Consider the following 63,314-nt stretch of genomic DNA (forward strand, 5'->3'; position numbering starts at 1 on the left):
AGTCATTACCAAATTTCAATATTTTTTTGTATTGTCTTCTTTATAGATGTGTTAATTCGTAACAAAAAAGCTTTTACAGACCGTTTATTAATTTTGTTTAAACTATAAATAATACAAAAAATAATCCTTCAGTTTTTATATCGCTTCACTATTTCAGACAAATAATTGTAAAAACAAATCTACAGTAAAAAACGACTTAAAAAGTTTTCATTATAGTTCAAAAAAACATAAAAAATTTTGAAAAACGTAATAACATATCATCAGATAGCAAAAATATTTATTTTTTATAATTTTTCTAAAAGTAGTTTGTTTGGGTGTAGTTTCACTATTTATTGTTTTATTATTTTTCATAACTGATGTAACATTCATAAATAATTGACTGCATCAACACTGTCAATCTCTGCATAAAGTGCGTGACTGTTCAAATTCAGACAATTCGAATTCTTAAAAATAAAACTAAAGAGGTCACATCTTAAAAAGTATAATCTAATTTCAAAAAATAAAAATGCGTTATTCACCTTGTTAATTACCTAAAAAAAAATTTTTGCAGAGTTTGAACAATTTTGAGGTATGTCTAAAATAATTATCGAAATATGCAATTTTAAAAACTCTCATCCAGTAATTTTTTGTTTTATTTATTTTTTAACTTTATAATCTTATTAATTAGACCTACATAAACCTTTATATTACTTTATCATTACTTTATTATTATAATAAAAATATACTACTTATTTGAGCTGTGCCCCTTAAAACATTTTAATAAATCTGAATGTGTAATTTAAACTATCATGTTAGTACAAAACTAAAAGTACCTTCCTTTCAATTCAAGTAAAATTATTAAAAAAATTATCTCAACTAAAAGTATTTCAAAGCTTTGTGAAAGTTCACTGTATCGATTCAATATATTACTGTTGCAACTTAATAAAATTTAACATACTTCTTTTAAAAAGCAAAATATAAAAAATATTTTGTTGTTATTGCCCTCTGATAGCGAAAAATATTTTAGCACTTTTAAGAAACCTAGATCAAACAGTTTTATAGATATTTATAACTTAATTTCAAATAAACTTAGTTTTTAACAAGCTTGTACAAAGAATTATAAAATATTAGATAACTATTATTTAGAAAGAATTATTGACTTTATATACATAACTTGCATTCGTAAAACATAGTTATAAGTTTGTATATAATATAAAACAAATTTCTAAACTAATATAATAAAAATTGTCAGTGAAAATTAAAACAAATGTTATTTATTTGACCAGGCAGTGACATTATAAACATTTTATAATTGTAGACATTAGTTCTTGCATTTACTTGAAGCAAGTACAAAGGTCAACTGATGCTTATCCTACGTTAAAGTGCTTTTATGGCACAAGATTTTCCAAACTCATAATCCCCCTTTGGGAGAAACTTAAAAAACATTAGTTATTGCACCTTTAATACTTAATTGCCTATTTACTTTAATTTTTAACACCTCACTAGTTACTACCACCCAACAAGCAAAATCAACTCTGAGGGGTTTAAATTTTAAAGTATAAACAAAAAAAGGAATTTTTTATCAAACATTTTAAACAACAAACATTTCGTTTTTACAAAAAATAAACTACAGGTAGAATAAAATAGCTAGGTTGAGTATTTTAGAATAAAATATTGAAAAAACTTTATAGAAAATTACTAACAAAATTACAAAATCTTAGTAGCTTTGAAAAGTTTATTAGTGCAAATTAACGTAGCAAAAAGAATTAATACAAACGTATTAAAGTTTTATTTTTAAATTAACTTAATTAATTAGGTGTTTGATAAAAATAGGTTTTAAAAATAGTGTGAATAAAAGTAAAAGTTTAGAAATTAGTTGCAACAAATGTAAATTGGCATTAGAAAACTTTAATACTTCGAGTTCAATAAAAATACTGTTAGTACAAAATTGAAGATTTTAATTAAAACGTAAAAAAGGCACAAAAGTTAACAAAATTATGAATACAAAATAGTTCCATTTAAATAAAAACATGATTTTAGCTAAAGTCAATAAACTATTGAAAAGATTGTAGTAAAATAAATTTGATAATTTGTCAACGTCAGCATTTTCAAAAATAAACAAAACAATTTTCACTTGAAATATAAAAGTAATAAAAAATCAGTTATCACAAACTAAATATGTACTAGAATTTTACTGCATCTTTCATACAGTTGATTTTTCATATTTCGAAAAACTTTTAAGAGGTATGATTAAAAATGATGTTAATTTAAATGTAATTAGCTGCTTCAAAAATAATTTCAAAATTCTTGTACCAAATAAAATGACAATTAAACTGGCAACTGCGACATCATAAAACTTAAAATAAAGTTAACAAACAATGACAATTTTTTGTATTAGTTGTTCATAAATCATTAGCAAAATAAAGTTTATCAAAATTGTGTTTATACGAGCTTTCTTGACCGACTCTATCAAATATCTTATCATCATTATAAAGTCTTTTATAGTTCTAAAAGTTAGAAAGTTTTGAGAAAACTTTTTACAAAGTTTTTAAACCGTCAAATGCAAAATAATGAGTTTTATTATTCTGTCTGATTAGCATATGCCTGACTCAAGTAAATTTAGACATACAGTTTACCTTACTAATGTTTTAATACACAGTAAGGGTTAACTTAAGATAAATAACTCTTAAGGCATTAGTTCAAATTTATTGCAAAATTTGACAAATGGTTAAGATTGGCTATTGCTAAAGTGAACTTAACTACAGACAGTTTTAATAATATTTTTTTAATAATAAGAAAAACAACTTTTAACTCATTTGTTGAAAATTTTTGCTTATTTAACAAGACTTTGAAACAACTAACACAAAAAACAGACATCAGTTATCCGACTTACGGGTCAACGAACGACACGAATATGTACCTCGTTCCCTTGGTGGTGTACAAGCCTTCGTGCTGGTGGGTCAGCCTGCCGGGGTGGATCAGCGCCCAACCCTTCGGTATTCCGGTGACCGAACAGTTGTAACGAGTGAACCTGCAACCGCCACCCTGTTGGGTTTGAATATATTTGTAATACTAAAATTCATTTAATTAAACTCATAAACTCCAAGGAGAAATTTATAAACAATATTTTTTAAAGATTTTTTACTTATAAACTATTGGACAATTGTAACCTCTGCGCTGTTAGATTGAATAAAAAAATATAAAAAATTAATAGTTATAAATAAATTTATTAAAATCTAAAGTTTGTTAACCAGGTGGGAAAGTTAATAAATAATGATGAATAATTTAAATTTTTTCAATTACAAATTAATGAACAGTTGTAACGCTTAATGCACCACCTGCGAATATTGATTAAAACTTTGTAATATTAAGTTTTCTTTACTTTCAGTTCTAAGCCAGTTAACCTTGGATAAAAAAATCACAATGTTAATTGAAAGGTAGATTAGTTTGTAAAATTTTTATAGTTTCAAAAAATTAAACAGTTCTAATGTTTAAATATACATTCGCCGCTCCATATACATACGCAAGTATTTTTACTTTTTATTACTTCTATATTTTTAAAATATACAAATTTAGTAGGCAAAAACAAAATTTTCCTCGTAAAGATTTATTAGCGCTTAATAAGCGTTCTTTAGCAAGAATTTTATCAAAAAAAATGCAGTTTACACTTACAAAACTTTGCAGCAACACCAATAATAAATAACAACAACCTAAGTTGTTACACAACCAAATCATTTTTCAATAATTTTTATGAAAGCTGTTTTGTGAACAGCATCAAAAAATTGTATGCCAATTTTTAAGCAACAGGTAGAGGTTAAACAAAAAAGAATTAAGCCACTTTTTATACTAAAAAAAATAGCTTTTTTTCGGCAATTCATTACATTGCGTCACAACGCTTTTGAGTGTGCAGCTAATAAGAAAAAGAATTTATTTTCTTTTAAACTGCGTTTTCTTAAAAATTTAGACCTCTAAGTTTTTTATGAAAGAGTCAAAAAGCAAAGAGTTGTAGTTTTTTCGTTGTTTTTATAAAACATTTCGTACATTAAAAGGAATTTTAAAACTTAAAGACGTTTTTTTTAACCAACAAAAAAAAATTTGTAAATCTTTTTATTTATTTGAGAATATGCTTTAAGTTAAGAAATACACTTTATTTTATAGTCAATAATACTAAAACTTATTTTAGTCTTTAGAAAATAAACATTTTTTGACGCTAAGAATCCAGTATAATATTTCCATAACCTAATAGCAGAACTTAGACGGATATGGAATTTAAAAACTATACTTTATAATTAAATCTGTTTACTTGATCACTGTTTTCAACTAGAAAATATTTTTCAACCTAATTAACAACCAGCAGGAAACGATCAAGTTGTAAATTTATACTCAAAACGTTATTTTGTTAGTAGAATTATTTTTATTATCATATTAAATTTTAGCCAATAAACTAATGCCTCAAAATTAATTAAAAAAACAACTACAATTTTTTTTGCAAAATTATTTTTTTATTTTTGAAAACACTTTTGCTGCGTCAAAACAGCTTACAAAATAAGACTCTTTTCAATATTCCTTTTTTTTCAGATTATTTAAAACTCAGCAAATTTTAAATAAAACGTTAAACCAAATTACTAACTATTTTTAAAAATACGTCACTAAGAATTTAAAATGCAGTTTAATGAAAAAATATTAAATATTAAATTTTAACCGAGTTCATATGTAAACATTTGCAGAGAATTTTCAAGCTTACTTAAAAGTTAAGCGAAATGGTTGTTTTTTGTATTGATGTTCAAAAAAATAAAACAAAACAAACAATAATAAACAGTTAAATAATTTAGTAGCAAAAAACATTAATTTTCAGCAAGCAAATTTATTAGTTTTATTGTTGTATGTTTATTGATAATATAGATATATCTTAGTGTTTAAATCTATTTTAAAATAAAATTGCAATTTTTTTAGTAACTTTAAGTATAAGTAAGCTGCAATTTTTCTTTTTGAATAAATAAATTTTTATCTAGAAAGTTTCTTTTTCGTATGTTTTATATTAGATTTTAGACAAAATAGATGGAAAAAAAAGAAACATTTGCCTTTAATCAAACTTTTGTTTTAATTATGTATCATTTTGCGATTTCGAAGAAACTTTACATCCGAATCAGTTGTAATTTTGAACGAAAAATTACCGAAAATAAATTATTCAAAGCTAAAAATTTTCTTATATGTTAAATAACTTTTTTTTCAACTAAATAAAACAATTTTTTTCAGTTTGTTATTGTCAACTACCGATGACTACAAACTAAAATACTGTCTAATAAATAGTCTTAAACTATTTTTTGTTCCTCTATTTAATCTAAATAAGCTGTTTAATGTACAGTAAAAATATAAGATCGACTATTATTTTCCTAATCAGTTTATATATAAAACCGGCAAGATTTATACTAAAAAACTTTAATAGTTTAATGAAAATTAAATATAATACGTCACAATATACTTTACAAAGCAGTGTAAAAACAAAAATTCTTTGATTTAAATAGTGTTTATTAAAAGGGTAAATGATTTTTTAGGTTTTTTGTTTGTATAAAAGATAAAAACGCTTATTATAGGTCTAATTTTATTATTACATTAATAGAGGTTTTTTATATAAAGCTAACTTAAAACTCAGTTCTTTTAAGAAAACTTATTTCATAGATATGAAACAAATGTTTGTACAAAAGTAGTTGACTAAAAAATCTGTTGTCAAACATTAAAATTTAATTTACGGGTAATTATCATAAAATAAGTCAAAACCTTAAAATGTTAAAATATACAAAATATTCAAAGATAATAAAACATATGTCTAGCTTGAAAACTTAAAGATAAAATTTGTAATAACTTCTTTAAAGTTAAAAGTAACACTTCCAATAAAATGAAAAAGCCATTGTAATTATTAGTTTGATTTAAATCTATACAAAACAAATTAATAATGTAGTTTTAGTACTTGTTATTATTCTATTCTGTATTAAACTTTGAACTAAGACTATGAATTTAATTAGGATAAACAACAATGTCAAATTATTTTAATTTAAAATAAGCTTTTTAGAAATCTCACAAAGGTTATCTACCAATTATTAATCAACTTTAATTATATTGTTACCTTTAAAGTTTGCAAATATCAAGACGTATCTGAAATAACACAGGTATAACACAATTTTTAAAACTACGTGCTACATAAAAAAAAAATTGAAAAATTTTACCGATTATTTCTCACACTTTGCACAGAAAACATCACAAAATATAATAAAAAACAAAACTAAATTAAAATACAAAACGATAACTTATATTCATCAGAGTAATATTTTTTTCAAATCTATAAAAAAATCGATGAATGCATAAAATTTTTTGTTCAGGATATCAACTAATAATAAGTCAAAATAGATACATTTTGTAACATTGATGTTCAAAAAAATACTACATATATTTACTGAAAATGAAGTTTACGTTTTTGTTGTAGCTTTAGACTAAATAAAATAAATAGTCAATATTAACAAAATTGTCAGCTTACTTTTACATAGACTAGATTTAAAAGTTAAGTATAAATTTTCAGTATCTTATAGTCAATGATAATATTTAAACCATCAATGTTTTAAAATAGAAAAACATATAATTACAATGAGGTTTTAATGTTAAAAAACTTACATGTTTCAACAAACTTTTAAACATGTATCAGTTGTTTTAAAGAAATTATTTGCCATTTGTTCATTTTGTTTTAAACTCTAAACCATCAAACAAATACAATGATTAAAAACAGTCATGACAATTTTTCTGTTCTAGAGCAAACTTTAAAAATCAACAAAATGTGTTTTATTCATATTGTTTTTCTCATATATTTTTCAAGTTGCTGCGTTATAACAGCTTACAAGAATCATACTCTAACAACTCGTTAACGATTGAAATTAAGTTTTTATAATACTAGCACAATAAAAACTAAAATATAAATTACATTCCGTTATGATTTCTTACTGTTACGTCACAGTACAAGTCACAATAGTCTAGGAAAAATATTTACTTTTCAGCTTATGCAAAATTTTGTTAAATTAAAAATAAATAATAATTTAGGAAAAACAATTATGACAGCTTTTTGTTCTATAAAAAGCTTAAAAACCTTACAATGAAAAAGCTTCATTTTGCTGGCTTTCAATTAATTATCTTTAAAACTTCTGTGTTATAACAGCTTTGGATACAAAACTTATTTGTTTTTGTTTGCTTCAAATATTTGAAAAGTCACAAAATTTTTATAACTTTTAAAATAAATTTACAGATCACTTCTTATTTTCAGCATTATATTCTTGACAGTTTAAAAGAAAAAAAAGTCACATTTTAGGAGTGCTCATGTAAAAATATTAAAGAAATATTTCATTTTATTATTGTTTAGGAATAAATAAAAATAAATATTATATTTTTGTATTCAAAATAAATATATACAACATTAAAATAATAACAGTTAGCATAACTTAGTAGCAGCAAACATTAGTATGAGTAATTAAAAATATTAGTTGTGTATAATTCTTATTCATAGTATAGATCTTTATTTGTCTTTAATTTTTTTTAATCATCTGTTGAGCTTTTTGTCTTATAATGTTAAGTACGTAGAAGCTCTTTTATTAGCTTTTTTTAATATGTTTTTCTATAAAGGTTTAAAATATTCAAAAAGCTTTTTTATCACATATTTTACGCTAACCTTTAAGACAACTTAGATAGCATCTAAGAAAAAGTTTAACTTGTCAGAAAAAAGTTCATTATACTAAACTTTTTTTTTCAATTGTAAATAGTGATGTACCGGACTCACTATCCGGGTCCGGGTCCGGCCGGATATTGCCATTTTTGTCTGATATCCGGATCCGGCCGGATTCTAATTTAAAAAAAAAGTCCGGATCCGGTTCCGGCCGGATTCTAATTTGTAAAAAAAGTCCGGATCCGGTTCCGGCCGGACTCTAATTTGAAAAAAAAAGTCCGGATCCGGGTCCGGCCGGACCCGGATTTAGTTAGTAAAAAAGAGAATACTGAAAAGTATTTTTTCAAAATAAACTCTGTGTAAATTAATAAGAGTCATTTTGTCTGTAAAAATTAAACACCTACCGTGATTGGCTCATTTTGTACACGTGACTAATTTACATTTGTTTACATTTAAACTATGAAATAAACAACTAAGAAATGCAACTCTTTACATATGTTGTAAAATTGAAAACTTTTGAATGAATACTTGCATTATTTCTTGTTTAAAGTTGAGCTCAGAGAATATTTAGAGTTAATACGGTTGAATGTACGAGCCGATGAGAATCATATGACGAAATGTTTCAAACTAAATACTGATGCAACAAAACATCAGAACATGACAGGCAGTTTATATGTAAGCAGTTAGTTAGTTTGGTGTGCAGCTTGAAGCAACAAAATATCTTGAACTTTTTTGTGAATGCCTATTGTAAGTAGTGTTTTGTTTTAAAAGTGAATATTTCAACTGGTTTTTAATTGTTTAAATATTTAAGCTAGGTTTATAGTTTAATAGTTTATTAAAAAATTTTACAGTTTCTTGTTTACTAAAAGTTTTATTTAATTTTTAGTTTACTGTTTTAAGTCTTTTGATATAGATTTAAATAGCTTCTAGTTTTTAAAGTGTTACCAAAGTAATTTATAATTTTGTATATGCTAGTATTTCTTGTTGTGTTTTATATAAAAGATTCATCACTCAAAACTGTCGTATATGATTATAGAAAGTAGTCTCAGTTAGAATTTAGTATTTGTTGGATATTAATTAAATAAGGTAGGATTTAATTATGATGGGTAGTACTAATAAGTTAAGTGTACCACAATCGGTCCACAACTTTACTACCAAATTGTCAACCTTAGCTAGCTGTTCTACTGATTATTAGATTAAAGTAATTTTTTCAGTTTTTAAAAATCTCATTCTGACTCAGACTTGTTTATACTCACTCTAGCTAGTTTTATTGACTTAAACAGTGGCAACCCTGCTAGTTTGAAAATTTTTGGGAATTTTAGAAAAATTTGGACTGCCTCAGGCTAGTTTAGTTTTTTATAAAAACTCAGGCTAGTTTTCTTTTAAATTTTGAATGAGTTTAAGCTGATCGAGTTTTCAATATTTTGTAATTTTCTAGTGTATTTTCTTCAAAAACTTGATTTCAGATTTTTAATTGTAAATAACACCTAAATTTGTAAACCTTGTGGCTAGCTGTTTTACTTATTATTAGAATAAAGTTCTTTTTTTTTTCAGTTTTTAAAAACCTCATTTTGACTCAGGCTAGTTTATACTAGTGATGTCCGGACTCACTATCCGGGTCCGGCCGGATATTGCCATTTTTGTCTGATATCCGGATCCGGCCGGATTCTATATTGAAAAAAAAGTCCGGATCCGGTTCCGGCCGGATTCTAATTTGAAAAAAAAGTCCGGATCCGGTTCCGGCCGGACTCTAATTTGAAAAAAAAGTCCGGATCCGGTTCCGGCCGGATTCTAATTTGAAAAAAAAGTCCGGATCCGGGTCCGGTACATCACTAATTGTAAACCACATTAAAAGCATAGGGGGCGGAAGTCACCTTTAGGACAATTCAGTTTTATTTTAATGAATTTTAACTATGCTACAAGTTGCATTTTACATACCTTTTAAGGTCGAAATATTTTTTGAGATATAGCCGGTCAAAGTCGGAGACTACAATAGGTTTCTTATGTGAGGCGCAAACTAAAACGGCAAATAACTAGAAATCACTAAAAATTTACCTCCTCCTACGTTTTTGGAAATAACTGCCTCAAACTTTATGGAAGTGTTCCTTGCATTATTTAAAAAATTCTGTCGGAACAAAATTTAAAAAATAAAAATTCTATGACAACAAACAAAAAAAAATGTTTATTTTGTTTATTTTTTATATATTTTTTTTTTTAATTCTTTCCAACTGAATTTTTCAATATTGCAGAGATATTTTCAAAAATTTTTAGCTATTTATCTCAAAAAAGTAGGAGAAGATAGATTTTTAGTGAAATAGTCTTTTTTTTGCGGTTTTAGCTACCGCCTCCCATAAGTAACCTATTGTTGCCTCCGACTTTGACTTGCTAGAACTCAAACATTATTTGGAAATTTTTAAATCTGTAAAAAGCAATTTGTAGCTTGGTAAAAAATCTATAAAATAAAATTGTAAAAAAAGTAATTTACCTCCCTATGCCGTTAATCTTAATTTAAACACAGAAAAATATGTTCAAAGAGTTTTTATCTTATTACACTTAAATTTTAAATTTGCAAATTATGATTTTTTTTTGATTAAGAAAAGCGTAGTATGGTAAATTAAGCAAACATATTAAACTGATTTTATACAACTTAATAAAACTACATACTTTCTCAAACCTTTTATAATATTTCAAAGATGTGCAGGCAATTGTTTTATTGTAGTTATACTCAAACAAAGAACATAATTCAAAATGTAACTATGTATATCTGATAAATTTTTACTCTATTGAAGTTTTAAAACTTTTGCAGCAATTTTATTAAAATTTTAATTATAAAAACGATCAAACAATAAAATTGATAATTAGATCTAGTATTAGATTAGAAACATTTTTAGTAACTTTAATTATCTTTTTCATTCACTATAACTAAAAAAATAAAAGTATTCACGTTTTCAAAGCCAACTGGAGACGAATACAGTCTATCAAATTGTTTAACAAACCATTTCGTAACTACCTTTATTTTAGTTAAAACAGTTTGGCAAACAGTGTAATGAAAGATTAAAACTTGAAAATTATTAAATTGAATTACAATATACTGTATACATGCATCAAAATTTATACACGTTTGCCGAATGTTTTTGGAAAGTTTTCTCCTGGTTTTATAAAATTCTTTCAGGTTTTTTAAATTACATGTTGTGGGGTCTGTTTTTAGTTTAAAATTTGTTTTGGGGTAAAAACTGTATTAAATAGTATAAGTTCGTTGAAAAGATACTGTAAAGTTACTTAAAATGTTTTTTGTAATAAAAAAAAAAGTTCGATGATGACAAAAATATTTATTTATACGATATATTTTTTGGGTCAAATCGAAACTTTACTGCTTAACATGTAAAAGTTGTTTAAAGTTTTCAGAAAATATACTCACACATACTTATTATTTGTAAATTGAATAATTATATAATATAAGTTTAACGTAGTGTATCCACAAGAAATAATAATGTTGCAAAGATTAATTATAGTTTTTATGAGTATTTTTTTGTTTACCATATTTTTATAATTTTGTTTAAGAATAATTTTTTTGTAACCTAAACAGGCCATTTCAAAATACTTCAGACAGTCTCAGTAGCTACTTTAAACAAAGAAAAAAAAATAAGTTAAAACAGTACTTCTGTTTCTAACTTGCTAATAAAAATGTTCTTTAAAGTAAAACAATACCCCTTACACTTAGTTTTATTTTATGTTATTACTTACACTTTAAATCAAAGCTAACTAAAATACAGTTTTGGTAAATTTTTTGGTATTCAAAAAATCGTGTAAATTTGATTTCATTTAAAGTGGGCTATTAACTAGAATTTCTATCCTGATAAAAATTCTTTGGAATACTTATAGCTATCAAAACTATAAATACTTGTCCAAATAAAAATAGTATAAAAGCAGTGGAATGATACCAAAAATATTTTAATAAATTAAATGAGATAATCGTTATTCATATACATAAACTCAAAAAGTACATTTTAGCACTTTATATAATTGGAAACTGGCTTGTAGAAATAATTTCAGACTTGTTTTTAAAATATAAATTTTAATTTAGCAGTTACTAATTCAAAATAAAATTTTCAATACCTTTAATATTAATTTAATTCATTTTTAATAATTAAGTAGAATATAATGTTTTACAAAAAACATCTAACAAGAGAGCAATAGACTATTTTATGGTTTAATAAGCGTTTTAAATTTTCAACTCATTAAAATTTGTATACAACACAGTACCAAATAAATTTACTGAATTTTGTACTACACCACGGTACAGTTAGTTTTGTAATAATAAAAATAGTTCAACTTTCAAGCAGAGCGTTTGATCTAAAATAAACCTAAAATAAACTGAAAAATAAAACATCAATTCATGTAAATATTTATTTTTAAAACAGTTTTTATAAATAAATAGAAAAACTTTATATAAGGAAAAATTAGTAGGGCCTTCAAAACATATAAAACATAAAATTTTATTGGATTAGGGTTAATTAGAATGAATACAAATTAAAACTTTTTCATTAATGTTCAGAAAAAAGTTAAGATTGTGTTTTTCTAACAATCGCTTATTTTGTAAACAAAAGTTTTATATTAAATATTCTATTGTTAATTGTAAAAAAGGTAAAATTTCATAACATATATTTACCTTTTAAACTTTTTTTTTCAATAAGCTTTAAAAAAAAACAAATACTTTCAAACACTAGTATTGAAAATAATAGGACAACAGATTGCATTTTGTTTGTTTAATTTTTAGAAAGCCAGATAGTAAAGGCTTACAAAAATTTCTTCGGAGACATCTTAAAGAATTCACAACCATTGTATACGCAGCGTGATTTATATAAAATTTCAAACATTTTCCCCGGTTATTTCGAATACAACGTCACAATAAACTTGACGATGCAGTTTTAAATTATTTTTATTTTTCATTTATACAAGCAAAAAAATCTTAAAAACCTGCAGTTCAAACTTTATGTATTGAGAAGTTTTTAAACTAGTTTTATTTCAATTTGTATTTGTTTAAATAAATGTTTGACTTTTATAAAAAAAATTTACTAATTTAAAATTTAGCTTTTAGACAATTTATATGGCGAATAAAAGAAGAGTTTGTAAAAACTTTAAAAAGCTTTAATTATTTTAAGCAATAAAAACACTTTATATACCAAACATTTTACAATTATTTTTAAATCTATTTTTAAGCAGTGTCAGGAACAGATCAAAAATTCAATAAAAAAAATTCAAAAAAAAGTCAAAATTTATATGACTTATGGCGGGATAGAATTTATTTCACAACCTTAAAGTTTAGTGAAAAGGTTGTCTTTAATTATATACTTATTCAAAAGCCAAGCTACCAAGGCTTGCAAAAAGGTCTCTACGACATTTTTCCAGAAATAGTAGACAAAACTATTGCAAAATGTAGCGATCTATATTGGAAATTTCAAATGCTTTTGCCGCTTTTTTCACATACTACGTCACATCGAACTGGACAACGCAGTTTAACAGGAGAAATGTTTAATTTGTATGAGCAGAAGTATTTAGAAACTTGTGTTTTCTAAATTTATGGATTGGTGAGTTTCAAAACACAATTTTCAATTTTAAACAAAGTTTTTCTTTAACTTTTTTCTGATCTGTGTAAACTAATAGTTTGTAAACGATAGTTGCAGTTTACTTTTAAAGCAGAATGATTGGTATAAAAGAATATATAAGAAGTTTTACTTTTTGTATGGTATACAGTAAAAAATGAAAAAAAGAAGTTGGTTTAAAGTTTAAGTTTTTAAAATGCTCAGTTTGCATTTCTAAAATTTTGTGCTTTTAAGCAAAAATAAATAAAAAATAATTTATTATCTTGAAGTTAAAAAATTTAATTCGGTGCTTTTTTTCAAAGTTTTTTTTAAACCAAAATGAAATGAAGAATGTAACACATGTTTAAATACTTTTAAGTTGAAGTAGATTTTATTACTAATGAGTTGTATCTAAAATAATAACTATTGTTCATGACAAAAACAATTAAAAATTTGTCAATCCCAAAAACAAGTTTTGTACTATATTGTATTTTTGTTTTTACAACTTACTAAAGTTTTGTAAATAAAATCTTGTATCAGTTTATTTAGTTAAATTTTAAATCTTGAACAATAAAAATCCTACTTAAATTTTTTTAAGTATAACATAATGAACTAGTTTTTATTTATTTTTTGCTTTAAAGCACAGAATTTTAGCAATGCAAACTGAACTTAAATAAAATTGTATATTATCTTCTACTAGATATTGTAGAACTAACTGTGATGTAACCCGTTAAAAAGTCTGAAAACGCAAAAATATTTTTGTATAAAATTGATAAGTTATCTAAAAAGTTTTATTTCAGTTTCATGACTAAAAATATCTACTCTAATGATTTTGTCAGCATAACTCTGAAAATATTTTAGTGTGAGTTACACTAGTGTTTTCAATTGCTAACTATTTATAAAATGAAAAACAATTCTTCTTATTTTTCGAGTCGTATAAAATAAATTAAAACAATAAAAAATATGTTTTAATTACTTTAAGGAAGATTTCAAAGCTAAGTTGGTTGAAAAAAATATTTTATTTTAACAAGCTGCACTGTAAAGGATAATTAGACGTAACATAATAAACAACAGTTAGATACAATAAAAAATTTGTATAAATTTCATATAACATATGGCTAAAAGTTTCATGACTAAAAATATGCACGAAGACACTTTTGCACGAGGGGACATTTTTGCACGGGTTGTATACTTGTTTGATAACTTTTTTTATAAATTTCAATTTAGTTATTTCTTTTACTATCACTGTACCCCTAACCCTTACCCTCGGTCAGTAACTTTTTTTTAACTTTTTTTTTACTATCACTTTTACCCCTTACCCTCGGTCGGTAGCTTTTTTTTTATTAAGTTTTTTTTTTATATTATTTTTTTTTTTTTTTATAACAATTTTTATTAGTTTTTGTTTTACCATCACTATTACCCCTAAACCTTACCCTCAGTCAGTAACCTTTTTTTTAGTTTTTTTTTCTGTTTTTTTTTTCTATTTTCTCTCGTGAAAAAATTAATCTTCGTGCAATTTAGTCCCCTCATGCAATTTTGACCCGTTCCCAAACAAATATAAAATAAATAAAAGTTAAATGCAAACTTTATAAATTAAAACTAGAGTTAAAAACTAGTTTTGTGTAAAAACAATATAATGAGCAGCTTAATAGTACACATAATAAATTATTAATTTGTTCAAAAAAATTAAATATAATATTTTTTCTAAGATTTTTACTAAAAACTAAAATTCAAAACTAATAACAGTTAGTACATTTAAATCAAATAACTAAGTTTTTTTTTAATCACAGTATTTTGTAGTCAGTAACAAACAGTAGTGTGACAACATTTTAAAAACAAATTACAACATACTATTTACCATTCTATAGTTAGTGCACTAAAGTAGGGGGCAACGTTTTTAATCGGCTGACCAGATGCAGTAAGATTTAATTCTTAGCGGGCCGAAGCATTTCAATGGTATTTAATTTACGAAAACCGCTATTATAATAAATAAATTACTTAACTAAAATTTAACCTAATAATAAACTCCATGATGATTCAATGCAACGTCCAAAATAAAATAAACTAATTGAAAAATTTTTTTTTACCTCGTAATCAACCTAATGATGTTTCAAAGCAACATTTATAGTTAAATATATTATAATAATTCAACTAGTTAAAATAATTCACCTCATAATCAACTCCATGATGGTTCAATGCAACGTTCATATTAATTCAAAATATAATTACATACACATAAAAAGTTACTATATTTTTATCGAAGTTAAATAATTCACCTCATAATCAACCCCATGATTATTCAATGCAACGGTCATAGTAAAATAAATCTTATATAAAATAATCTAAATAAATAAATCTAAATAAATTAAAACAGTTCACCTCGAAGAAGGAACGTTTATGGTAAAATAAACTTTATATAACAAAATTCAAATAAGTTAAAATAATTCACCTCATAATCAACTCCATGATGGTTCAATGCAACGTTCATGGTCCATGTACTAGCATCGTGATGCGGCCTCAAAAATGGTTGTTCATCTGGCTTGTACCTTACTACGAACATCATTGATGACTGTGACTGAATAAATATTGAAAATTAAATTAATGTGTTAGTATTTATATTGCCTCTGTACCTGTTTACTTAATACTAAAACAGTTTAAATATTTATCTCAAAAATAGTTGTTCGTCTAGTTTGTAACGAACCAAAATTATCATACTAGATTGTGACTAATTGACTTTTTAAAAATTTTTAAATCAACTGTTTTTTTTGTTTTCTATTTAATGTATTTATCTTAAAATTTGTTTTCAGTCTGGTTTATAACGAACAACGAACATCGTACTAAAATGTACCTGTATGGAAAACGATAAAATACTTTAATTAATTTTATTTATCTCAGAAATGGTTTTGTTCATTTGGTTTATAACAAACACCATACTGGATTGTGCCTGTATGTATATAATAACAATTAATAAATCATTAATTTTTTGATGGTTGAGCCTGAGTAGGCAGTAATACTTTTATTTATATCATCTATCTCTAATTTGGTGTAGAATCAATGAACATCTTTTTACAATTTCAGCTGGGTGTGTTTTGATAAAACGGATCATCGTTTTAAAAACAACTAAAAAACATATATGAATAAATTCATTTGTGTAAAATCCGGGGTAGACTTTGTTAACATGTTCAGAAGGATGAGTTTTCAAGAAAGAAAGCCATTATTTTTCTTAAAATCACTTATTCAACATTTATTATTACTATTAATAGTATTATTATTATTACAGTATTTATTATTACAATAAATTAACAAACAAACCTTTGGATAGAACCCGGTGTAGACCTTGGTAACAATTTCTGCGGGGTACGTCTTCAGGAAATGTAGCCATTGTTTTTCATATCCAACCTGATTCATGTGGATGTCTCTGGTGGGAACGTTCTCATACCCTCCCGATATTCTGTCGTCCTGAAAATGGTAAAACTTATCACAAATGTTTACATAATAATGCTTAACTAGTTTGAACTTACCCGTTGTAAGTAATTTAAAAATCATTGTTAAGTAAAAATACTATTCAAAAACTAATAAGAGATTTTCACAAAGCCTTGACTGGTTCAAAACCATTTGAAATAAACATTTATATAACTTAATTTTGTTTGTAAGTTTTTTAAATTAATTAATTTTTGTTGTAGATTTTTTTGTTGCAATATCACACTATCCTTAAAACTGATTACCACTTTCCGTAGTCGTTCATGATTACAATAAAATGTTATTAATAAATAAAGTTAAAATCAATAACAAAAATGATATTTTTATCAATAACATTTTTCTAGATTCTTTTAATTTGTATATAGAAATATTGTTTTTTCTCTAAGATCACTTCTACAACTTGCCTACTTCCCACAATCGTTAATCAACGAAAAAAAATACTAGTTTTTCATATATAAATTTTTTTATTAGTTTTTTAATATTTTATCCGGTTTTTTAAATCATTAAGTTTAACCTATATCATTATAATAAATAAAATAAGTGTATAGGGGAGTAAACCACCTTTTTCACAATTTAGTCTTATTTTATTGAGTTTTAACTAAGCTACAAGTTGCTTTTTACAGATTTTTAAAACTCAAAATAACTTTTGAGATATAGCCGGTCGAAGTAGGAGATTACAATAGGTTCCTTATGGGAGGTGCAAGATATTCTGTCAGAACAAAAATTTTTTAAATTATAAAATAAAAATTTTATGAAAATAAAAAACTGTTTTGACCCGCTCGCTCAAAATTTATTTTGAATTTAAAAAACCTGTAAAAAAAATTTTTATAACTTAGTTTCTATGAAGTAAGATCAAACTGTGAAAAAAGTGATTTACCACCCCTACGCCCTGCCCATATTATAAAACATTAATAAAAAAAAATATAAATCATACACCAATTTTTTTGTATATTAACCTCATTACTACTTGTCGACCACTTCCCATAATCGTTTATATAATGATAGTAAAAAAAAAAAAATTATTATACTTTTCAACTATTGTTTCACCTCATTACTGCCACTGGACCACTTTCCGAAATCGTTCATGGTGTCAGTAAAATACTAGATTATAGAATCCATTTGATTAAGCTAATACTACTACTTTAATACCTACTTTTAATATTTTCTCACCTCATTACTACCGCTACTCCATTTTCCGAAATCGTTCATGGTGTCCACCAGGGCATCGGCGTACTTCTCGGTCATCAGCGGGAACATGTAGACGTCCGGACACGGTTGGCTGATTTCGTCACGTGACTGCTGCAGGGTGGTGTAGAAGTCGGGGTGAATGTACTTCGCTTCCCAGTCCTGTGACGTCGCAAATACTTAAGCGTGAAATTTTATATCTAAACAACCTATCAAACTTTGCGATGTCAAAATATTAGTAATCACGGGTTGGTTAATTAGTTGTGTTGTTTAATATGCTTTTATGTATAGATTTGATATGTAAATAACTAATATTAATTTTGTGAATAGTTCATAAATACTTAATTACGACATTGTTATGTTATAGTATTAACTGGAGTAAGTTGTTGTGAAAAATTATTTATATTGTTTGGTATAGAATAGTTTGTAGAAGTCAGGGCTTTGTACTTTGCTTCCTGTTGTAAAAATTTACGTCAAAAAAACTATACTTTAGTGAACTAAGTTATGATCATGTTTACAATTGGTGTGAAAATTTAAACTTTGTGATGTCATAATGTTAGTATCTTGATTAAACAGCTGAATAGTAGTTACATATATAATTATTAAACTGAGGGTATGTTATACTACTTTTGTTTAGTGGTGTAAAACCCAGTGTGGATGTACTTCTATCTCTAGCCTTGAGACAAACTGATTGTTGTGACGTCATAATGATAGTATTAATACTTTAATTAAGTAATTGAATAATTATGTTGTTCTATACATTATCTTTATACTGAGCACAGATATTATGTTTTTATGTAGTGTGGTGAATAAGTCAGGGTGGATGTAGTTTGCTTTCCAGTCGTGTGACGTCATAATTACATAGACTTTTGTTTGGGTTAAGTAGTTAAACATTTTTGTTTTTAATTATGCATTGATAAAAAATATTTAGTTGATATATACTTTTACATGATAACGAAATTGTTGTGACTTAATAACTATAAGATGTTGTGGCCAATAGATGGCAGTTTTTCTTCCCAATCCTGTGATGTCACAATCAAGTACTTTGACTAAGGAGGTAAACAATTGTGTTGTAGAATATGATATTTCTAATATATGTTGTTACAAAGTAACGTAGTTGTTTTGATTAAAACAATATGTATTTTCTTCAATAACTTGTTTAAAATTGTAAGATGTTGTGTGTGACCAATGGCTTTGGTGTGAAAATATTTACTGGATTAAAAAACAAAAACATGCAAAAAACAAATAATCAACAAACCACGTGATTTTTGTTTATTTGCCACATATCCGGGTGCCTCACATCTTGATTAACATGAACTTAATAATTATTATGTAATTTTTTTAATAGTTGATATTAATTAACAACTAGCAACATGTATATCTGATACTTAATAAATATTATCTGATTTTTTTATATGTTAATACTAATGAAGTTACAAACCACGTGATTTTTGTCTATTTGCCACATATCCGGGTGCCTCACATCTTGATTAATTGGCATCTCGTCGTTGTACAAAGTCCTTCCGAACTCCAATTCGTTTGTTACGTGCATGAAAACACCCTGTTGTGAGAAAAAAATTAAATAATTAAAAAATTTAAGTAAAAATAAAAAAGATTGTAAATTTCAGTCAGAAAAAAGCATTTGAAAAGATGTTGTGATATTTTACACACCAACATACTAAAAAATTTGTGAAAAAGCTTGTTTGTAAAGTGCATGAAAATATCCTGGTGTTAAAAAACTGTAAAAATAAAACTACTTTGTTCGGAAATGTTTTTAAAAATACCCTTTTGTAAAAATATATTTTTGTAAAAAATATCCTTCCATGAAAAATATTTGTTTACAAACTTCCTACTGCAAAAAAAGGTTGTGAAGCTTATCAATCACGTAAAAGTTCCTTGTTGTCAAAGCATTTTTGATTAAAAGTTAAACCATAAGAAAGAAGCTTGTAAATAATGTTATTTTATGAAAAATGTGTTGCGCAATTAGCTGTAAAAAAAATGTTTTTATGGGGCCTAATTCAATAAGTAAATAGTAAAACAAATATATATTTACTAATTTATTAAAAAGTTAAATTTTTGTAAAATTATAACCATTTTGTTGTGAAAATAATGTACTGGTGAGGATAGAATTAATTTATGTAGATATCAGCTCTTTATCAGAGCGATAGTAAAACAATTGAACTATCAGCTTTTATACCAAGTTTCTTTAGCTTTGCAATTATAATTATTAAAGTCTATTTTTATTACTTTAAATATAGTATAATTTTCCAAACTGATAAAATTTTTTTTAAATACTTACATAAATTAAATATCAATGAGGTTACTACAAAACTCTTTACCGCCGTAGTAAGTTAATAAACTTAGTGCACTGTAATATACAATTTAACATTGCGGTATAAAAGTTAAAAAAATATTAAGGCTAAACAGCATTTAAACATATACTTAAGAAAAAACATATTAATTAAAAACTTTTTTTTCGAATCCACTATAAAAACAATAAATAGTTTTATCTTGAATTTCTTTAAATAAAAAATGTATATTTTTAATAAAAAATTTAAAAATGTTTAACCACTTATATAAAGTTTAAATTTGATTTAGGAACAAGAACTATTGCTATATGGATAGAATGAACTTCAAGCACATTCTACAAAACTAATGTGCCTTATATTAACACAAATAATCAAACTGCCTTTGTAAGTTAAAGTTCAATTTAATATCATTTTAATAAAAGTTTAAATGTTGAGACTAAACGAAAGCAGCATAATTTTTCCAAATTCTACAGATTAAAACAAATTTACATAAGAAAAGTGCAGTAACCTCACTTTTGCAATTAGACTATACTACTTGTAAATGTGGTTCCCATGTAAACTATCACATTTATAAAATTACCATGTAATTCATAGTTAATGAAAGCTACAAAAACATTTGTCTTTAGCAAAACTTTAAATTCAAATCCAGCTGTCAATATGATTAACTTTTTTACAAACCTACAATAAAACATTACTGTACCTCATTTGTGAGATTTGCACAGAAGTTCATGTTTTATTCAAGCTGCATGGTCATGGTAAAACTTTCAAATAAAATACTAATTACAATTTTTTACAATTAATAAACAAAACCTACCTCATTTGTGAGATTCGCACATAAATTTGTATTTTATGATAGCTGCTACATAATCATGAAAAAGTTAAAACAAAAATAGTTTATATATGGTTTTAATTTTTTTCAAACAAAACCTACCTCATTTCTGAGGTTGGCGCAGAAATTCATGTCGCTTTCCATGTTACCACCGTACAGAGCATGTCCCAACTTTTCGGTCAACTTGGAAAATTCTGATACTTTCAACAAATAGCAGTCAGTTATGTAAGGAACGTTCCATGTTCCGCTGCGTATTGAAATAGTTTTTTTTAATATCTTTTAAAATTAAACAAAAACATATTTAACATAAGACTTTTTTTATGTAAAAACATTTTTTATCAAATTCAAATTAATAAACGCCACATGAGAAAATAAATGATTGATTAAAACAAAGGATGATATTGAGATAAACTTTAATCAAAATAGTAAATATTTGTTATGTTAAGTGTGAAAAATAAATGTCTTTTTTTTAAATTAAATTACTCCAACCACCAAACTCCACTGAAAATAATGATTGATTGATTTAAAACTTAACCTAATTAATAACATTGCTAACTTTTAAATCTAAAATAAACCTTGAAGTTTAACGTTGTAAAAAATAAATGTTTATAATAGTTTTTATTTTCTAATCAGAAAAATAGCAAGACACACGCTAAAAGGTATCAGTAATTTTTAATTTTCTTACATAAACAAATTTCAAAAGTGTTTAAAGTTATGATGAAACTTACAACTTCAAAAAAATGCTTCCATTTGTTATATGAAAACTTGTTTCAAACTTTTTTTTCAAAAGTTAGTTAATTCGGAGTTTTAAAGCAAATTACTTAAAGAACAGTAATTATAAAGCAATTAGTGCTTAAATTATATTTGAATATACCTCAAAAAAATCAAAAATTTTAAAACATTGTTTTAAAATTTCATTTTAACTACTAATTTTTAAACTTTATGAAAATTAATTAAAGTTTGAAAGCTAAGCATTGTTTCATTAGAGAACAAACTTTTGGCTTAAAATATACTCCAAAATAAAGTATTTTTTAAATTTTTTATTAAATTCTTTACTTTTATGATATAATTTTTAACTATTTCACTAAATATAAACAATACAGTTATAACTAAAAACAATATTACATAAAGATTTATTTATTTTATGTATTTTTTCAACTTTTGACCAAAAATTACAAAAATTAATGCTGACCTATTTATCTTAATAGATCAAACTTAAGTATACTACAACAATAAAAAAAATAGTATTTTAAACTAAAATTTCATATATCTAAGTAAATAAATTAAATATTTAAAAAGATGAAAAACGAACATTTTGTGTCTGTTAATTTGTGCCAAGTAATCCGGGGCCCTCAAATAGTACCCGTCTTCATTCAGTGCGCCCCAAAAATTTCCCCAATTCGTGCTAGGACGACTGAGCATGGGTGCTATTATCTGTAAAATGAATACATTTAAATAAAATTTTTCAAAAAATATAGTTTAAACTTAATTAAATCTGTAAACTAAAAATTTTCTCAGTTTGCGGTCTTCTTGATATGGGTGAAATTATCTATCAAAATGTTACTTTATATCTCTAAATAATATGTCTAAAAATTATCAACAACGCTGGACCTTTATACATGGGTATTATCGATTAAACCAACAATTTAATTAGTTTTACTAATACTTACAAAAAAATCCGATCTTTGCTGGGACGTGACCAAATTTGTGCAATTATCTTAAATTATTATTTAAATTAATTAATTTAAAATACACACACGAATCTCAATTCGTGCTGGTACTAATTTAGCATGGATGCCATTATCTGTTAGTGTTTATAAAATTAAAATATTAAATTGAAGCTAGAAACTAAACCAATATACTCTGAAGTTTGTACGTTTTAAACAAAAAAGGATTATTATTTCACAAATTTAATTTATACTGAACTTTGCTACAGTAACTTTTATTTAAAATGTGAGCAAAAAAGTTTAAAAGATTAAGTTTACGAAAAAGTTATCTTATTTCAGTATAAAATTGTTATGATAATAAAACACAAAAAAAAACTTTTATCATCTGTTAATAGTTTAATTCATTTTTTAGTCAAAAAAATTAAAAAAAGTTTACAAAGAATTTTTTAATTCGGTTGAATAACTTAACTCATTAAACTATATTTACAAACATTAAATATTAGTTTATATCTTATTTGCATAGACCTTGTTTAAATTCGAAAGTATATTTACAAAAGCTTATGTTTATATAGCAAATATAAAAATTTATACAAACTGCTGTTGATTTAATATTTTAACTAAATAATTATCAAATATTTTAGATCAAAATTTTAATATTAATTTAATAAACAATCTTTTAGTCCGACTAAATAATGTAACTTATTAGTATAATAAATTTGAGACAGTATACAAATATTGGTTTAGACTTTGTTTTTTCAAACTAGTTTGAATTCGAAAGACTTTTTACAAATGTCTAAGTTTGTTTAGCAAAAATAAAACCATATGTCTACAAAAGCTTAAGTTTATATAGCAAATATAAAAACTTATACAAACACAACCACTGGTTATAGCTATATGAACATTAAAACAACTGAAATATCCGATAGTACTTGATTTTTATTTGAAAAAATTACACATAATAACTTAAAACCAGTTGAACCTATGAAAAATACTTAAAGTTAAACTAATAAAAAATAAACAACTGTTTTTTTTAAATTAGCTGCAAATAAATAGTCTAAAGTTATAAAATCAGAAACATCATTTTACAAATATTACTTCAAATGGTACACAATATTTAAGAACTGATATACAACAAGTACAACAAACTTTTTTATTTTTCCTCATCAAATAAAACAAGGTATTTTTGTTAACAATCTGATCATTGGCATTCAAATTGAATTGATACTCACAACCATCTTCTATTGCAGTCTTTCTGTTAATTATTTTTTGATAAAAATTATACTTGTCTTAAAATTACTCGTATTAATTTACGTCTTTTATTATTATTTTGAACTAAAAATACAGAAACTAATATTTTACGTTAGTATCATCAGTATATAAGAAGTTTACATTAACTGACAATTAAAAACCTTTTTTTTTCAACATTTAACTTAAACAAAGATTAAATATTTCTTTTGTGAATTTAAACTAAAACTTAGTTTAAAGTTTTTATTTAAAAGGATAAAGTATAAACTTTAGTCTTAAAAAAGCTACAAGCAAATGTTTATGTAACACTACTTGAGAAATTCATATTATACAAACAATTGTTTTTAATACATTGTTATATATCTTAATTAATGCACTTAACAAAATAATTGAAAATTGATAGTTCTATAGCCGGTTATCTTTAGTACACAATTTCTAAATCAAGACATACCATTTCCCTATACTGATAAATTTTGCTACGTGATTTGATATGTTTGACTGCACACAAAAGACACGTGGCTTTCAACGCATCAATGAACATCAAGGGTTAAGATTATAACGAGATTTCATGCATAAGAAAGTAATTAGAAAATTTTGAAACGATTAAGTTGCATATTTATAACTTAATTTTGTTACCAAGGTTTTATGCACAATTATACTGCATTGCATTCTACAAAAACCGCTGTAGACTTGATATGTATTAAAACATTAAAAAACACTATTTCTCCTTAACGTTTATAGCAAAACATTACAGCAGCTTGTGCTTCTGCGACATATTTTTATTAAGACAATAACTTGGATTTTAAACAGTAAAAATATCTTCAGTATAATCAAAATTATTGCAATTCACTCAAACAGAATTAAGAATTTCATTTATTAAAATTAAGGTTGTTGTAAAATGTTGTAAATATTAAAGATATGTAAAATTTGCTGAGCCATAACTAAAACTGCAGCTAAGCAAATAAAAAATGCTGACTATATTTAAAGTAGAATTTAAAGAACAATAGTCTTTTTTTACCTTGAAATATTGTTCGTTTATTTTTTATCATGTAATTTTTTATCATGTAAGTTTATCTATAGCTAATAAAGGCATAGTCCTATAAAAATTAACTTACATGAATTAAACTGTTAAAAATATCAAAAATTTTGCAAGATCCGGCAAATATTACGCATTAAAGATGAAACTTGTACAAATATGTTAGATTCAATGAGCCATGTCTAAAACTTAAGCGTAGAATATGAAAGTGCATTAAAGCATACAAAATTGAAGCTGCATTTATAAGCATGAACGATAAAACATTAAAAGCCGCATTTCTTTATAGATTTTAAGGGGAGTAAAGTTTTACATACAACTATTTTTGAAGAGCTGCAATAGTTTTAAATTTTTTTGGTTGAAAACTTTTTTTTTAATTCAACTAAACAGATAATTCAAAAGAAAACAGCAGCAATAATTTCAAAGTACACTAAGTACACTATTTTAAGTGCCTAAATTTTTCCAGTAAGTATTTTAATACTTACTTAATGTCTCTAAAAACTTTTTTTTTTAATCTAAAAAATTCACAAAAAACTATGATTTTTTAATAAGTAATGAAACTAACAAAATAAAGTTTCTCATTGTAATTTCGTCACCTTCTATATTGAACGGGTCTTCGTAAGTCACCTTGTTGTAATGCTTTCTGAATTTCAACAAAAATGAATGCACTTCTTTTTCGGCTGTTTCCACCTGGTAATAATATATATATATATATTTGAGTTTTAAACTTTTTTTTAATATAAATCAAATTAATATTTTATGAACAGAAATTTAAAAAAAAAAATATTACCAAAATTTGGTGAAAATTGAACTGAGCAATAACTATAAAAATATTACATAATATTAAGGCTAATAATGTTACCAAAATTTAAAGTTTTTGGATTTAAAGTTTCATAAATTAAAGTTTCAAAAAGCAAATATTTATTAAATCTGGTAAAAGTAATAACAAATTTACTGTAACATGACAAGTTTTTTTGCTTAAATTTATTTTTTGTTACAGGCTAAGTCAATTTGTCCACTTTTATATATCAGTATAACAGCCATAAAAAGCAACTGAACCAACCGTGTTTAGTATGTAAACGTTCATTCTGTGTTTGGGGTACTCCAATTGTGAAACTTTCTCGAAAAATTCCTTCATGAATGGGGTTGGGGTGGTTATGTATATGGCTATCTGGGTAAGCGGCATCTGTGTGAAAATATATTGTTTATTAATAAAAATTACATGAAATTTGTAAATTTAAACACTATATATATAACTACCTTGTTGTGTAAAGTTTCAAAACGCTTTCTACATAATTTCTTCACTATCAGTTTTATTAAAGTACAAGCTTACTAAAAAAAAGTTTTGGTTTTGTCTAAACTTAACATAAAATATTTGGTTTTGTAAAATAAATTCAAACTACCTCATCTCTAGCTAACAAATGTTATATTTATATCACAATCTCTATAACATCTACATATTTTATTATTTTATTTGATTAAACTTATTTAACAATTATTAATTCGGGTAATTAGTTTGAAATTATGAATTCAAATTACCTCATCTCTAGTTGACAGATCGAGTAAATTTTTATCGCAATCTCTACACCCAAAGTCGGAATGCCATTTGTTCGGTACATAATTTCCTATTCTGTTCAGTGTTACCTGAAAAATAAAAATAAATATTTTTTATATTTTGTTAAAAGTTACCTGAGAAAAGTATTATATAAAATAAAGATTGAATAATTTCCTACCTTGCTCATATTACTTGAAAAATATAAAAATAAATATTGTATGATTTTTTATTCTATTTAGAATTACATTATATTTTTTCTTTCAAGACTTCATAAGTGACCGAAACTTAGTTTGCATAATAAAGTCTTGAAAGAATAAAACAAATTATTTCTCGTCTAATAGTTGGTATCTCTTTATTAGTTTTCTAAAAATCAAAGCATATAAAACTATTCGGAATTATTTTAAGTAAATAATAAAAATCTATAAGTAATATTCATTTTTCTTATTACATTTCATGTCACCAGTAATATTATTTTAAATACTAAAAAATATGTTATAACTAAAAATAACACATATTGTACTCAAATTTAATTAAGTACTTAAAATCATAACATTTGCGAATGTTATTATCAATATACTTGATTGAAAATTATTAAGTAGGAAATTTTTGTCTTTTAAATGGAATCGTTCAAAAACTGAAACGCTTGTTTATAAAGTATTGCAAAAATAAAGTTTTGATTACAAACGTTATCATTATTTAAACACCAAATGTTATATTAAAAATAAAAAATATTTCAACATTCGAAAAAAATTATTCCTTTCTATATTGTTTTTTTTTGTAAATATTTAAACAAAAAAAATGATGACTTTTATGTTGATAAACAGTACAACTTATTTATGTTTAGTACAATATTTTATTGCTAATTAACCTTTAAATTAATATTTGTCAAATTTACTGCAACGCTTTTTTATTATGGGGAGAAAACTTTGTGTAAACATAATAAAAAACCATTAATCTTTAAAACTTTAATATTCAGTAAAAGAATAACACTAGAAGAATTTTATTAAACTCAATATAATTTATAAGACAATCAAATTAAGATTATCAGCATTACACTACGATAATTTATTGTATTTAAAGACAAAGAAAATACGTAAAAAATTTGTACAAATTTATTAATTTTATCTATTTTAAAAGGTTTACTACCATGTGCCACACGTGCATGGTAAGGTGTTGTACTTTTTATTATACTATTTCTAAATAAATTTATAAACAAATAGTATAAACGTTATCAAAATGAAGAAATTCATTACTTCATTACCATGTATTACATAAACTCCAGGGTTTTATTTCTAAATCTAATTCCCTAAGAATATATTAATAAAATCAAAAATGAATTTATAAAACTTTAGATGGGCCACAACAATTAAAAAATACTATACTGAAACTGCTACACATGGTGTTGTATTTTTAACATATGTATATAATAAGTAAACATAATACTTAACAAACAAAAAATAAATATCAACATACTTTAGATGGGCCATTACCATGAATAACACATGGTAAAGTGTTGAATTTTTCATTTTTCAACCTTGATAAATCGTCTATCTCAGTAATTTCTACATCACCTGAAAAAAAAATTGAATAGTATAAAAATATTACCTCAAAGAATTCAACTAACTTACTTTTGAGTAGCTGCTTGTTTACCAGAAATAAACAAAAAGTTATTTTAATAACATTTATTATAATGTGTGTTCTACTTTTTTTTTTTACAAAATCAAACAAAATTGATTCGATTTACTGTTCACATAAATAAGTTTAATATATTTATTTTTATAAAAATTTATCAATACAAACAACAAACAACTTATCACATTAAAAAATAAAACAATTTATCAAAATAACCAACTCTGAGCAAAGTTGAGATTCTGAATTATTTCTGCTTTGTGGTCTAGTTTCATGTTGAATTTTTCCTGTTGAAAAGTTTATTTCTATTAGAAAAAACCATAAACAGACAACTAGTAATTGAAAATCTAAACTGGCTTTTCAACAACATTTATTGTAATACTTAATTTTTTTTTTTTTTTGTAATAGTAAGTTAAATATTTAATATAGTAAAATAATATGTAAAAAACAAATATACTTACCCTCAACTCCTCATTCAAATATATCTGGGTGTAATAGAGTTGATCGTCGTCGTCATTAGCGACCGGTCTGACGTTGAGGGCCCCGTAATAAGTTGGGGCGAACCCAATTATTCCCCCACTGCACAAGTACGGGTAACCCTCTTCAACTTCAGGGTAGGATGACTGTAAAAAAAGAAATGAAAAATATTATTTTCAGTGTGGCTAACACAAAAAAAAACTAAAAATAACAGGTAAAAGGACTGTATAAAGGTAGTAAGTATAATTCATCCTTAACTATAAATTAAACTTTTTTTGTACAAAATATAACTGTATGATAGATCAATTATTTTATTTAAATAAATTAACTTTTGTGTTCAAAAAATTTAATATTTAGTTTTGTTAACCGCTTTTATTAGAAAAAATTAACAATTACATACCCTGAGCGATCTATCAGGCCAAACAGTGCTCTCAGCAGAAACCAGTAAGTCAGCACCACTTTCAACGAACTTGGTGAGAATTTCCACCTTGTCTGCAGCGAATATGACGTCATAACTGAAAAATAATGATGTCATATAAAATATAAGTTTTATTAAAAGAAGTAAAAAGACTTTGAGAAGTCAATTATGAAGTCACATGATTTAAAAACTTTTTGTTTTGAAAAATATCAAAAATCACAGAGTAAAGTATAAAAAAATCCTTTTTGTCTGCTGAAAATATAAGATCATAATTGAAACATATAAAAGCTATTTATTACGATTTTAGGCTTTTACTATAAACTATAAACACAATTTACAAATTATTTATATAACTTATCAGTGAACAGTAATACAAGATTCTCCTGACTCTTATAATACATTTCTAAAATGTGTAAAAAGCAGCCAAGTTATAATCAACAAATTAGTGCAGGGTTTCCTAAAATGAGCCATATTGCCCCCTTGGGGGTAACAAGCAATAAAGGTGCAACAGGGGGGCCATGAAGCCATAACTTGAAACTTACTCTGGGTATTCTAGAGTTGAAGGTTAAGGGCAACAAAAAAAATAGTTTTAGGTTTTTTAAAGGGAAGTTTTTTGAGAAATCTTGCTGGAGGGGACCCTAGTTTTGCCTTTTGAAAAAGTTTCGGGAAACCCTGCAATAATACTCTAATATTTCATATAATATTGTTCAAAATTACTTATAAACAAGGTTTTACTAATCCTTATAATAAAGTCAGTAATAAACAACTTATAGCTAAGCTAAAACAAGAACAACCAGATTTTCATATTGAATTCAAACCTATAAGTAAAGTTAAATACAAGATTTTCCTAATCAGTTAGCCAGAATAACTTTTTCTTTTTAAATTCTATTAAAGTTTTATATAAGTTATCAAATAAAGAGAAGCATAAAAAAGTGTGTTAAATTTTTACGAATCAAACAAAATGTTACTTATCATCAAACATAAGCACTAAACTATCTTCAACTTTTTAATTTTTCAAATCAATAAAAAGAAACCATTATCTAATCTAAGTTAATTATAACTCAACTTGTGCTCTTGCACTACAAAAGCAATCTAGCTTTAATATTTAACACAACGTTATACAAACTTATCAGCAAACAACAGTTCAAGTTCTTCTTATCAAAATACTCCTCAATAAGTAAAAAAGACGTAATAACAACATAAAAAATGCAAACTTGTTTATTATATGTCAGTGAATATAAGTACAAGGTTTTCGAATTTCCTCCAACTAACATAATTCATTTAATAATTAAGGGTAGCTGTCAAATTTGAGCGAGCGTACAAAATTGCACAAGGGGACAAAATTGCACAAGTGCACAAATTTGCACTAAGACACTTTTGTACGAAAGGATAAAATTTCACAAAGACACTTTTGCACAAGCAGACAACTTTGCATGGAGACAGTTTTGCACGGATATAAATTTTTCTCTTTTTTACTAATTTTTTTATTTGTTTTTATTTATTTTTTTTTACTATCACTTTTACCCCTAACCCTTACCCGCGGTCAGTAACTTTTTTTCTATTTTTTTTTTCTATTTTTTCCCTGTCTTGCAAAAATGTAACTGGTGCAAAATTTTCTTTGGGTTGTTTTGTTCCTTTGTGCAATTTTGTGCCCTTGTGCAAATTTGTCTTCGTGCAATTTTGTTTTTGTGCAATTTAATAACCTCGTGCAATTTTGTCTTTGTGCAACTTTGACCCGTTCCCAAGAATTATAGCTATAACTTGAAACATTTTAGACAAATCTATCAGTAAACAGAGTATTAAATTCCCCCTTATCCTTAAACTCCCCCAAATAAAAATAAACAAGCTAATTATAAATCTATTTTTAGATAAAAATAACCACAAACCTATCAGTGAACAGGAGCACAAGGCTTTCCTGATCTTTATATTCTTCTAATTACATATAATACACATTATTTTTTTATATACACAAACCTATCAGTGAACAGCAATACAAGATTATCCTGATCTTTATATTCCTCCAGTCCCTTCTTCAGCATGTTCAGCTTGTGAGCGCCTCCTGTGGTCACTCTGACGTCTCCACCCAGCCACTTCTCGTGCATTCCAAATACCTGGGAAGAAAAAGTTTATAAAATAAAATTTTGGAAACTTGAAAATAAAAAATATCAAATTAATGCCGAATACCTAGGTGTTGAAAATATTAATTAGAAATTTTTGTAAACTTACAAATTAAAAAAAAAATCAAATTAAAAATCTTTGTGCATGCCAAATACCTAGGAGAGAAAAGTTAATAAATTGAATTTTGGAAAAATTATATAAAAATATAAACTCTTCACGCATTCCAAATACCTGGGAGGGAAAAGTTTATAAATTGAAATATAAACACATTGTGCATTCCAAATACCTGGGAGGGAAAAGTTTATAAAATAAAATTTTGGAAAAATTAAATAAAATATAAACTCCTCATGCATACCAAATACCTTGGAGGGAGTAGAAAATTAAGTTTATATTTTTGAACAAAAGAATAAATTTTGGAAGTTATCAAACAACAATAAGGCATGCTATTTATAATCCATGTACCTTACACTAAATCTCAAATAAAGTGTAACTTTTTAAGTTGGTAAATAAATATCAACCACAAAAAGTGAAGAAAAAAATTAGTTTAAGTTTTTAATTGTTGGATAAGAAATACTTAATCAACATAAAATATAATATATTTTAAACCAGAGATATCTATATATTAGCAGTTAAATTTTTTAATTTTTTTGTTCACACAAGGACCTGTAGGGATTGAATGTATCTGAATAGTGAAACTTAATAATGTTGGTTGTAAACTTTTAATAAATTTGTAAAATTAAAAAACTACAAAATGGTAGAGGATAAAATTTAAAAGTTGTATGGAATATTTGTGGGATAATAAAAATTCAAAAAATTAAAAACAGTTTAAAAAATAATAAATCAAGGGTTTACTGACTATTCAACTAGAGCAGGGTTTCCCAAAGTGGGACATTACAGAAATCTAGGAGGCCATAAGCAGCAAAAGGGGCATGAGTAGTAAAGGGGCCATAGGGGAACTTTTAGGCCATAATTTGAAACTTACACTAGATATTCTAGAGTTGATGCTAAGGAGCAAAAAAAAGGTCTGAAAAAGTCTTAGGCATATACAATGGTAGTTTTTTGAGATGTTATGTTGGAGAAAGCCATAGCTATTTTCATTTCTTTTAAAGGGCCCTCATGAAAAGTTGGGAAACTTTGAATTAGAGTTGTATGTAATTGTTTGTCAAATTTTAAACAGTTTAATAATAAAAATTATATATTAGTTACATGTCAAACAACTGATTAATAAAACTAGTTTAAAAAAAGTTAGGAACCAAAAAAATTTTAAATGGTAGAATTAACTTTAGAGATTGTACAAAACTTTTTAGAAGTAAAGTTTTTAAATAAAACAAAGTAAATAGTATATGTAAAAATATATAATAAATTCTTTAAAATATAATACCACAGCCAATAATTACATATTTTATATGAATACCTTACATTGCAATTACATTAAAAAAAAACATTTTTAGTACTAGCAAACTCATCACCTTAAAAGTTCAAACTTTTATAATCACCAAGTAATTACAACTAGTAAAATTGACTTAAAGTTATTTTTAAAACGTTTTGAAAATTCTCCTGCAAAATTTACCTTTAAAACACATCTGAAAAACTGATACTTAAAAAAATTAAGTAAACAGAGGTAAGTAAACTATATACTAAAAAACAAACTTTCAAGTTGAGACCGAAATAATCAACAGATTTCTTGAATCTTTTGAACCCATCAGTTTCTTCCGTGGCCACCGTGATCACCAGCAGGTCCAAATCTGTTGAAAATAAAAACTCATTCAAAATAAATGGTTGATAGTATTTAAAAGACCATTGAGAATAATTTCATAAAAAAATATATTACAGTATAAAATTAAACACTGTTTAGTAATGTTTTTTTTATTGATGACTAGTTTTGAGAGTATTTGTATCCAAAACAGCATTATTTAACTTTCGCACAAAAACTTAAATTTGTACTAAATACAAATTAATGTATTAACAGAAATATAATTATAAACAACAAATATTAGTCGCAAAATAGTAGGTTGAATTCATTATTGAATCTATAATTTTAAAAAGCAACAAAAAGTGTAATTTTGATTTTTTTTTCTTAATCTAATTAATAATTTTGAATCACATTTAAAACTGAATGGCTATAAACAAAAAGTGCTCATTAAGTGACTTTATTTTTCAAAAAACAATTTCTAATTTATTTGAAAAAACCCTAAACAGTTCAAAAATAGACAAATGCTTTTATTATAGTTCCACTACAACTTAAAATTTTTCTAGTTCAATTGAAACAACTTATTCGAAATTCAATGAATTTATTAAATAGGAATATATTTTCTAAATTTCACCTTAATGAACTTTTTTTAACATATTTTTGAAAAATTAGCTGTTTTTCACAATAACTTAGTATAAATATATTTTAATTAAAACAATTAATATATTTCAAAATTAAAAAGAACTTTTTTAAATTCTTTTTTTCAATTTAACTGCATTTAACAATATTTTTAAAGACAACTAACCTTCAACATTAGGTTTCGGTTGGCATGGTGATATGTTGCACAACAGAAATAAAACTGCAACGGACCCCAGTAGCCGTTTCATTGTTATAACACCTCTGAAAAACAAAAAATTTCAAATAATAACTGTGCATTGATAGATCCATAAAAATGCTAGAATAGCTTTTATTACACTGTTTTAATGATAATACACATGCAAAAGTGAATTTAAACCACATTCTTATTCAGGTAAGAACAGGGTGGATGTCTTAATTTAATAAACTTAATTGGTTTATATTTCAAATTCAGTTTCAGTAAATTATTTTAACGTACTAACTGGCAACTTGTGTAATCTTTTTTGAAAACCTATGCATTAACATATATTTTTGGGTGGAACTATTTAGTGAGGTGTATGTTTAAGTTTTTATTTTTTGTTATGGTTTTTTTAACTCCTGTTCAGTTTTTTTACATAAATTTATTCCTAGCAAATTTCTACTTCTTTCATGCAAACATGTCAAAACTTGGTACATAGCATTCATCACTTATTGGACTTGAAGATCTTGTATTTTTAGTTTCTTCTGTTGAGATTTTAATCGTGTAAAAGTTTGGCAAATGACAAGCCACCAAAGTTTTTTTTTATTGAAAGAATAGGTTAACACTTTTTTTTTTAAGTAGTTAATTATTAATCCCTAATTGGGCTGGTTAAATTACACTTAAGATAGCATAAAACAACATTATAAAATCAGATTGGACAAAAATGGGTGTTTTTTACAGGTAAAGTTCTGGGCTGTAGAAATTTTTATACTCATGTTAGAACAATAAAATAAAAACAGGTTTATGAATGTACTATACATTTAATATTTCTTTGAAATTTGAACTGTTTTTAAAAATAATTGTTTGAGTGCTTTATTTAGTCTGATTTTGTCCAACAAAAAATATTACTACATATTAGAAATTTGACAATTATCATTGAAGAGGGAAAAGTAAGCACAAATGGTTTTAATTCGGTTAAAGTTTTTTTTTTTGTATATGTTCTAACATACTAACACTAGATTTTGATATTGCAACTTTTAGTTCATAGAGTTTCTCAAGACCTCATTAAGACCCTAATCCGTCAGACTACTTTTATTTTTTAAATCAGGTAATATTGTTTTAGGGGCATAGAGGTGGTTAAAACACTTTTTTCACAACTTGATCTTACTTTATATAGTTTTTATTATGCTACAAGATGCTTTTTACAGATTTTAAAAATTCAAAATACTTTTTTAGATATAGCCGCCAAAGTCAGAGGCAACAATAGGTTCCTTATGGAAGTCACAAACTGAAACAGCAAATAACTAGAAATCACTAAAAATCTATCTTCTCCTACCTACGTTTTTTGTGATAACTTCCTCAAATTTTCAGGAAATGTTCTTTGAAATATTTAGAAAGTTCTCTCGTAACAAAATTTTTAAAAATAAAAAATTAAACGTTTTATAAGAAAAAAAAACAAAAAAAAAAACTGTTTTTTTTTTGTTTTTTATATTTTATGATAGATATTTAGTGAAATAGTCTATTCTATTAATAAGGAACCTATTGTTGTCTGCAATTTTGACCGCCTATATCTCAAAAATTATTTTGATTTTTTAAAATCTGTAAAAAGCATCTTATAGCTTAGTAAAAACTACATAAAATAGGATCAAATTGTGAAAAAAAAGTTTTAACCCTCATATGCCCTTAATTTTATCAGCTTATGCCCAATAGAAGTGACATTTTTTTTCAGTTTTGGGAAAATGACAAAATACAAACAATCTTTTTTAACAATTCTTTTTAAAAAATACACCCACTAATATTGTTAATAAACCATGTATGGAATATAACGTTTTAGTCACCAAGCTATTCATCTACTTTAACATTAATCTTTTTAAACAGCTTATGTTTGTTTTATTTAAATTTTTAATACTTGTTTGAAAATTTAATTTTTTTTCATAAATATTAGTTTTCTCAGCAATGTTCAGCAAAAAGTATCACATGTTTCAAAACAGCTGTAATAGGTTTGATTTTCATTCATATTTTGAGTTAAATTCTTACAAGGGAGTTTCATTGACATTCGCTGTTCAAACAATGTTTATTAGAGGTACAAAAATTTCAAAAATCAAGTTTTTTCAAACAAGCCAAAAGTAAAAATATTAATAAAATAAGCGCAGAGCTTTTGACCTGATTATTTTACAATTAGTAAGATAAAATATCTAATAAAAGGTTATAGAAACACTAATTTTAAAGCTATGATTGATTCAAAAGAGGGCTGCTTTGTCTTAAAATAATGTTGTGTCAGCAATTAAGGTTTCGGAAGTTTTTTCGTTCGGAATTCTATGTTAATAAAGTAAATTGATAGTACAGTATTACATTTGTCTCAACCCCAAATCCTAATCCCTAACCTATTTTATCAAAAATTTTAAATATAAATTTTTACCTTTAACTTACTTTACCGAACATATAATAACAAGCTAATCGAAAGTATAAGTTCTATTTATTAAAACTTAAGATTAACAGAAGTCATAATATATCCAATCAGAACCGCCTACTAAAATTTGCAGCTGAATGTTGTTGCGAAAAAATGATTTTATATCAATGATGCGTCTGAGTCTAACGTTTTTAAAACACAAAAGATAGTGGTTATATAGACACAATAAGCTAGCCACTTGTATGCGGCCTGTTTATCTAGATTCTAGGGCATAAGTCGGCAACCTAAGACTCGCTGGCAGCTTTCAAAATTTTTCTTCAATTCAATCAATACAAACTTAATTAAAAACCAGTTAGTGTTAACACATGGTATATTGAACAGACGCTCAAAATATTTGGTGCTAGGATTTGGTGTACGAAGAACTTTTCGGTTATCGATTCGCACACCACGGATATCTTTTAACGTCCAGGACAGGATATTATGTTTAAAAGATAATCTATTAATTACTATCTATTAATATTTATTAATCTATAATATAATTTTTTATGTCTAGAAAAATTAGTAGAAGTATGTTTTTTAAGCACATTAAAATCATTCATTTTTTGCTCGTTAAATAGCACTGTTTCAGGTATAGTTAAGTTTTATAAGTTATCTTCCTCAACCAGTCAGTTGTGACGCGTAGTGTTTTTATTAGGGGGTGCGGAAAGTTAACGAGTTTAAGAAAACCAAAATTTCATAAGTTTTAAACTAATTTGTGAAAAAGAAACTAAAATTACAAAACAACGTTTGTAAACAAAAACAATTTTAGAAATAACAGCTAAAACAGTTTTATAAAGTATTTTTTAGGGGAGTATCTGCTCCACGCCATGCAACGCCCCTGACCTAAATATGATATATAAAAATTACTAATGTGTAGCAGTTGTTATAAAAATAAAATAGTTGTTTTTTTTTTTTTTTGCTAATAATTATTTGAATAATTTAAAGTACTATTGCTTAAAATCATGACCAAATTAAAACCTGATTGATTAGCTTACTTAAAAATACTTATTTAATTTTTTATCTAACTTAGAGATTTTATTACTAAAAAATATTAAACCATATTTTTTCTAAATCCTCTTATCAAAAGATTAATAAAACTAACTAACATGAAATTCATCGTAACAGATTTTAATAACTTGTTGAGGCTATACAAGTATTGTAACTTTAAGGTTACTTTCAAGATTATTTTAAACTGAATCTAGTTTTAGGTACTTAAATATAAGAGCACTTTTAATATATTATATTTTAAATTAATCTACATTACACTCTAAAGCTGTGAGTACTGTAGAAGCATATACTTAGTAGACATAGTTTGATGCGGTTAAAAATATTTTAGCCGTTTTAAGTCAAAAGCCACTTTTAAAACTAGTTTTCAAAGACAGGCTTTCACTTTAAATTTAAAAGACTGAAGCCTGAATATTTTTAAGACAAAGCTCTAATAGTAGAAACTAAATTTACATGCTTATTTATTTTTTTCAGATGTTTAAACGCCACAAGATTATAAATTTTGTATAAATATCGACTAATTATTGATCTAAAACATGTTTTGTTTTAAAGTTTAATTGATTTTTTTGTACTGTATACACAACTAATGTATTTTTTTAATTAAACTTTTCAAGTATATAACATTATAAACTTTTATACACAGTACTTTTACAGCAGTCTATATTATATATTTCGACTATTTTATTTTATCTATCAATAAGATAATTTATCTCTAGGCAAATTAGAGTAGTTTTTTAAGTAATTTCCATGTTTTTAAACGTTAAAAACAAAAAATTTTAAATTTAATTAAAAATGGCTAAAGAAGTGTACTTATCAATATTTAGTTCAGCTAACTGTAACTAGATAAAAATATGAAGACAGACATTTTTTTCTTGGAATTGTCTTTGTTTTAAATATTTATGTTCAGATTTGCATAAGTTGTGTTTAAACATAAAAACTTTGATTAGACAAAAAATATTTACATTCTAAAAACCATAAAGATTTTTTTAGTACATTAAAACAAAAATGAGTTTACTGGACGAACCTTCAAAGTTGAGCTTATTAGTTAACATACAAACAACAAAAAACATGTTAGACGTACAATTAAATAAAGAAAAGCAAAAACTGATCAACATAGCTAAAGAGTACTTGTTATTTTTGGTAGAAATAAACAAAGAAAAATTTAATGACACTAACCCGAAAGAGTTACATGAAAACCTAAAAAGCAAATTATTAGAAGTTCAGTTTTCGTTTAGGGAGTTTTGTATGGATGTTAAAAAAGTTATCGATATTCACTGTTTAAGTATTCAGTTTGTCTCTCCGGAAGGAAGAACTATAAACCTGAATGTTAAATTAGATTATGGTAGTTTAAATAGTTTCGTCGATGAAAGGTTTCTAGAGACTACACGCTTGTACTTTCAGCTAGACCATAAGGTTAACGAGTCGATTAAATTCATTGAAAGGAAAAGCTTATTTAAACGAAAATCTGATGAGCTAGATATAAAAATGGCTGAAGTTCAAAAAACTGATGACAATGACAAACTTAATGAATTAAAAAATGACACTGAATCTATTTTAAATTTAAAAGATTTAGAAAAAGCTTTCGAAAACTTAGAACTCAATAAAGAAAACCATGAAAATATTTTATGTAGACGGCTGAAGCTGGAAAGCTTTATAAAAAAGCAAAAGTTTTTTATTGAATATGAAAAACTCAAAGAACAATTTGATACCAGCTTTTTTGAGAAATCTCATTCAACTCTTAAAGACATCTACTATGGGTATTTTGACCTTTTAAGGAAAATGTGCTACGTACTATCAAGTATAAAAAATAAAAAATCTACAAACCATGCAAGAGTTGAAGTTTATCTAAATAAAACACTAAACAAACTAAAAAATTTCAACTTGGAATACAATTTCTTTATAGGTGACTCGTATTTTGTTCTTAGTATCCCGGGGTCAACAGAAAAACTCCAGTTTGATTTGAGTTCGAAAAACATTTCTTCAGACTTGACAAAAACGATGAACGTTTTGAAAGGTTTCGTACCCAGCTACGACTTGGAACTCTCTCAGTATTTCAAGATGGAAGGCAAAGACAGTACTGTTTCAAACATGAAAGAACTGTACTCTAACATCTCCTTGGTTGAAACTAAACTGTCTGAAGCTGACCGCTGTAACGTTTGTCTCGGCGAAGTAGAGCTGGCTCTCAACAATATAAAGCAACTTGATTGTGATGGAATAGTAGAAAAAGCAGCCGGTTTGAGTTTGTACTACGAAGGCTTGAGAGATGAAATATTAGAGTTTGACGATGGTTTTAAAGAACTTTAAAGAAATTAGTAGAGTATTAGTAACTCATTTTCAAAACAAATATCAATGTTTTTTTTGTTGCTGTAGTGTAGTTGAGTTATAAATGAACTTAATTTGATCTTAAATAATCTAAACTAAATAAAAAAGTTACTTAAAGTTAATAAATTTGTTACCAACGTTCAAACATCTATAGATTTACTCGATTTTTTTTACGTAGTTATCTGGTTTCGCAAATTTTTTTATATAATGTCTTATATTAAGTAAATACTATTTCTCAATACAATACATAATGGTCAAATTTTAAATTATATAAATGAATTATATAGTTATGATATAAATAAAGTGAAATAGTATTGAGTAAGTTTTAGTAAATTAACGCTGCATGACATAATTTAGATTTTTAAGCACAATGATAAATGTTTTTTAGAAAGTTTTAACAAAACTAACATTGATTTATTATACTTTTATGACGAACTCAGGCTAGTTTTTCGTCTAAAACACGTCTTAAAAGTTTTCAACAACTGAAACTATTTATTAATAAAACTGCTAGTTTTTTAAAGTTTTTGTTTAAGTTTTCTAAATTAGTTGTTTTAAACTTGAAAATCTGTAATCATATAACAGTTTACATAAAGTTGTACTGTTTTTGTTAATATTTAACCATGGGGGTAAACTATAGTAAACTTTATTTTTAAATGCACAAAAGTACATATACTTAAAAGAACACTAGATAATTAAATAATTTTGAATACAGCGAAAGTTCTAAGTCAAATACATTATTTTTAAATAATCAATGTAAATGACTTCAAACGGATGTACAATTTCAAACGGATGTTGAATAAAAGTTATTTTGATTTTCTTCAAATTTTCTATTATATATACAGTAGGAATATCGATAAAGTACGCAACTTGAACCCAACCAAAAAAAGCGTACCTTACATGAAATGCGTACTCACATTGATTTAATTTCTTACAGTTATTTAACATATTTAACCTTTTTAAAACTGAATAGTACCTAATATCTTTTTTTTTTGTTTTGTAAAAATACGGACTGTTCTAGTTTGTTTTAATCTTATAAAATTGAAAAATAATTCAATTATAATTGCGTTAAACATGTTAAGGTTTTGTGGTTAATTTAAATTATTTTATTAAAATATTTATCTACTGCGAAATGTTTAGTGATGCAAATTTACGATAAAAAAGTATTTTAAATCTTGATGAATAATTGAGGTGTTATTTTGAATCGCTTGTTGCGAGCTACATTGTTTATTTGACTGATTTAAATATAGGTTTCGTCGGTCACAGCTAAATGACGTATTTTAACAAAAATGAAACCCAGGTTCCAAGTCTACTGAAAGCTTTGGTGGTCGAATAAACATGATCAACACTAATTGTTGTACAAAAAACTTGAACTCGATTTCTTGTTTAACCATTACATAAAAGCTACCAAATGTATAAACAAATCCAATATTTTTGATTGTTATATTTACTATCAAATTAATTACTAGCTACGGATTTAATTATTTTTAAGTTTAAACTTTTAAACTGATAAAGTTTAACAATTCAGCAGGTAGAAAGTTGTCATGGAACTGATTTGATAATTTCCTTAAAAATTTAAATGTTCCTAAAAACCGACACAAGTTTCAACAAATAATTAAATGAGGAGCAAATTTAATGGCTCAGTGAAAGAAAATATACAACAACATTTCTAAAAAGGTAATACCATATTTAATTATTGACAAATTACAATATTTTGTTTGGTGCAATTTAAAAATTTTCAAATACTTTGTTTTGGTGATTTGATGCTAAACTTTATTTTTCACATTTGCATTCATTTAAATGAAGATAGATGCAACCTTTTTAATGTATGCTGGTTAATACTATCCTTACAAGTATAGTTAAGAAGTTAAAAGCTCAATTAAACCAATAAATTCAAAGTATAAGTTTGTTTTCGAATGTTTTCTTTTAAAACTTAAGCATGTGAAAATGATGTATATGTTTTGTTAGTTAAAACATAAAAAAAATTTAATAGATATAACTGATAGATAAACCTAGGAAGTTCAAAAAGTAACATCGTTATTTTTCTATTGTAATACTCAAATCTAGTTTTATTTGTTCTATTTTAATCGAACTTTTTTCAACAGAATAAATTAGCAACTCTACTATAGTTATTTTTTTAAAGTAAAGGAACTTAAAGTTTATGTTATAATTCATTATGGTTTTATTGCTATTATTTGACTAGTATGTTTCATGAACTTTTTCATTATTACTTAACTAGTTAAACACTACGGTTTCAATGCACAAAACCTCAGTAAAGTTTCCAATGGTATGAATTACGAAAACTGGCACACATAATTAAAATTTTAAGTTTTTTTCAAGAGAAAATATTTCAGCTTTATACTTATTGCATAACTTTATCATAAACTTTAATAAAAGAATATCTTAAAAGTTGTAAAGCATATAAAATTATTAGTGACGTCATTAGTAATTTTCATGTAAAAAATTAAATAAATTTCTGTACAGATTGATATAGATTTATTTAATCCTAATTCTATACAATTTAGTATTTACATAGGTATATTTTAAGCTCGATATATTAGAGCAAAACTTCGTTCATAATGATTGTTTTCTTTGTAACTACATTGTCATTGAACCCGGGTTAAAATTGCTCAGATATAAGTAGCTTCGAACTTTAAATTGTTCTTTTAAATGTTTTACCAAATTTTACTTAATTTCTGAGTAAACTTCTTTAAACTAAAACTAATTTTTATCTAAAAAACATTTGGATCAGGGGTCGGCAGCCTTTTACAAGTTTAAGGCCAATTTTTATTATAAAAAGTTGCTTGCGGGCCGCACTGTACAGAAAAAGTCTTCTGTGAGCCGCGTAAGACTTGTTCACTAATATAATTTTAGTAACAAATGTGAATATACTAATTTACAAAACTTGTTATACTAACATATAAATTTTTGTAAAACATTGAAGAAAACAGAAGCTTGCTGTATTGTTGAAATTTTATAGAATTAATATATTTATAACAACTTTCGAGTGTGTGAAATACAACATTTGTTATAAAAATCTTAAAGTTGTTAGAGTAAAATGTTTATTATTTTTATCTCTGGATCTGACAACATAAGATCTGAAAACATAACAAAATAGTAGTCTTTTATGGAACGAGTAAGAAACTGTTTTCTAAATTATCTCTATTTCAGTCAAAGTTTAATTTTCGCACATAAAACTAAAGCGGTGTTACAAGTACATTTACTAAAGTTAAAATTAAATTTCCAAACAAAGTTATTTAATTAAGTTCTTAGTTTAAAAACAGACTTTCAAATTGTTTATCTACACTTCTTTTTTTTTATTTATTTAATAAATGTTTTAATTCTTGATTAAACAAAACAAGCGATAAAGATTTATATGTTTATAATACTAGCTTTGAAGTTTTTCAAAAAATAACTTTAACACTTTTTGAGTATATAGTTTTTCCTTTTAAGTTATATTAGTTATAAATTTGTACTACAAAGTTAACTGGCATCAACTATGTTAAAAATAAATAAAAAGCACAATTCTTTATTAATATATTAGTATTTTATATACACTGCATATAGTATGTCCCTACAGTTTAAGACTATGTACTTTTTACAGTTTTTTAAATAGTTATTTGAAATAATGTTAGATAGCACAGTTTGATCCTAAAAATAAAATTTTGCAAACTTAGTATAACTTGAAAGTTTACTTCAACTTGAGATAAGCAGAATTGAAATAACATTTTTGAATAAATAACCAAAAAGATTTTTCCAAGAGTTTAAAATTAAGCATTATTTGAAATGTAAAAATAAGAGTACAATAAAAAAAAATTCTATGTAGACACATAAACTGTTTTTCAAAAAGTAGGAAACTTCTCTACTTTGTGTTCATAAATCAATATTTTAAAATAAAACTATGATTTTTAAACTACTTTTTTGATTTTGAAAGTATTATTGTCAAGCACTTTTGTACAAGTGTTGTGTTTAGTTTCTATGCTACAATGAATAAAAACACAATATAAAATTTTTATTTAAATTAAGTTCTTTAATATTTGTTTTAAGAAACAAGACTACCTTGAACTTAAAAGGCAAGTAAATTTTTTTAATTTAGAATCGCGCTGTTTACATAATGAGTATATGTTATAGTTTCTACGTTTGCTAAAAAATAACTAAATTATTTCAAAAAATTTGTTGCACAAACATTTTCAAACAGTTAGTGTTATATGACATAAAAAAAGAAGTATTTTAAATGTGCTCTTTGTCTGTAAAGTATAGAGTAATTTACACATGTTTATCTTAGCTTAAAATATATTCATTAGAAATCAATTTTTTAGTTTATAAAACTAAAAATCAATAAAAAGCATCAACAAATACATTATTTTTGTAGCTAAGTAAAATTTAGTAATTAAGCTAAACTTACAAGTTTTATAAAAGCATAAATGATAAATATTAAAGACAATAAAATAGAATAAAGTATCAAAGTATTAAAATAAATTTGTCTGGAAAGAATCTTAATTTAAATTTATGAAGACGACCAACAAATTTAAATCTATTTTATGTATGCTTTTTTCTCAAATTTTTCTTAACAAAAGATTTATTATTATATACAATCAAAACCATTAGTAAGATTAGAATTACAATCAAACTTATAACAACAACAAACAACATTACATATAGCATTGAGTGTTATATGGAATAACATTACATAGGTCATTGAGTTTAAAGTTAATCAAAAAATAAATAAAAAGTTTACAAGTTAATTTTATTGATGAATTACTTAGATTGTCCTGGACAAGACATTAAAAGGTATCCGTGGTGTGCGACCCGAGAACCGCAAGGTTCCTTGTGCACCAAGTTCTAGGACTAAATATTTTAAGCGTCTTTTATTTTACTGTTCAATAAACTTTAGCTACATTTAGTTTCTTTAATATAAGTTTTCTACTAAGTTAAACTTCTTTAAACCTTTTTTCTTTCTTAAAAAACTATTTGTCAGTTATTTCGATAAAAGTTATAAAAATAACATTTTCTTTTTAATTCAACATTTCAACTTAGCAACATGTTTAGATTAAAAAAATAAGCTATTAATCTTTGACTGATAATATTTTTTCTCATGTTTTAAATATTTATTTTATTGTACTGATGAGTCCAAAAATAAAATTCAAAAAAATTGTTTTAGGTCATATATATTTTTTTTTTAAACTGATAAATACAAATACAATAAGTAGTTTATAAAGACCTACTTTTTAATTTTTGCTGCCAGAAAGTTTTCAACAATACTTTTAAACCTTTTCGGATTAATTTATAATTAAATGTGCTTATGATAAATTATGAAGATAAAGTTAGTTTATAAATAAAAACTTGTTAAAGTAATGTATAGTTATACTTTTGTTATGGAAACTGTTCTGAATAAAAAGATCTAAAGAAGAAAAAGTTCTAAGATTTTACCGGCAATGTATAGCATAAACATTATTCCATAAAAATGAAAAAAACGACTAAGCTCAGCTTTAAAACCTTTCTTCTCTTTGAAATTATAACTTACTTTTTAGTTAACTAAACTATATAATGAAATTTAATCCATAACTTTATTTAAACTTACACAACTTTTTTATTATACATACACATAGGAGAAAGGTTTCGAGTATTGTATTTTTTTAACCTGATACATATCGAGACACATAATCAAAAATTAACAAATTATGTGAGTCAGCTCGCATAGCCCGAAATAACTTATCTTGCAAGTAGTGTCATTAATAAGACCATCACTAACAATACACCCACAATCATATTGTATCGGAGGATTACTTCCTGTGGCAACCCCGTCAAGATTAGCATGTGACTGCCAAGCTGCGCCGGTTTCATTGTAGTCCTTAGCTGAAGACCAATATTTAAACTGTCCATCAGAGAAGGCGTCTGTAATGCCTACAAAGATGATACCGTATCCACTGTCCTGGGCTGATTTGACTACTGATCTCATAGTGCTGTTAAAAATAACAGTTGTTTTTTTTTTGTTGTTTCATACTTGTTTTTTTACTAGAATAGAAATTAAACGATATTTTAATCTACTTGTGTTAAACATGACTATTTGTTTATTTTGCTACAACTTTAAGCTAAGAATAGTACATTCGTAATAGTTTTAACTTAGTTTAAACACCTTAACTGTCGTTAACGATTCCAGTTAGTTGTTTTCAAGTAAAGCTTTAAAAACATAAGGTCCTAAACTAATCTCTATCATCTAGTTAGCATTAAATAAGTCTGAAACGAATGAAACTGAGACATTGTTTAAATAAAAGTAATAAGTAGTAATATAATTTGACTCAAATAACCTGTGATGCTGTGCTCCTTCCGGCCCCATGGACTCCTGGACAATGTCCCCGCCCAAGGCAATACAGAGTCCACGTGCTTTGTGGAATGTCGTTGCGTGAGGGGTGAGGATAAACGATTTAAAGGTACAGCTTTCTGTTGGAAGTTAAAACTTTTTATAAGATTGTTCTTTAAAAATCATGTGAGTTTGACCTAATGTTGGTTATTTGAAATTTGTACATAAAAATGTTTATTTCAGAGACTAAACTTCTTTTCAAGTAAACAGTATAAGTTTCTAAAAGTTCAAATGCTTAAATAACTAGTTTAAAAAGTTTTGTAGGTCTTCAAAAGTTAAAGCTAGTATATAATTTTGCAGATTTTAATCTGTTATTTCTTAACGTATAAAAATAATTAATAATATAAATATACTTATACAATAACAGTTTAAACCTTGAACACAATCATCAGTACAAATATCAACACAATTTGCTGAAATTGCGAAAATTCTTAAAAAAACTACTATTTTAGTGAAAGTAGTCATCATATAGCTTTATTATTAATGCCTGTAAAAAAGTACACGTTTTATTTACTTATTTAAATTTGAAGAACTAGTTTTAAATTAAGTTTGACTTAAGTATTTAACCCCAAGTGTTGCTTATACCAAAGAAACATAGATACGATTTCTTACTAATTTAGCTAGTTATTATTTTGAAAATATATATATATATACAGTGATTAAAATTTCAAAAATACAAGTAGTTTTTTTTCAAAAATTAAAAAAACTTATCTACTTGGCTTAACGTATCTAAAACATGCAACTAAAACTGTAAAAAACAGCTTCGTATTAATAAACAGTATACGATTTAAATAAATAGTGTGAAGCACATGTTGTTTTTTAATTCAAATAAAAGTTATTTTTAATTACAATAATTCCGAAAACATGAAGTTTTGAAATACAACTGATGTTTTTTGCTTTGTATTACTCTTAGAAGAGTTTTATTTAGACAAAACAAACAAAAACATGTCGCGAACAACGTATCTATAAGCTTAATGTTTTGTTTGTTACTCTCGAGATACGTATTTATACTTCTTAGTTACAACTTACTTTTTATTTAAGTTTAAAAAAACTTGTTACTTTAACAATTACAACTTCATGTTATTCATTGCTATATTTATAAATTTTATTCTAGTATGTGAAAATATAAATGATACAGACCAAATTTTATCAACTAGAACTAAAACCTTTAATTTTAATTTCACGGTACAAACAAGTAAAAAAATTTTTGATAGTTTCAGGTTAAATAAATAAGAAAAAAGTTTACAAAAGATTTTTAAAAAAATTCATATCACCTTTAAACACAGTGTGAATGTTAATAAAGACATATTAAATTTTTTTCAACTATACTATTTGATAGATTTACGAATATGTTACTTTTAAAACATACATTTTTTTTTTTAAACAATTTTTTTTTATTTACAGAATACATGTTCTTAAAATTGCAAAACATTTAACAAAAACACTAATCAAAGATGTTTTCTAGAAAAAATTTAACTAGAAGTGTTTGGTAATTATAATAAACTCTTATAAAAATATTAAAATTTTATCACTTTAATTATAAATTTTATATTTATATACTTTAGTGTTTCTAATATAAAGCTTTTATATTGACTGTTATAAAGTTTACAATTTTTCATTGTCTTAAAAAAGCAAGGTTTTTATCAGTGCTTTTTTAAACTGAGCATTCCGTTATAAATTTACTTTTTAGATGATGAACAACTTCATTATTTTATTTTATTAAAACAAGTTTCTTTGAAAGTGAAGAATTTCAGCTAAAAATATACATGAGTTTTTTTTTAACTTATTGTGAAGTTTCGAATGTTTTCTTTTCAGTTTGAATAAATGTTGTTTTTAATTGCAATAATTCCAGAAAAATTAAGTTTTGAAATACAACTTCGGTTGATTGCTTTAAATTACTTAAAAAAGCTAAATTTATGCAAAACAAACAAAAACATATCGCAAGCGACGTATCATTCAAGGTTTAATGTTTTATTTGTTTTTATCGAGATATGTATTTATATTTCTGAGTTACAACTATGTAGTTTCTTTCTTAAGTAAACTTGTAACGAGTAAAGTAACTTGTTACTTTTATATAATAGCTAGGATATTTTTTTTTATGTAATTAGAGTGTTAAACATAACAAAGTTTTAAAAATGAATAAAACTTAAAATTAAAAAGTAATTTAAAGTGCTTAAGTGTTGTTTAAGTTGAACAACGTTAGCTAGACGCATTTAAGCAGTGGTTTAAATTTTTATTTTAACGCATTTTCAGCTTTTAGCTATCTGATACATATTTAGCTAAAATAACATACAGACTCATAAAACTCTGCTGAGCAGAATGTTAGTGCTTATTGTACATGTTTCTTTTATGTTTTTCAAAATATTGTGGTCATAATTACAATTCAAAAGAGTGTGTACGATGGTATAAAGGTTTTTTTTTATGTTCATATTTCTTACATAAAAACTTGCTAAAACTAAAATTATTCTTTGAGTCGAAATTTTTTAAGGTCATACGTTTATGTGTTTTTTTCACGTTTAAAAATTTCCTTCTAACTTCATTAGAAAACACTATAGATTTCTATAAAAGACTTTCAATTTTATGACAAAGTCCCAAAGTATATTGTATAAAATTTGAAAACTCATAAAAAAGTTTGTATTTTCTGTTTTATTTTTTTGCCTAGTGGTTGACTAGTTTTTAATTGTATATACATTTATTTGTTTATGATAAGATTTATTTCTCGTGTGATAAAATATACTGATACTGAAATAATTGTCATATCATATTGCCTAAAATAAAGAAAACATACAAAGTGTTAATGCTATAGTTAAAAATAAAATTTAAAACAATATTTTGCTACCACTAATTTGTTAAGAAACTTCAAGCATTTTACAATTAATTTTTGACTTACAGTTTCCTATTTATATTTGTCTAATGATTTAATAAAGATAACTTTGCTGAACTACAAACTTGTTACAAAACGCTACCTATGTAAAACAACTGTTAGCCCAACAAATTATAAGTATATGATTTATATGTTTTATACCATTGCTAACAGTCAATATCACACTTTAATATTTTGATTTTAAGTTAAAATATAATAAGCTATATACTTGTTTAAGTGAATAAAAGTGCTAGCTGATGTACATTTACTAAAAAGAATTCTTGACAATCTTCTGAAATATCTGGTAGAAAATAGCACAATTAGCTCTCAAAGAAGTAGAACTTATTAGCGCCTTTATTTATCTATGATTGTTATTTTGCTTAAAGGATTTAATAAAAAACATTTTTATTGACAATGTAGGTGATTTAAAAACAAATAATTATGGCTTTTTATTTTAGTTTTAGTTTTCCAATATCACTGTGGTTTTGGTAGTAATTTTATACAAAATATACTTTTTAATTTGTATGAACATAGACATTTTCTTCTCAGAAAATAATTTTTATCAAAAAGCCTTTGAAAAAATAAACATTTTTTAAAAATCGGTTGTCATTAATGATAGTTTAGTTTATATAAACTTATTTTCATTAAATCACTTAATATAATTTTCTCGATAACTAAAATGATAATATATATTCAAATACTTAATCTGTTTAATCTTAGTTATATTATGTTAGCTTATAGTAGTTAGCTTATTTTTAATTTTTGTTCAAGAAAAAACGCATTAAAAAATGAATAAAGCTGATATAGCAACTTTTTACAGAAAAATTTATTAGATGGTTATTGTTAGATGGAGCGAAACAAAAACTGAAGATACAAAACAAACAAGTTTTCTTTATAAATAAATAAAAATACTCCTCTATAAGTATATACTATAAGCAAAATTAAAGTAGAAATAGTTTCATCTTCTATTTTTCTTCTTAAGTATAGAATGAACGTAACAAAACTTTTTTTTATAAGTAATTTATAAAAGCTTGGAAAAATTTGTTTAGTAAATAGAACCGTTAATATCAACCTAAGCAATTATCTTTTTGTTCTATATATTTTAAGTATCTATTTATGTTTTATGTATAGTAACTTAAAATTTTATTCTAAAATAAACTCGTTATGTAATTTTGTCAAAACAAAAACAGGTGATCTTAATTATCATTTAGAACCTTAATTTTTTTCCAGATTATATTTATGTGAAAAGTAATATTTTATCTTTAACAAGCTACGTAATTGATTAAAAATAAATGTATACTAAATTCAGAGGATTGATAATTAAAGTCAAAAGGTAATCTAAAAACTAAAAAAGGCAATGATGATAGTTAAAAAAAACTTTAAATAGATTGTGAATTAAAAAATTAAAGTTAGTTTTTCAAAGCAATTGTTCAAGCAGTTTTCAATTATGCATATTAGTATGGTAGAGTTCAAATATATTGTTTCAAAGCTTAAATATCTATACAAGTAATTTTAACGGTATTTTAAAAGTTTTAATAAAAATACAAACCAAAAAATCATACATATTTTATAGACTGTTTTAAAGAATATAAGTATTTTTTTTTGTTAGTAAAAATTTGCATACCAAATGTAGAAGCTTGGTGTTAGCTTATATTTAATTTATCATATTATTTAATAATTTTTTTTAGTATTTTTCCATGCAATTATAAACACGAAAAGTGTTGTTTTATTCGAAAGCTTGTAAAACTGCATAATTATATTTAATTATCTAGTTTAAAAAACTAAAACACGGTAAAAATTTCAGAAATTCAAACATATTATAAATACTTGACTATTAATAAGAGACTGTATAAAAAAAAAGTTCTATTTAAGGTATTTCGTTTTACAAGTTTCGGTTTAAAGAAAATGAGATTTCTGATTGAATTCAGAGAAATAAAAGTAAGTTTAAATTATATTTCAATTTATTTCCTAGCGCAGTTACTACTTCATTAAAAGATCTATGATGAGTAAGTTATTAAAACATGGAACTATAAATATGCATTAATTTAATGAATACATTTAATGTATATAAAAATATGTAATTTTTTTTTAAGGTTTTTAAAGAGAGCAATGAAACCGTATTATTTATTAAAAAAAATTAGGTTTTTTTTAAATTTTTAATTTAAAAAAAAACGATTTAGTTTTAATAGTTAATCATTGTAAAAGAAGCTAATTGAATTAATTGATTTAAAATATCTGTTGCAATAAATCAATTTCTTTATTTTCTATTCATTTGCTATCATACAAATTATACGCACTAAAATAGTTTATAGTGTTTTACTTTCAATCTAATTTAACTAGATGAAAAACTTACGTTTAAGCTTATGTTAAACTTTCTTCTAATTAAACACTTAACTAACCAAAAAAATATTAAACTTATAAAAAACATCGGCGAAAGAATAACAGATTTAAAGCCTAGATTTTTATTTGCCGTGATACAATAAAGTTTACATAAAATATACTTAAACGTTAAAATAAACTTTACTTACGATTTGTTAATATAATAACTTTTTTTTTATCCACAAGTTTTGACTTGTAAAACAAAATTTAAAGTCTTGATTTAAATTTAGTAAGTAATATGTTTGTTTAAAAAAGGTTCAACATTTATAAGAAAGTTAAATTTATTTTTTGATAACATTTACTTCTAGAACAGTTTATTTAGTTTTGTTGGAAATTATTTAAAACTATTTAGAAAGTTATTTTTTATAATAAATTTAGAAAGTATAAAACTATTTATTTGAATGATAGCATTATTTATAGACACAAACAATCTCATCTAGTTTAAAATAATAAATAATATTTACACAGGTTTAAGACTAATTAATTCAATTCAAGAAAAACATGAGAGTTTCTTTTCACTTCTTTGTAAGTTTTAAAAAATTAAGAGAATTATTTAAACAAATAAAACCTTACACTGTTATTATTTACTTGTCTTAACGAAATTAGAAATAAAGTGTTTTAGAAAAGACAATCAGATTATGAGGTTATTTTTAAAAATAGACTCTATTTAAGGACATGTGTGCAGATTGTTTTAAAACTTTATATTGATTTTTATTTAATATTAATTTACAGGTTTTGGCAACATTTGTCGTATTAAGCAACGCCAGTGAGTTTTACTTTTTTATTAAACTTCCAATTCAAATCATCACATCAAAGTTTTTTTCAGATGTTTCGCGTTTTAAAACGAACAAATGCATATTTTATGATTTTTTGTTTTCAATTTCTAGATATTTGTAAAACTTTTTAAACTAAGTAATAATTAGATACATTGAAAACTTGTTTTAAACATGTGAAAGACTACTTTTAAGCTTTATAAAAATATACAATTTAACGTTAAGAACTACTTATTCTGAGACAAAATTAGAAAAGTTTAGTTTAGCATTTCAAAAATGAAAGTTCTTATGCACGAATTTTCGAAACGGTTTCTTTACAGGAATTTCGAACCTTGCGGTAAGAACTTCCAACGGATACGTGTGCGATTTTAGTAACTGGCACGGGAAAATACCCGAATACGAAAACACTTGCGTGAGAAAGTACTTCTTCTGGGGGACGTGGTGGACGGCACCTTACCCGTGGTGCTACCATAACCGTGGAAGTTGGGATTACTGCCAATGTTAATAAGCTATTAAGTATTTGGAAATAATTTTATTTTTCAAAGTAGTAATGAAAATTTGCTTGGTTATAGCTTATATTCGAGTTTCATTCAAAGTTTCATTCAATAGTCTTTGCTTTATTTGTTTACGAAACCAGTGAATATTATTTAATTTTATAATTCACTGCATTAAACTTGATACTTAAATAATCAGCTTTTATAATACTACCAAACTTACAGACTTATTTTTTACAAAACCGAGATTTTAAGAGGATTCCAGTATCGTTGAATAGGTATTATAGTCATATTACTTTAAATAGCACTAAAAATCATTAATAAAAATACTAGAGTAAAATGAAAAACTTTTCAAGCTTGTTTATGCTATATTTATCTTAAAAACTTACAAAAAATACAAATGAGATACATAGTCAAAACATTTCTTTCATTTTTAACTAATGCTATTTTAAACACTGCAGCTTACACTTGGAATGTTGATTTTTCTGAAGACAGACGCATGATTGAGTCTGAATCTGGAAGAAAGCAGTATTATTACGACTTCGACCAGACCGGTGCTTCTTATGAGAGCGCGAGAAAGATCTGCCAAGGCGTGGGCGCGGGCTGGGACGTTGCCGCCTTTCAAGCCGACCCCTCCTACACTTGGAAGAGCTGGGCGTTCCGAACGGAGGGAAAGGTTTACGAAATGTCCGTTAGAAACGTCGAGTGAGTTATTTTAATAAACAGTTGTGATTTTAAATCAGAAATTTCTAAACGCTGAAAACTGTTTTTTAGTAAGACTGAATTAATATACAGTTAAAACAAAAAGTAATTTAACAAAAACATGAATTTTAAACTAAAACACATTTATGTGCCCTGGGCGTTAAACCGGGTAAAGTACTACTCGATAGCCGAAAGGTTTTTTGCACTTTCTATCTTTGGACCGGTTTTTTTGGGCGTTTTTTTTCTGTCGTTGAAAAAACTATTATCACTTAATAAATATCAAGTTTAAAATAAATGTTTTTTTGAAAACCCCAGAGACGCGCTCGGCCCGTTGTCTCAGACTTGGGACGAATTTTGGGTGAGAAATTCCAACAACGAACGTCACTGCTTGACCGTTGAAAAGGGCGAAGGCAGCCACGAAGCGTGCGGGGGGCTGGGGTGCGTGGGGAGGAAAGGGCAGCTGGGCCCCAGTTTCTTCCAACAAGCAGACTGCAGGCTCAACTACAGGTCTTTCGTTTGCGAGAAGGATTTGGATTAAACGTGCGTTTTTACCGAAAGTTTTCAAACAAACTGTTGATCCTGAATGATCTTGCTTCTGATTAGTTTTTTTACATGCTTTTACAGTTTGTTATTTGACAAAGTTTTAATTTTTTTGATTTTTTTTTGCTTATATTAAATTGCTATACAATATTTGAACACTTTGGAAATTATTTTTGTTAACTCACAATTAAATTCAAATAAATCGGCACATAAATGTTGTTTACTAGATAAATTAAAAATATGGTCACGAAATTTAAGTGATTACTAATGCAAAGTTTCTAAAATTTGTTAGTAGTAAACTATTTAACAATAACTTAATAAAGAGAAGAACTAATAAACTTAATTTACATGCTTAAACACTGCACAATAGAATAGCTTTTTTTTTTTTTTTTGTAAAATACTTTTAATAGTTTCTAACACTGTTACTATTATTAAATAAAACATGAATTTTTTTTAAGTCACTTTTAAAGGAAATAGTTCTAATATGACATAATTAGTTTATGATAATATTTTTTGCTTCTAATATAAACAATCATTAATAACCTGTAACAATGCACCATTTTCAAGCTGTTCTTTTTTAATTTCAGTTTAAAGTTGTTTTGATAAAAATAATTATTGTTTTAACAGAGTTTTTTTTTGTACTTTAATTGAGACTAAGTATATAGAACACTGTAAACTTATACTCTTATCATTTAAATTTACTAGTTAATACTTTTAAATTTTTGTTTAAGTTCAGAAACTTATTTGTTATTAGTTTTATTAAAATCTTGGTCATATACAAAAGTTATTACTTTTAAGTTTTGAACTACAGCTTATATTCATTATTGATTTATTTTCTTGAAGGAAATACTCTTCAACAACGCAAGTATATGTTTTATAGCTTACATTTTGACTAATGCTTTTCATTAAAAACTTTATAAAGACTTAATATTAAACCTAACATTACTACTTTAACTTATTAATCATACAAGTAAAATTATATGCCAGTTTTACAAACTAAAAATTTACCACTATAAATCAAGATATATTAAAAATGTATTTTAATCTTCATACTAACTCCTAAAATTTAGTAGTACGAAAAGAGGTTAAAAAAGAGGGACGAATAAAGTATTTATATGACTTTTTCTTCTTTTACTATATGTAAAGTATACAAGTGTAATGTTATTCATAAACTGTATGCTAATACTATAGGTCTTAAAAGCAGGTTTGTAATTTAGTTTATTGTTTTCATTGAAATAGTTTTTTGCTCAGACATCAAGTGACCTAAGAAACAAAAACAGTATTTAAAAAAAAAACGTAAACATGAAGTGTTTTTGACTTTTTTGATTACAAGATTTATTTTTCATCTTGAAATTCAGATAGCATGTCTTAATGGTTAAAAATCTAGGTTTTTATTGTTCTTTTATTTTCATAGTTTAACATATTTAGACTGAAACCATTTAAGCAAAGGTTTAAGTAAACATTTATAAAAACAAAAATGTTCTGTTTAAACAATAGTATAATGTTATCAACTAAATTAAAATTGTGGATTAAGTCTTAAACAATAAAAAACAATACAAAAAGTTTAAGAAGTTACGCAGCTAAAAACATCTAGTTTACTTGTTTGTTTTAACATACAAACAATAAGTATACTATGAAATTATAAACACAAAATGAAAATTTAAGCTGTACAATGTTTTTTAAATAAAATAGAAGTTGGTAGGGTTTGATTTTTCCAATTATGACTAATGTGTATACTTTTATCTAAAGATAGATTAATTTTTTAAGCATTAAAGTAAATTAAATAATAAGTTAGTATAAATGTTAAAAATATTTAAAATAACTAGTAAATTAAAACTCATATGTTTAAGTAAAGTTTCGCTATTTAATATTATAATAAAGGAAATAAAAGTTATTGTAAAACGTTCAAAACTATTTTTTAAATCTACAAAAGTTTCAACTAACCAATTTGTGTACTTTTTAAATCTCTCTTGGACAAAAAGGCGACTTAAGTTGTACAAGCAGTACAACTTAAGATGTGATTTTTAGTTTAACATATTTTACCTGATTAAAAATGACGAATATCGATATTGACAACACCCGGCATTTCAAGCGAGTTGTTAACAACTACGTTGAATACATGCGAGAAATCGCTTGGTGAATTTTAAGTTGAAAAAACGAAGTTAACAAAAGAAAGTTTCATGCCGTAAAAATAGAAATGTACGTTTTCCTAGAAAAACACTGATTAATTACATCAGATTGTTGAGATATTCAGATTATTTAAATGATGGATGGTTTGAGAAAAGTAACTAAACTCGATAACTTGAATACAGAATATTTCTGACAGTTTTTGTGGGGTTTTTATGTAAAGAAGAATTTTTTTAATCTAAAAAAAATGAAAAAAGATAAAGTCGATAACGAATACGTGAAAAATATACAAAAATAAACGAAAACGTGAAAGAAAAAAAACGTAATAAAGTCGTTTGTTTGTAGATGGTGTAGGGACCAAAAACAAAATTCTCAAGCTATACAGAATTGTGCAATCACATACCAAAAAAAGAATTAAAAATTACTGCAAATACCAAGACTCAATTAAGAGAGTTGACCAGTTTTATTTTAAATTCCAAGATCGAATGGAAAATTTCAAAAATCAGCTTTCTTGCAACATTTGCTGGGAAGATTTTGAAAATGGTCAGGATAACTGCTGTTTGCCACGCGACCATTTTTGTGCAGAGAAATGGCTCGAATTCAACAAAATGGTTCGGATGCAAGTTTTCAGTGTCCGATCTGCAGAGATGATTGCACTTAGTGGCTACTTTTATGCTGTTGTGTTTTTAAAAGTTGAATTTTATTATCAACAATTTAATTCGTATGTTTAGGTGCTACAAACAAATAAAAAGGTTCAAATAGTTGCCTATGCTGAAAATGTTTATACCCGAAATTTATTAATTAAAGTAGTTCTATTTTCATTAGATATAAAAAATTCAACTGATCTGACTAGAAGAATAAGCTAAGTTTTTGACTGTAAATTAAATTTATAACAAAAGTAAAAATAAATCATATTTATTGAAAAATGTCTTTGAAATTCTGATAATACTATTAGAAATATGTGCAGAATGTCTTATTTAAATGAAAATCATGTGCAAATCAGATTGTTGTGTACTTTTATGTTTAATCGAACTTTATTAATATTTTAATTTGTACTTAAAAATATAACGAGCTATCAACTTTTTTAAAGCTTCAAAGAAATTAGAAAAAGAGATTAAAATAAAACGTTTTTAAATCAAAATTTTTACAAATTTGTACTAATTTTCGATGTAATTTCAAAATAGTTTTTTTGAAAGCTCAGTGAAAGTTCTGCATATATTACAAACTTCAGTTGTTACATATTCCATGTATTAATGTTTAAGTAAATGTTATCTATCAGGTTTATTAGTTTTGAGAATGTGTAAAACGATATAAAGTAGTGTAACTCTGATGAAATTTATATAGCCCTAAAAAATCTAGACATAGTAGCTACCTTTAAAATTCTCTAGTTTGTTTTAAAAGATAAGTAGTACACATTTTACTGATAAGGCATTGTTTTTAATGTGAGCATTAAACAGTATTTTTTTAATACTTTTGCTCTTACAGTCTTATAGCCTACTGTAACTTTGATTTTAAAGCAGAGTCATTATAATTAAAGCGTCTTTAAGTAAGAGTTCTTCTTTTTGTAAACATAAGACGAACAAAGATACAAGTGTAAGAAGTTATAGCATATACAAAAACTTGATTTAAAAAGCATAAATTATGAAAAACTATGCCTATACTAACTTTGAAACGTTTTTGTACGGTAAGGATTTTTAAACTTAGTTGTTTAAGTTTAAGTACACCATATCATTTTAATTATTTAAAATACGCTAGCCGTAGACAAACAACAAAAACATGTAGATTTTCAATTTTTTGACTTATTTTTAACTAAACATTTTCTATTGCAAGTAAAAAGATTAACATAAAAATGTTAGCTAAAGATAGTTTTGTTTAATGTAAAACATGTATTTATTATAAGTATGTAAAAAGATAATTTACGGAACTTAACCTGTGAGATAAAAGTTAATACTAACAGATGTTAATATATGTTTAACGTATTTTTTTTTATAAAGATAATCAAAATCGCCACAAAAAAAGTTTCAACGTAATAAGCTTTACAACTAAATGTTAATAAAAGCATCGTAGATTAATAGTCTGAAAATTTTGAACCTTTGATACTTTGCAGCTTAAAAATTTATAAACTTCATAAAGATAGTACAACAAATTATTCTTACTTTGTATCCGTTTCTCCAATTAAATTCCAAATTCCTATATGTACTGTATTTATATTAATCGTCACATTAATTACGTTTAAACTTTAAGTAAATGATAAAATTGTGTTATTTTTGACTACTTATAGATTTAAAAATTTAATTTGTGTACACATTTCTTTTAAACTAAAAACCTAAATTTATTTACACTACTTTTGGGGCTTTCATGTATATACAAAAATATTAAGGGATTTTGAAATAAAACATTTTTTATACTATTGTACGAATACTAGCAAAAGACTTAATCTTAAAAATATTATATACTTTATTTTATTAAAAGTAAATCAAGTATCTAGTGTAAACATCTTTAAAAATTTTATTTTCTGTACAGCTTTAATAACTTTCTTACAACTAACAAAAAAGGTTCGCTTTAGTCAAAAATATTTGAGAAGGTGTTTCACAAAATGCAAATGACTAAAAAGCCTGTTGATTTACAACAACAGTGCTCTTTACTCATTTAAACTTTGAAAAACTTCCAAAACTTTTAGATAAGGCTCTTTTTTGTTGAAGGTTTTACTTATAACCTTTATTTAAACTTTTTGAAACTAAGAAACTATCAAACTAAACTTTCTAGTAACAGTCAAGTTATCTGTGCACTTAGTTTATACAGTAACCTCTCGGATCTTTACGCACTTGTGACGTTACGCACTCTCGTTTAGTTACGCATTTCAGAATTCTAAAAAATTCAGAAAATAAAAATTTTAATTTTTTTAAATTTTGCACAAACTAGGTTTAATGTATATTTTTAAATCAAAATATGTTTTTGAATGCTAAAACACCTCTCTATATCTTTAGACTTTGTAAATTTATGTTCCTTGACTAATTGATAAACATTTAGTTATACCTCAGTATATCAGAAATTTTGTTTACAATAAGAGATTAAATCAAAATTCTGAAATAAACATGACTGTGTTTAATAATAAAAGTATAATGAAATAATTAGAGTTTAAAACACAAAGAAATAATACAGCAGTCTTGCCCTATATATTAATAAACACCATTTTATATTTGTAAAGAAATTCTTAATTATAAATTGAACTTGCTAAGTAGAATAGAATATAAATGTCACATATAAATAAAGATAAGCTCAAATTTAACAAAAGGGTTGATCATGCCGGACTTGTTCTGCAGACTTTCGCCGATTTTGTTGATAAATAAAGATAAAGATAATTTCTACTTATTATTAAAATAGTAAAATTATTTCTACTCGTATTATTATTATTCTATAGAAATTCAAATCCTTTTTTTTTAATATATGTATAGTTTTATCTGTTGTTTTCATATTTATTAATGAAGTAAACAAATAGTTAAAAGTGGGAAAGTGCCCAGTCTGCTTTTAATTGAAGCAATATTAAAAAACAGCGATTATAGTGAGTATATTTGTTACCTCTCGTTTCTTTACGATCTCTCATATCTTTACGCACTTTTTCTGTGGACACAATGTGCGTAAATAAGCGAGAGGTTACTGTACTTAGTTATCAAGTTCATAACGTTTTAGGTTGATAATACATTTGAGTCTTAGTGGCATGAACAGACCAGATTGCTTACAAAAATTTATGCTTTAAATGGTCTTTTGTAGATAGGTTGTTTGTAAATGACTAAAAAGTATGTTGAAAAACACCATCATTGCCTTGTAGTCATTTTATTCTAATAAAAATTACAAAGTTCGTACTTTCAACCAAATACCACTTTACTGTTTGTTTACAGTAGTTATTTTTAGGTCTTTTATACAAAATTAAATTGAAAAAAGTATCTTTTATAATTGAAAAAAATTACCTTAAATTTATTAATAAAGTTAAATAATTTATATTAGAAGTGTGTTATAAGTATTTTTTTTAATCTCGTTCAGTTTATATTTAACATTATTTTAAATACTTTTTAATACTCAATAAGTAGTTTTTGATTTTATGATGTTTAACTATTCAATAACATTCATTATCAAACTATACTTAATTCTTTTCTTTATACTTTTAAGAACTTACAATGTTACTCTTTTAATTAAGTTATCTTACAATAAGTTATTACAATAGTTATATAGTAATCACTTAATAATCTGTAAACATAGGACTTTTTGTTTATTTACATATTTTGTACAAGTTTTAAAGATAAAATCACCGACTTCAGCTATTGTTCAAATTAACTTACTTTTAAAAGCTAACCCTAATATACTTCAAGATTACTTTCATAAAGTAAAGTTTCCTTCAAAAAGAAGATTCTATTGCAACTATACTAATAAAATGAAAAGCATTTGCTATAAAAACTTTTATTTAAATACAGGAGCGAAAATCTAACAATAAGACATAAGAAAAAGATATGATAGCTTAGGCCTTGCGGATGATTTTTAAAGCCTTTTCCTTTTTTTAGACAAATGACAAATAAAAACCATCAATAAAAACTGCTGTACTCTAACTGTAGATAAAGACAAAGTACAGCAAAGTGTGGCGTTTTTACAACTTAAATAGTTATAAAATAATTATTATCAGCTTGAACTAACTTCCAGCAGGGACTATCTATGTACAACTGAGAAAGTAACATTTAGCAATTATTAACAAATAACACTCTTACAAGTGAAAAATTATAACAGTCTTCAAAGAAAACATAGGAGTATTTGAAATTAAATTGAATAAGTTTATTAAAACTAAATATATAACATTTTTTTAAGCTTTAAACCTTTAGAAAATTGCAACTTAATTACTTAAAATTTACTTTATATCAAATTGATTTCATTTTAAAAACAAAACAACTTTTCATAACTGTTATAAATTAAGAAATTTATTACAAAGTATTATGACATGTTATCTACTTTTGCATCTAAAGTTTTTTCTTCCTTTATATGGTACAAAACAAAATAAAGGCACATAAAAAAACCTAAAAGATCGATAAAATTTTCAAAAGCATTCTTTGTTTTTGTTTTCATGCTTAAAATTTTATATGTAATAAGTTTTTTGAATTAAGCGGTATTAAATTAACTGTAGTAAAAATGTATACTATAAACTTATTTTTATTTGAGCTCGAACCTTAATTGTTTTTCTTTAAAATCATAACCTTAGGATTAGTATACTTTATTATATGATTCGATGACCAAAATGTTATTTTGTAGACCAAGTTCTTAGACCAAGCATTTTAAACACATTTTTATCGTTTAATAAATTATAATTGTAATAATTCTAAAACAAACTTTGTCATATAAAACTGTATTTTAAAGTTGGTCTAGCACTAAACATTAAGTAAAAACCAGGTTTTATTTTTGGTAAACTTAAGACTATTAAGGGATTTGGTTTAGAGAGTTGATATAAAATACATTCCAAAATATTGTAAGCATCTAAAGTTTTTTAAAGTGTCAAAAAAACAAAAAAAAAGCTACTAAATATTGTAAATTGTTATAAAAACAAATTTTGAAAAAAAAAAAAAAAGTAAATTAAATTCACATACAATAAATAAGTTTTAGTTCTTCTTTTCTTAGCTCTATCTTAAATAGTTTTACTTGATAAACTGCTTAAGTTTTAGCTTATGTGTATACTTTTAATCAAAAGTTTTTATTGATTGGTCTGAATATTTCCTGTTAAAAATAAAGGGCATTACTATATATGCTTGAATAAGATATTAATTATATTAGTGTCATATAAGTTTTTTTTTGTAAAGTAATGTACTCTATATGTATTTATCTTTAAAGTCGTTTTCAGATGTTCTTTATAAGTTTCACATATGTTTATATAAAACAATTGTAAAACCATCAGAAGTAGTTTAAGGAATTAAATGGGTACTTGACTGTTTAACCTAAATAATTGTTTGTAAATTATTTTTTTAAAGGTTAGAAACTAATCAGTTGAATCATTGTAGTTGCGATTAGCGTTCAAAGTTATGAATTTCAGAGCAGGGTCATTATAACTACAACACATATAACATATTACACATGATTAATATAACACTCTATCTGTTGAAACTGGTAGAAATCTTCATTGAAAGCTTGAATTAAGAAAATATCACCAACCTACTATGTATAATGGTTTTTTAAGTAAAATAGTTACGGTATGTTCAAAAGTTGTTTATTTTTGTATATCTATATTCAGACTTAGTATAATCTTTGATAAAAGTAAAAAACTAATTCTTTAAGACTTTAAAAGTGTTAAAACAGAAATGTGTATATAAAACACAACACAGTTTTTTTTTACAATGAGTAACATGTTTTATTAATTTGATCAACAATGAATATGTTTATACAAAAGTTAACAAATAATTTTTTATCAAAAACTAAATTAAAATTAGGATATTAGAAATATATATTATCAAATTTTTCTGAAACTAAATAAAATTGTTTATTTATTTTAGCTTAAACTTGAAAAATAAACTAAGCTTACAAACAGTTTCCATATATCTAACAATAGTTTTAAAAATACACTTTGAAAATGTTATAAAAAAGCTCAATATTATACAGTAATATTTAAATTAAAAAAAAAAAGTTTTGATTTTTAAACGGATACAGGGTAAACAAAATCTAAAGAAGATATTAACACGGGAGCTTTGTGTTTAATAATTAGTTTTTTGCTTTGAGGTAAAAAAATTGTACATAATAGGCATAGTGTTTGATTTTCACCTTTAAATTTTCTTTTTATCCATCTATTTTTCCAATTTTTGCCTATTAGAAACTGTAATATATTTGTAATCTTAAGTAAAAAACGAATTACCAAAACTATAATAAAATTTATTATTTTAATTATAATTATTTTTTTACACTGCATTTACCTTATCAAAAAAATAATTAATATAATTTTGTTTTATGCTGAAAAACTAATTTATTAAAGAATTAAATTGATAACTATATTTAAGACTTATTTAAATGATTTTTCATTGTTTTTATAATTAATTTCTTTTTAAATTCTAGTTGTATTTTTTTTAGCAAAACAAATTTTTCTAAAATTTTTATAAAAAAAAAACAAGGCTTAAAAGTTATTAATAACAGTTTTATATCGTCCGCCGAAGTTTAATTTTAAAACTTTGAACAATATTTTTTGTTAAATAATATGTTACTAAAAACATGCAGTTTTAAAGTTATAAACACCAGCTTCAATCAAAGGTATTAAATTATAGTCGGAATTTTAATTTAGTACTTATTATTCCGATAAATAAGAATCTAATTTAAATATTCATTTAGCATTATAATTTTTTTTAACCATAATTGCTTATTATACGATAAAATATATCGCCAAAAGTTACTTGAGCGTAATATTTTAAGTTAAAAGAAACAATTTTTTTATATAGATTTAGAGCTCTTTACTTTTAAAAACCTTACTTCACACATTCAAAAAAAAAATGAAGTTACAGTTTTTTTTATTATTGCTGTAAAAAAAGTATAACGTTTGTTTTATAGATTTAAAAAGTTTTTTATTAACTACAAGTA

General features: G+C 25.0%; 1 protein-coding gene across 1 annotated transcript; it reads right to left on the reverse strand.

Moving 5' to 3' along the window:
* Positions 1–2,150: 2,150 nt before the first annotated feature.
* Positions 2,151–33,794, reverse strand: LOC145829953 (procollagen-lysine,2-oxoglutarate 5-dioxygenase 1-like). The gene is made up of 18 exons (XM_082937844.1): positions 33,704–33,794; positions 32,859–32,953; positions 31,065–31,201; positions 29,073–29,187; positions 28,657–28,818; positions 28,419–28,482; positions 28,040–28,137; positions 26,551–26,655; positions 26,075–26,197; positions 25,577–25,701; positions 23,880–23,985; positions 22,379–22,500; positions 21,169–21,313; positions 19,370–19,489; positions 17,914–18,090; positions 16,576–16,722; positions 15,713–15,838; positions 2,151–3,024 (listed from the first exon to the last, which is right to left on the reverse strand). Exons 1-18 carry the CDS (start codon positions 33,783–33,785, stop codon positions 2,869–2,871), a joined length of 2,205 nt encoding a protein of 734 aa, XP_082793970.1. The 5' UTR covers positions 33,786–33,794; the 3' UTR covers positions 2,151–2,868.
* Positions 33,795–63,314: the final 29,520 nt, after the last annotated feature.

The sequence above is a fragment of the Thalia democratica genome, chromosome 2 (genome assembly GCF_965202585.1).
Source record: "Thalia democratica chromosome 2, ktThaDemo2.hap1.1, whole genome shotgun sequence".
NCBI classification, from domain to species: domain Eukaryota; kingdom Metazoa; phylum Chordata; class Thaliacea; order Salpida; family Salpidae; genus Thalia; species Thalia democratica.

Coding starts and splice junctions, on each gene's coding strand:
- LOC145829953 (XM_082937844.1), bottom strand. CDS start 33,785: ATGAAACGGCTACTGGGGTCCGTTGCAGTTTTATTTCTGTTGTGCAAC. Junction 29,188..31,064: donor GTATTGCTGTTCACTGATAG/GTTTGTGTATAT, acceptor ATTATTTTTCAG/TTATGACGTCATATTCGCTG. Junction 23,986..25,576: donor ACAATGAGAAACTTTATTTT/GTTAGTTTCATT, acceptor AATAATTAACAG/AAAGACTGCAATAGAAGATG.